Source organism: Eschrichtius robustus, chromosome 7 (genome assembly GCF_028021215.1).
Source record: "Eschrichtius robustus isolate mEscRob2 chromosome 7, mEscRob2.pri, whole genome shotgun sequence".
Lineage (NCBI taxonomy): Eukaryota > Metazoa > Chordata > Mammalia > Artiodactyla > Eschrichtiidae > Eschrichtius > Eschrichtius robustus.
This window is the reverse complement of record NC_090830.1, coordinates 130,844,048-130,916,136: the sequence shown is the minus strand read 5'-3', so window position 1 is coordinate 130,916,136 and position 72,089 is coordinate 130,844,048. Positions and strand designations below refer to the sequence as shown.

General features: G+C 44.7%; 1 protein-coding gene and 1 pseudogene across 1 annotated transcript; one reads left to right on the top strand and one right to left on the bottom strand.

Moving 5' to 3' along the window:
• Positions 1-20,022: 20,022 nt before the first annotated feature.
• LOC137767212 (60S ribosomal export protein NMD3-like) lies at positions 20,023-21,619 on the top strand. Its single transcript, XM_068547922.1, has 2 exons — positions 20,023-20,760; positions 21,098-21,619. Exons 1-2 carry the CDS (start codon positions 20,127-20,129, stop codon positions 21,595-21,597), a joined length of 1,134 nt encoding a protein of 377 aa, XP_068404023.1. The 5' UTR covers positions 20,023-20,126; the 3' UTR covers positions 21,598-21,619.
• An 18,121-nt stretch (positions 21,620-39,740) lies between these two features.
• On the bottom strand, positions 39,741-46,176 carry LOC137767211 (tigger transposable element-derived protein 1-like; annotated as a pseudogene).
• Positions 46,177-72,089: the final 25,913 nt, after the last annotated feature.

Here is a 72,089-nt window from a genome sequence, read left to right as displayed (position 1 = left end):
ATTTCTCCATCATGACCCAATTTTGCAATGATATGATTGGTGGGGCATGGGCAGCTTTGGCCAGGAGAGAGCAGGGGTATCACAGATATTAATATTCAGAGAAGAAAACAGTCAGGACTTCATTTCTTCTTCACTGTCGAAGGAAGAACGCGGAGAACCCAGGGCTTTGGGGCCCTCGACAAGCTCTTCATTCCTGCCCTCCGCCTGGAGCTGGTCTTCCAGAGGCAAGTGTGAAGGTGACAAAGGTGAATGATGGGGATAATCCCACCCTCCCACCATAGGGATACGCTTTTATGGCCATGTCTTTGATGAAACAGCTTGGCTTGTCCCCACGGTCCTTCTTGCATTATCTATGAAATGCATGTTCTACGTCATTGACTGTCGGGGGTTAGTATCAATAGGGAGCAGGGACCTAGTCATGGATCAAGGTCTTTTACAGTAATTCTCACAGACATACTTTCTCTTTAGAAGCTCTTTCTCCACAGGTTGTGCTTTCCTGGGATGCAATCTTGACAGATACCATGGAGCCCCTTGAATGAGCAGCAGTGGCAAGAGCGGGGGGGCTGCAAAGGCAGCAGAGACCATGAAGGTAGAAGTGACAGGATCTGATGACAGATGAGGTAGGTTTGGGACAAAGTGGTGAGAAGACCAGAAAAATAACTGAAGTCTCAAGTCTGGGGAAATGATGGTCCCATTCACAGAATAGGCACCTAAGGAGGAGATGAAGACTGCAGAGATGGACGTGATGATGATGGACATCCCAGGGGACACCTGGCCTAGAGAGAAAGGTCTAGGCGGGAGGCGCCGCTGTGCCGCTGACGCAGGAGATGAACCCTACGATCACGTGGGCTCACCTAGGGAGACACGCACATGTAAATATTTATTTGGAACCATTTCTAAATCTGCATAAAGGATGAGAATTTTAATTACCCACAGAAATGAATGGAAATGTGATCAAGACCCTTAGGAAAAAGGGACCTCTTTCCTGATGGGTTCTTGTCAAAATATACATGGCCGCTTCCTCATCGTTTAATTGGGTGGGCTAATCTCCTCCCAGATATAAAATATTGACGCGAGTTGCTTATTTTCCTAAAAGCTCTGAGTTCAAATATGTAGGTTTGTGTTTTCCTGTAATTAGCATGCTGTATCTACTCAGAATAACTGCAACATCCCTTCCTGGTAATGAAAAGTGATTAATTACCAATTATAGCAAGTATCCAATTTCGTGCAGTTTACCACTGGTCTGTACCACTGAATTGCTAGCGTTCTAATTGCAGACATTAAAAGTTCTAGGTAATTACTGCTGAAAGATCAGTAATATTAAAAATATTGGTTGCAGCTATTATTACATTTGCTCTAAACCCAACCAAGACTTAAATTTATGTCTGAGCTGCCAGCTGTTTCATCAGTCTATTTCTGTTACTAGTTTGGAACAACTGGTTTTTTTTTTTCCCCTTTTCTCAGAGCCTATTACAACAAGTCTATTAACAGCTCTGGGCTCCCCATTTTGTAAAGCTTTCATTAAGTGAAACAAGCTAAAAAAATCACTAGTAGGTGCCTTTAGCAAAGTAGGGAGGTAATTATCTCATTTACAGATAACTATGTGCATTTCATTTTTCAAAGCACAAAGAGAAAACCAGCTCTAAATGATACTTTTTCGTATTCATTACGTTCACTAGAGAAATGTCAAATTAGGAGTTTTCAGTGCAAATGCCGGCATGAACTCTGACAGCAGCTATCAACAACAGGGACATTTGGAGGAAATGTCTTTGTGCCCCAAGTGGAAATCAAGGAAGAGTCCTGGGAGCTTGAAAAGGTGTTTGTCCTCCAAACACCTGAGCTGTACCTCTACATGACTGGTTTATCTGTGAGCATGCCAGGCACAGCTCAGGAAACTAGAGGATCCATGCAAGCTAGATGGTCCTGGCCAGCTGAGGGTGGCCAGAATTACCAAGGCAGATGACTTAGCTTGCACTGTGCATCTACAGACCAACAGAGGGAGACCAGAGAGATGGCTGAATACCATTCAGTGAGCCCCCTGATGAGGTAACATGGAAGCCAACACAAAGAAGCGTGTGGCCGACTCCATGGAGAGGGAGAATCAGGAATTTACAGAGGAGGGGCTGCTTCAGCCAGGTCTTGAAGGGTGAATAGGAGTTCATCAGCTCCATAGAGAAGGCTAGGAAAGGGCCCCCTAGTGAGAGTTCATATCCAGAGGGCACTAGGACTTCATACTGTCCTTGGAATGAGAGAAGATATTTGGAGACCAGGAACTGTCCAGTTCAGTAGGTCATTAAACGTGGAATTGTTTCAGAAAGCCTCTCAACCTGGCCCCTTTTGTTGATAACAACAAAATATGACTAAACTATTAAAACACTCAACACAAAAGAATTGACTAAATAAACTACAGTACCTACCAACAATGAGATCAAACATAAAACATTAAAATGCTTAGAGAATTGTTTTAAAAGCAAGAGACAAAACTGTATTAGGCAGATTATCTCAAATATGTAAAATCACATGCACAGAAGGCAGAAAATACAATACACGCTAACAGAGGTGGGCCCCGGATTGAAGGGAAGGGTTTTCTCTTTTCCATACTTCTCTGTATTTTTCAAGTTTTTCAATAATTAACTTGTATTTGTGATTTTTTTCTTAAAGTGAAAAAGATCTGCATAATAACCAACCCCTAGCTAAGGCATAGACGGAACACGGAAAATTTATATAAAGGAGGTCCCACATTATCAAGGGGCCCACCCCTGACAAACTTAGGTAAGTAGGCCAGGATCTGAAGGCACTTCAAATCGGCAAATAGGTCATAAGAATTACTGAGTAGATATGTAGATTCTATAGTCACAAAGATTTTTTAAAACTTCCATCTCATTAGAGCTGAATTTTGCCCCCGTCTGCCAGACCTCATCACCACACGCTGGCCTTCAGAGGCACCCTTTTGAGATGACCTCATTATAAGAATAATGCGAGGTGGTAATCTTGAAATAACAGGGTACTTCAGGATGAGGACATCCCTCCCAAGGGCTCCAAACACTTCCGGCTGTCATCACGAGGACCACGTGATGGTGGAGCATTAAGCGTCCTAGAGCCCTCCAGGAAGGGGTGCATTTTGGGAGTGTTATGTATTCGTTTTGGGCACATCTACCGTGTATGTGGCTTTCCTCTTCACAGGCTGTATACAGCAGGCAGGCCTGCTGCAAGGGAAACCAGGGCTATAAAACCCAATTGATTGATATTATCCATCACCATTTTTAGGGTCCGTTGCACAAACTATTTTGACAGTTGAAGCTCATAAATTAACGAGCAAGCCCAACGTGACACAATGAAGAAGATGTCGTGGCCGCTTCAATTTAACCACTGGGTGATTACTCAGAAACTCGGGGTGCAGAAGGCTGCCTCCCGCTTTTGTTCCTGCTTAGCTAGAAGATAAATGTCTGAAACTAAGGACCCCGGGCACTCAATAATAAAAACCTTTTAGAGAGGAGAGCCTTGCACTAGTTAAAAGAAACCTGTTCCATTTTTCTGGGGGAAAAAATGGAAGTAAGATTTCCCGAAGGCAGACATCAGCCCTTTTATTGAGACTAAAAAGTTCGAATCCACAAAGGAAGAAAAGGAGGGAGGGAGGAGAGAGAGATAAGAAAGAGAGAAAAGGGGGAGAAACAAAGCTGACAGAACCACAACTTAAGGCAGCAGGAGGAATTGCTGAGAAATTAAAGCGAATGAAATGTATGCATTTGGGAGGCATGACGAAACTTCTAAGGTGTTCGCGAGATTAATAAGAAAATCTGTGGCTCCAAATCCCCCAGTGAGCTATTACAGGACTTCACAGCACTCTGTTTGCTCAAAACAAATAGTGGCTGCAGTGTTTTAATCTCTAAAGAGAAGGAAACTCAGATGTGAGTGGGAGGCTTAGATCTTAAAAGGATTACGTATATTCACAGACTTCACAGAACAGAACCCCCAAATGGACTTTCTGTTCACATCCAAAAGTAATTATTGCCAAAGCAAGCAATGGTTTAAGAGATCGCCCTTCCCAGAGGTATGGTGAAAGGTAGAACCGATTAGAAATAGAGCCACAAGTTAGATCCGAACATCCATTTCATAACTGAGTAAAATGTACTCCTCCTCCTTCTCCTTATGAAAGTAATTCCCTGAAGAAAAACAAAAATCAAGTGAACAGAATTACCTAGGTACAAGTGGCACCCTTTCAGCTGAGTGGATATCACCCTGTATCTCAGTTGGAGCAACTTTTAAATTACTTGGAGAATTCATGGAATGTTTTTCAGTTTGACAGCTGTCGAGCCAAAAAGCATGCTGCTATGTAGGAAGCAAACCCTCCAAAGATTTATTTTTTTAATGGATTGGAAATTAAAAGGGCTTCAAAATGCCCTTTAGAGACCCAGCCTGGGGATTGGACTATGTTACAAGGAGACTTTTTCTTACAAGTGCTGAGAATTGGGACTGAAAGGGCAGGTCAGAGGCACTTGGATTGTGTTTACATGAAGCAGAACAAGTGTTTGAGAAGTGAAAGATGCAATCAAGCTAGTGGGTTATTGTGTCTACACAGTACCAAAACACCAGGTTGGCCGGATGTCTTCTACCAACTCTGAAGTCTAGGAACGGGAACCAGAAAGGACCACGGACAGATAATCCAATGCAGAGGAGGAAACCAAGGCACAGAACGGGGGAGAGGAGGACTTGCCCAGGGTCTCACAACCAAGGAAGGGACAGACACAGTCAGATCCTGGGCACCAACAATCTCAGAGGGATTCCCCAGACCAATGGGCATGACCCCAGTTTGGCATTTTCATTGAGCAGGAGGAGCCACTGAGTTGCCAGATTTAGCAAATAAAAATTCAGGACGACTGGTTACATTTTAATTCGGATAAACAGTGAATACTTTCTTAGTATAAGGATGTCCCATACGGTGTTTGGGGCATAGTTAAACTAAAAAAATGTGTTTGTTGAGTATCTGAAATTCAAATTTAACTGGGCAACCCTGGTAACCCTCTGAGGGGCCATTTCTTGGGACAGGGACAGAGTCTGACGCCCCTCCCCCAACCCCATCTTACAGCCCTGGACCGCGGTAGGCACAGAGCTGGCCCCGAGTGGATGAACGACTGTCAGCTAACCTGGTAGATGGAGTCAACGGGCTTCAATGGCTGCCTAAAAATTCAAGATCGGAGACAAGGAAGAACCTGCCGAAAGAGCAAATTTCCTTAAGCTGTAGAAGGCATGCAGAGACGGAAGGAGCAACTGTATGTTAGGGGGTTACATGAGCCAGATGCTTTCGACAAAGGTTCCCATTTAATCTTCCTAATCGTCCCTCAAGATACTCCTCGTTACCCGCCACGGCTTACGGATGAGGAGACCAAGGCGCAGAGAGGGCCTTGCTGAGCGGCGGGAACGGGGCTCGTCCCAGGTCTGCCAACTCAGAGAGCACTGCTCTTTCCAGAGTTAATAAAAGCATCAAACCCGGCTGGAGCATTACTACCCAGGCCCGACACTACTCCAGGCACCGTATGAGTTTTATCGTAGTTCAGCTTCTCAACAACGCTATCAGATTGCTCGATTTTTCTCCTCTTTTCCCAGTAGAGAACCTGCAGCACAGAGCAGTTAAGACACTTGCCGTGGGTCACACAGCTGGGACTCACCCAGCTGCCTGAACCGGGCTCTCCCTGCTCTGCAGCCTCCGCTACACGGCCTTGTGCCCGCACTACCGACCTCACCATCCAGACGCCGGCTTAGTATCTGCAGCTCATACAAACACAAGCCCCAGCCAGTGCTCTGAGCAGAATGCAAAACCAAAATGGGCTCTCACGGCAGACGCCTCTGGCCTCCCCTCCGGCCCGGTCCTCTTGCCTGAACTTGCAGGACAGCAGGAATTCTCTTCACTTAGGAGCCAGCTGTGGAGCAAAGGCACTGAGGGAGGGCCCGGGGGGTGGGGGGTTACAGCCCACAGGCTCCCTCCCAGCAGCAGAAATCCTCTCTCGCCCATCCTCCACTCTGAACACCAATGTTCAGATTTGCTAGGGATTTGGTCAGAACTGCAATAAACCATAATGTCCGTTTGGTGAACATGGCCCTTTAATTATTTTGCTTCTAGAACAAATTGACAATCCTCCTTACTGGAGCTAAAAGAATATGCTTTGTTCCTCTAAGTTCTGCCAAACTTGACTTCGGCTTGTATTTAGAAGTGCCTTTCTAAGGATCACATTTAGGAGGAAGGCCTCTGCGGCCTTTCTAACTCCCGGTGATAATTCAGCACAAAATAGCAAACACTCCTTGGGGCCCCATGTGCCACGTACTCTGCCCAGACCTGGCAGGGAAGACGTAGCTGGGCCCAGGACAGGCTCTGGAGGGGTGCCGTCTGCAGAAGCACTTCTAGGTCTTCCAACAAAACATCACAATCCCAGATGCGATTCGCGCCCTTGGCTTCCGAAAGCAGGGGAGCTAAGAGTTAAACTCTGCAGTCGGATGGCTACGTGTGTGCATAGCCTGGTGACGCCACCACGGGGTGTCTTGGGCAAGTTTCTTGCCTCCCCTAAGCCACAGTCTCTCGTTTCATCCTCATAACACGGATGGAGCGCCCAATAAATATTAACAAAAAATCAATCAAGAAGTAAATCCTATCTGAACTGCAAACTCCATCGTGCTATGAATTAGACTCGCTATCCAAATATGAAAAAGTAGAGTTTACCACTGACACAGGGGAAACAATCTAACCCGTAACCAAAAAATGTATTCCGCAGTATTAAGGCTACTGTGTAAAGGAATGAGATCTATGAGCGTAGCGCTGAACAGACTGATGACAACATTTCTTTATATGACATGAGAAAGCATACTCATTTCTGCATTAGAAATTGCCCACAAAGAGGTTGGTGTATATTTTTGTTGTGTTTTTCCATATGTTCTTTTCATTAAATGGAGTGAGGCATCCCAGGTCTGTCCGAAGACCTGCAGCCCACAGCCTTGGCCCTACCCTGTGGCTGAGCCAGTGAGAACCAGGCCTGGCAGAGCCCTGCTCCGGAAACCTTAGCCCCTTCCCCAGGGTCACCCATGCCTGCCCGACACCCCTTTCCCTGAGGCCGGAGTGCAGGGCACCCCACAGTCGATGCCCCTGAGTGACACCACCACACAATCCCACAGGTATCAGAAATCCTGGCCACGATGCCCAGGGCACAGAACGTTTTCTCCTTCTCTTCAAGTGTTCACTTGACTCATTTATGGAAAAGGACCTTCCACCAGGCATCGGTGTTAGTTTTCCGTAGCTGCTATATTGATTACCATACAGTGGGTGGCTTCAAGCAAGAGAAATCTATCCTCTCATAGCTCTAGAGGCCAGAAGCCAAAATCAAGGTGTCAGCAGGGCTGCGCCCCCTCTGCAGGCTCTAGGGAGCCCATTCTTCACTTTTTCCGGCTCCTGGTGGCCACTGGCGTTCCTTGACTTATGGCAGCATCTCCTCGATCTTGCCTCCATCTCCACACTGCTTTCTGCTCACCTGTCTGTGTTGAATCTTCCTCTGCCCCTCTTATTAAGACATGTGTGGTTGTATTTAGGGTCCACCCAGATAATCCAGAATAATCTCCCCATCTAGAGGTCCTTAACTTAATTGCATCTGGAAAGACTTTTTCACCTCACACCTGTCAGAATGGCCATCATCAAAAAGCAAAGAGATAACAAATGCTGGAGAGCGTGTGGAGAAGCGGAACCCTTGTGCCCTGTTGGTGGGAATGTAAATTGGTGCAGCCACTATGAAGAACAGTATGCACCATCCTCAAAAAATTAAAATGAGAACTACCATAGGACCTAGCAATCCCACTTCAAAGAAAACAAAGTCACTATCCCAAAGAGACATCTGCACTCCCGTGTTCACTGCAGCATTATTTACAATAGCCAAGACATGGAAACAGCCTAAGTGTCCATTGACAGATGAATGAAGAAAATGTGGTGCATATATACAACGGAATACTATGCGACCATGAAAAAAGAAGAAAATCCTGCTATTTGTGACAATATGAACGGACCTTGAGGGCATTATGCTAAGTGAAATAAGTCAGACAGAGTAAGACAAATACTGTACGATCTCACTTATGTGTAAAATCTTTTTTTTTAACATTTTTATTGGAGTATAATTGCTTTACAGTATATGTAAAATCTTAAAACACCAAACTCAGAGAAATAGAGAACAGATTATAGTTGCCAGAGGTAAGGGATGGGGAAAATGGGTAAAGGTGGTCAAAATGTGCAAACTTCCAGTTATAAAATGAGTAAATTCTGAGGATATAATGTGCAACATGGTGACTATAGCTAACAATACTGTATTGTATATTTGAAAAGTGCTAAGAGAGTAGATATTGAAAGTTCTTTTCACAAGGGAAAAAAATTTCTTATAACTATGTGAGGTGATGTTTGTTAACTAAACTTACGGTAATCATTTCATAATATATACATATATCAAAGCATTATGTTATACACCTTAAACTTATACAAATTTTATATGTCAATTATATCTCAATAAAACTGGGGGGAAAGACCATTTTTCGTAAGGTAACACCCGCAGATGACCGGGGATTGGTTCCAGGACCCTCCGTGGATACCAAAATCCAAGGTTGTTCAACCCTTTACATAAAATGGCCTAGTATTTGCTTATAACTTAGGCACATCCTCCATTATACTTAAAATCATCTCTAGATTACTTACAATACCTAATACAATGTAAATACTATGTAAATAGTTATAAATACTGTGTAAATAGTTGTAAACATAAGGTGAATGCTATGTAAATAGTTGACAGAGCATGGAAAATTCAAAGTTTGCTTTTGGAACTCTGGATTTTTTTTTTCAAATATTTTGGATCCACCATTGGTTGAATCTGTGGATGCAGAACCCCAGGGACATGGCGGGTCGACTGTATCTTTAAGGGGCATTATTCAGCCTGCAACAGCATCCCTCCTCTCGTGGTCCTGAGGAGGACAGACCTGGGAAAGATGTCTCCTCTTTCTTTGGCCAGCCACCTCTGCACTCACTTCTCCCCTGTGATTTTGTGCAAAGCACAACTTTCCTAAGTGATCCCTAACCCCGTGGCTGCCTGGGGATATAAGTATGTTGGCACAGTTACAACACAACAGCTGTTGGAAACCCACAACATGCTCTGCTGTCCTGAGCCCCAGAATCAGGCAGCAAGCACCCCCATCCTCCAGATAATTAAGAAAAATCCAATGAACCCTTAGAGGAAAAACAACGTCCAATATGCACAGGATGCCTCCCTCTGCCTCAGGCAGTGAGTTTGAGTGTCTTACCAGCATCACCTTGTGGACCTTCACAAACCCCTCTGAGAAGGTAGAAGCAATTCTCGCCTGCATTTTACAGATAAGAAAACTGGCTTAACAAGCTGAGCTATACTGCTCCAGAGTCGGGACTTGAACCCTCAAGAGTGGACAGAAGGGGACCAAAGGGATGCTTTCCAGGGTGACATCTTTGGAGAAGGGATGCTTAGAAGCTCTAAAGAAGCCCCGCCTCCTCCACTCCCCCAGAGACTCTCTCTGGGAAGGTTTTCACCTCTAAAACATCTGCTGAACTTTGGTTTGACAAATCGTTCCAGAAAGAGAAGCCTATGTTCAGAAGCCGAAAATGGAATGGATGAGGAAACAGGGACTACCACGTGTCTCCCTGCCCCCGTCCTGCCCCTGCCTTCCCAGAGGCCCTACAGCTCCTGGCCTCACCCCTGCCACACTTTTGAGGGACCCAAAAGCTGTGTGTGTGCGCATGTACTGCTCCTCAGGAGGACGGATGGACCCCTCATTCTCCATTTGTATTTATGAGGCTGCACTTGGAACCAGCCCATCCTGAATCCCTCATCAGTCCAGAGGTGCATGTGAAACCCTTTAAGCTCATCTCACAGAAAGACCTCACTCATCAGCCCGGTTTGGGATTGGCTCCTAAATGGGAAAGAAGCAAACTGTGCGTGTTGGATTGGGGGTGGGCAAGGGGAGGTGTCCTGGAATAGCCACAAAACTAATCTCAATCTTTTTTAATTAACCAAATCCAAGTGGATTGTTAACGGTGGTCAAACGGATTTTTGTCTTCCACCTTGCAGATCTGAGCATTTAAAATTGACCCCCGGCCCTCCCCTAACAAGAAGGCCCTTGGATGTCCCCAAGCTCTGGACCTGGCGTCAGATCCCCACAATCCACACCCTCGCAGCCCCCCTGCTCCCTCGGCCGGCCACCCGCTCCCTTCCCAGCCAGCAGCGACCACCCAGCCGAAATTGCTAAAGGAGAGGGGTCGCTTGTTTGCCACCTCATCGGGGAATGATTAAAGGTAGAAGTTTTTCAGACATTAGCGACAGAAAGAGTATAGTTAAAGCTGCTTTAAAAAGGGAGAGGCGTATAAAGAGATGGTACTCAAAGCACTATTAAAAGCATCATGCTTGTTAAAACCAGTAAAAAGGCAGGGAATCGGCGAGGGAAAGGCAGCTTCCTCTCCAATTACTATGAGGGGCACACACCTTGAAGGTCTCTTTGAATTGTGGCCGCCAGCCCCTGCCCCCTCCCCTCCCCTGCCGCCCCCTCCGCCGGGCCATTCAGCGGTACATTAGGGACGAGGCGAGGGTGACAACGCTCCCCGAAGTTCACTTCGCGCTTGTTACAGGCGACCCATTTAGAGCTGAATGAGTATGTTCGGAGACAGCTCTAAATGACACCCTCTACCTCTTCACGAAGCCACTTGGTTTTGTCTTTTTTTTTTTTTTTCCTGTATCCCAGAGAAATAATTGATAAACCGAATGGCTATCCACCTTAAAGCGGGGCGCCTCCCTGCCACCTGGTTAAAATTCCTCCTCCTCTCCCCACCTCCCTACATCCATTTTGCTCTGTGCTGTTTAAACAATACTTCATCAGATGCAGCCTGGAGCAAATAAGAAAGCTCAGTAGAGTAAATAAAAAGTCAAAAAAAAAATCACCGGCTGGAGGGTAAGTACTTTTATTCCTGTACTTTCATTGCCTGGGGAATTATTATTCCACTGCCCGACCTGGGAGGGAGGGAGGGAGGCCGGGGAGGATTGTGTTATTCACAAAATGGATTGCTTCTCTCCCTTTTCACTCCTCTGGCTCTCGAGAGCCCACTGATTACAACCAAGTGCGGCCATCTATTCCGTCTTATTGACAAAGGTCCTTAATTACCGCGGCAGCAGTAATACCTGCTATTAAATTCTGCTAAACAGAGGCCGCAAATTAGCTGTGGATCTCAGGCACCTTTTGTGTGTGATTACGGGGAGGGAGGCCGGATAACTGACCCCAGCCAGAGCAGCGGGGAAACCTTTGTTTATCACCTGCGGTGGGGGCCAAAATGTGAAATTAAAAGCTCTCCATCAGCTGAAGGCCTTTGGAAGGCCCAAGGGAAGAAGAAAGAAAAAAAAAAAAAAAAAAAAACACAAAAAAAACGCAACAGGCCAAGCAAACTGTGCTTACCGGTATTTATAAGCATTTTGCTTAGCCACAATTTACGCTGACAGTTGATTAACCGAAAGCCCTGCTAATTCTGTAGGTAAGTAATGCAAAGTCCAAAATGGCAAAAATTTAGGCCACATTTTAAGGTATATTCTATATTTCATGGAGGCCTTTAACCTGAGTTTAAGAGCCTGTTTAATGCAATTGCGAACCATAAACACCTGTCACTTATAGTCTGAACTTTTCACATTGCTCCTTCTGGAGACCCTGGATTAATGAAAACCATTCCAAACATAGTAGCTCTCATCTGCGGCCGCCCGATTTATAAATTTAATCCTCATGCCTACTTGGTGTTTCATTGAAGGCAATTATTTGGGGGGAAATTTCGTTTAAATATATTCAACTTTCCTTTCCATTAAGGCAGAGGTAGGTATGCTGCCCTGAGCTTGCAGCGAACAATGAGTGGTCAGAATGCAATAACTTAACACAAAATGCTTAACATCAAGAGAATTAAATTTCATTAAGGTTTTAATCACTCTGAATGGAGGCTATTAAAATTCATGGGGTTCCCGTCACACTACAGACAATGGGCCCAGGGCCCAGAACAAGTCTGGAAAGCCCACTGCTAGCCTTGTCCCAGGAAACAAGTAACTGGGGACAGCGAGCTTTTCCTCCAAATACCCATGGGCAATAAGCAGTTCTTGGACAAAGTCTGGGGGCCCCTCAAAGATGGGATGCCCCAATCCCAGCCAAGTCCTGAACTGGCTCTGCTTCCCCACTAGCCCTCCATGCCTCTTGTTGGTGCCCAATACAAAATCTGCACCTGCCACTCATGAAAGCACAGATCTTTAGGTGGACGTCATTTGGCCCCATGCCACCCTTGCACAGGTGAGGTGGAACTTGAGGCCAAAGGTAATGGGCAACCTCCTGCTCAGGTCTGAACTCAAACCTGAGTTTGAACCTGACTCAAAGGCTTCGTCCGGGAAGACTTTCCTGACTCTAGACAAACTAAAGTGCTCTCACTCTCAGCACAGAGGCGACAGGGCTCCTCTGAAGTCATTATCTTATTACACAGTAATTATTTGTATGACATTCTACCCCTAACACACCGAGTCCCATGGAGGGAGAGACAGTATCTTTCTCATATTTGGGTTCTAGTCCCCAGTAACTGTGGGTGTTTGGTAATGATGGATGGATGGATGGATGGATGGATGGATGGATGGATGGATGAACAGGTGAACAGCAGATGGATGGATGGATGGATGGATGGATGGATGAACAGGTGAACAGCAGATGGATGGATGGATGGCAGATGAATTGATGGAAGGATAGACTGGTATTTGAATGGGTAGATAAAATAGCTGAATAGACGGATGGGTAGACAAATGAATGGGCAGCTAGACGGTTGGGTACAAATGACCTAAGTTCACAATGAAGCAAAGCCCAGGCCTCTTGACTCCATTCCTGGTGCCTGCAATTGTCTCTTTTACACACACAGCTCACCTCAATCTCTTTCCTTAGACTGAAATAATCTTGTATTGCCCTTCTTGTTCATACCAGGTCCTTGGCTCCCAGAGGCCTATCTGGTATAGTATGTTTTGTGGTGTGTTTGGAGTTTGAACTTCGGAATGAGGCCAAAAAGATAATTTAGTGATTTTTTTTTCTCTCTCTGATCAGGCCTACACTGCAAAAATGTGTAGCCCATGGCCCAGTGTCTTCACATCTGGGAGAGAGACAGCATCTTTGCATAACAGGTATACCCCATTTTAGATAATATTTACAAACTCAATTTGGTTACAAAAAAAATTTTAGTTTCAACACACTAGGAGAAGTCCACTCTTAAAGGATACTTCTGCATAGCAAATAATCCCTTCACTCCCAATTTCCATTTTACTTCCCTGCTTTGGCATAACTTTTATAAAAATCTGCATTGAGTTTCCTCCAGCAACACGGAGACCTGAGATTCTGAAGAACCCCCTCCCACCCATTAGACATAGAAATGTGTACATAAAATGTAAGCAGAAAATACCATATACAGATAGGCTGTAAAGAAAGGAAGAGAAACCTCCAGGTACCAGAATTAAAGAGGGCCTTCAAAACCACAGTGATAAACACAGAAGATGAAAACTTGGTGCCCAAGTAAGTAATAGATCCAGATACAGGCTCCACAGCTCAGGGCTGAGGGCAGAACACCCAGATGAGGACAGGGGTCTGGGCCTTGTCTGTGTCCCAAACTGAGACACAGCATAGCATAATAGAGGGACCTCCAAAGGTTGCCCCTCCAACAAAATGTGACTAGAAAATTCCCACCCTAGGAAGTATCAGAGAAATACTGCAATCTGATGAGGCTCTAGGTGGGGGGAAAGTCTCCCCCATCCTCCAAGAAATAAAAACCCCAACGTACAGAGGTGAGGAGTCCAAATTTGTACGTTCCATGTGGTACAGGAATCTCAAGATAAAAATTAATGTTGTAACCGTTCCTAGTAGCTAAAGCAGTGTTACAATGTACTCTCTTGATAACGCTGATGCCATGGAGAAACAGGCGGGCTCATACGTTGCAGGATTACAGGGCTGCACAGTGATAAAGCTCGACAGAGGGGAATTTGGCACTGCCTAACAAATTTACTCTGCATTTGCCCTTTAACCCAGCAATCCATTTCTAACAACCTATCCCAAAGATACACTGGCAAAAATGCAACGCAATGTAATCACAAGGCTATTGATTTCAGCATTGATCATAACAGCTAAATGATGCAAATAACCCAAATGCCCAACACTTAGGGTAGCAGCACAACGCAGTACCAAGCACACTAAAAGGTATGCGTCTTTTGTCTAAGAAAAGAGAAAGCGTGTGTGTGTGTGGTGGGTATGGCGGTGGCATAATTTCAAAAGGAAACAGTTGAAGCACAAGCCAAAAACTAATGAAAACGGTTACATTTCATTAGGAAGGAAGAAACAGAATAGGAAAGGATGGAAGCAATACTTCTGTGGATATATCTAGTATATGTAATTAAAATATAATATATATTATGTAACATATATTACATACAGTTTTTTTTTTTTTTTTTACTTTAGAACCTTTTAATTTTTTTCTTTGTTCAGAAAAGAAGACACAAGGGGCTTCCCTGGTGGCGCAGTGGTTGAGAATCTGCCTGCCAATGCAGGGGTTTGAGCCCTGGTCTGGGAGGATCCCACATGCCGCGGAGCAACTAGGCCCGTGAGCCACAATTTACTGAGCCTGCACGTCTGGAGCCTGTGCTCCACAACAAGAGAGGCCACGACAGTGAGAGGTCTGCGCACCGCGATGAACAGTGGCCCCCACTTGCCGCAACTAGAGAAAGCCCTCGCACAGAAACGAAGACCCAACACAGCCATAAATAAATAAATAAATACATAAATAAATAAATAAATAAATAAACCCCAAAAACAGTTTAAAAAAAAGAAGAAACAAATCCTAAAAACTGAAAGCACACTGAAACAAATGAGCCTAAGTGCATATCATGGTGGTGGTACACACATTAGAGGGACAACATTTACTTTGATTGATACTAAAGCACAATGTTTGATTGTACATCCCTAATGGGATATAATCTAAGAACAAAAACAGTAAAAAAAAAAAAAGAAAGAAAGAAAATAGAAATCTGAAACTATGTCCAATATCTTATCATATAAATGTTGATATTATTTTGAAACCACTAAAGATATATTCTAGAATAAAATAATTATGTTAATTTAACAGAACCAAGATTTTCATTATAAAAGATATACAAGTATAAAATCAAAGGAGTAAGAAGACTGTGATCCTAATTTTGAATTTAAAATATCAGTATGAATTTATAATTTTTCTCTTTAAAAAAACATACGTTTTAGCTCTCTTTACCAAAAAGCCTGAAACAATTACAATCCACTAGTAGTGAGCACACCAAGTACCCAGATTGTGGTGTCTAAGTACCATACCCCAAAAGAAACAAGTCTCATTGGAAAAATGGCTGATTTCAGAAATGAGTAGCATGATATTGTGATTTATAGTAAGAAATATATATTGTCTCATCCCCATTCCTGGCACAGAGCTCCTAAAATCCTTAGAATTTCCTAAGTGATAAGAATTATAAAGGTGGAAGGAGCATCGTTTGTTATTCTTAACAAACCCCTTTCAAACCCACCTGAGCTTATGTTAATGAGGTGATTTTTTGAAAGCCCCTAGATAACCACCAGATAGTGGCTTGTCGCCAGAGGAACTATCCATGTGACTAGATAGAGCAATGGAACTTTCAGCTTCACCCCAACCTCTGGACATTGAATTGGACCCAATGGCCAATCATGCCTACAAAATGAAGCCTCCATTAAAAATCTCTAAAAGTACAGGGTTTGGTGAGTTTCTTGGTTGGTGAACACATGGAGGTGCTAGGGGTCGGGGGGGGCGGTGCCGGTGGCATGCCTGTGTAAAGAGGACATGGAGGACTTCCCTGGTGGTCCACTGGGTAAGACTCTGCGCTCCCAATGCAGGGGGCCCAGGTTCGATCCCTGGTCAGGGAACTAGATCCCGCATGCATGCTGCAACTAAGAGTTCGCATGCCGCAACGAAGATCCCATGTGCCGCTACTAAGAGCCAGTGCAGCCTAAATAAATAAATAAATAAATAAATATTTTTAAAAAGAGGACATGGAATCTCCACAGCCCTTCCCCCATATCTTGCCCTATGCATCTCATTCATCTGGCTATGCCTGAATTGCATCCTTTACAATAAACAGATAAAAATAAATGTTTCCCTGAGTTCTATGAACCATTCTAGTAAATACTGAACATGAGGAGGGGTGATGGGAACCTCCAACTTATAGTCAATCAGAAGCACAGGTGACAACCTGGACTTGCAATTGCTGTCTGAAGTGGGAGAAGAGAGGGTCTTGTGGGATTGAGCCCCTGGGAGATCTGATGCTATCTCCAGGTAGATAGTGTCAAAATTGAATTAAATTGTAGGACACTCCAATGGTGTCCACAGAGAATTGGAGAATTGCTTGATGTGGGAAAAACTCACACATTTGCTGTCCAGAAGTGAAGTATTGAGAGCAGAGTGGTGAGCACAACAGAGAAAAGGAGATTTTTCCCTTCAGGTAGGAAATATACAAGATGAGTCTGGGACACTTTGTTGTGCCAGAAATAAAAGAAGTGACAAAAGACTACTGAAGCTGTGTCAAAGAACATAAGAACTAACTCAAGGAGCTATAAAAAAAAAAAAAAAAAAAAAAAAAGACTGGCTAAAAAAACCCAAAAACCTCATTGGTCACCTTTGTGGGATACTGGTACAACAAACCATTATTCTGAAAATTGGTATATAAAAAGAAAATATTAGAAAATCACCATTGTGTGACCTAAAATGAAATACAGGCACACCTCAGAGATATTGCAGGTTTAGTTCCAGACCACCACAATAAAGCAAATATTCCAATAAAGTAAGTCACATGAATTTTTTGGTTTCCCAGTACATGTAAAAGTTATGTTTACTGTTGTCTATTAAGTGTGCAACAGTATTATATCTAAAAAACAATGTACATACTTTAATTAAATTACAAAACAACAAAAAATTACAATAGTAACATCAAAGATCACAGATCACCATAACAAATATAATAATGAAAAAGTTGCAAATATCGTGAAAATTACCAAAATGCGACACAGAGACTCAAAGTGAGCAAATGCTGTTTGAAAAATGGCGCCAGTAGACTTGCTCAATGCAGGGTTGCCAAAAACTTCAGTTTGTAAATATGCAATACCTGCAAAGTGTAATAAAGCCAAGCACAAGAAAACGAGGTATGCCTGTGATGGATCTAGACAAATATCATCAGTAAATAATAAAAGCATTAAGTGAGTGCACCCATGTTCATAGCAGCAGTATTCACAATAGCCAAAATCAACCCAAGTGTCCATAAACAGGTGAACGGATAGACAAAACGTGGCCATCTATACAATGGAATAGTATTCAGCCATATAAAGGAATGAAATTCTGACACACGCTACAACACAGATGAACCTTGGGGACATTATGGTAAGGGAAATAAGCCAGCCACAAAAGGACAAATACTGTATGATTCCACTTGTATGAGGTACCTAGAAGAGGGAAATTCATAGAGACAGAAAGGAGAACGGTAGTTGCCAGGAGCCGGAGGGGAGGAGAAATGGGGAGTTATTGTTTAATGAGTAAAGAGTTTCAGTTTCAGATGATGAAAAAGTTCTGGAAATGGATAGTGGCAATTGTTATATAACATTGCAGATCTGCTTAATGCCGCAGAACGATGCACTTTAAAATAGTTAAAATGACAGGTTTTATGTTATATATATTTTACGATTTTTTAAAAAAGCATTATGAGGACTTCCCTGATTGCACAGTGGTTAAGAATCCACCTGCCAGTGCAGGGGACAGGGGTTCGAACCCTGGTCCAGGAAGATCCCACATGCCGCGGAGCAACTAAGCCCATGAGCCACAACTACTGATCCCATGTGCTGCAACTACTGAGCCCGCGTGCTGCAACTACTGAAGCCTGCTCACCTAGAGCCCGTGCTCTGCAACAACAGAAGCCACCACAATGAGAAGAACACGCGCCGCAATGAAGAGCAGCCTTCACTCGCCGCCACTAGAGAAAGCCCGTGCACAGCAGTGAAGACCCAATGCAGCCAAAAGTTAAAATTAAAATTAAAAAAATAAAAATAAAAAAACTTTAAAAAGTTAAAAAAAAAAAATAAAAAGCATTATGTGCAAGGTTTTATGGAGAACTTCATAATGAGAGACTTAGCTGCTACCATCTGAACCCTGATCAGTCTTAGTATCAATAAAACCATGGGACACCAGATATTTCTGTGCCTCTTGATGTGATGCAATCAGTACACAGAAACATCTCTGAAGGGTTACTACACAAAAAGTCCTGAATTTCAAATGCTCACTGAATTTAAACACAAGTTTATAATACCTCAGGGAATAAAAGAACAAATTATAGGACACCAAGTGAAAGCAACAAGCAAAATCCAGGCCATAGGGCATTTTATGTTTTCTTCAAAATATAACTGTGATATGCAAACCACATTTGGCCACTTATTCAAACAAACCGTCTGTAAAAAGACTTTGGGGACAACTGAGGAAATTTAAGTATGGAAGGGATATGTGGTCATATTAAGAAATTATTGGTAATTTTGTTTGCTGATAATGGCATAGTGGTTATATTAAGGGGAAAAATTTCTTGTCAGCTAAAGTATTTCTAAGTGGTGAGACATGACATCTGGGATTTTCTATAAAATATTCCACAATAATAATAACAATAGTAATAATAGTAATAATGAGAGGGTTCGATGAAATAACATTGCCAAAATGTTATTGTTACTGCTGGCTATGTGTAATGTTTTAATGACCTCATAGTTTAAAAGAAGGATAAAATACTGAGAAACTTTGTTATTTGTTAATAGAAGTATGCATGTTAAAATGTTAAGGGTAGCCACTAAACAAACAGAAATAACCCATATCACTTCCAAATCTTGATTAATCCAATGAGGGGTAGTTAGGGAAAGTATTCAGAAGTAAACCCAGGTAAACCAAAATCTCAAGGAACTGGGAAGGGATTGTTCTATATACAAACTGCGATAAAATAATATTTCCACAAGTCAAGAAATAATTCACAAAGAACTGAGCAGGCCCTTTCTCTGATGGTGCCTCTCTAACCGTGGGTCATGAGGGGCCCCTGAAATCATGGATTAGAATTTTGTGCTTACACTAAAATCAGCATGTCCCAATCAGTCACTAATGGACCCCTGCCTGCCAGAACCGCCCAGAGCTCCCAGCTGGACTTGGCCAAATCACGGTCAGGCATGTTCTGGCACACCAAAGTACTTTTCCCTTATGGGTTGTACATATGGTGACCCATATGGCAACTCTACAGCTTCAGTCTTACTATCTTCACTTCACAGAGGAGAAAACTGAGGCATAATGTGGGACAGCATTTGTCCACGGTGACATAGCTAGGAGGTGGTGAAGTTAGAATTCATCTGATTGAACAGTCAAAAGAGTACGAATGGATGTTGAGAAGCCCAGGTCTGTCCAACAAACCCAACCCTGAAGGTGAAAGCTTAATAGTGAGAAAGAAAACGGAGTGACGAGACTGTAAGAGCTTCTATATTTGGGCCGCACGAGCCTGCGTGGAATAGGAATGGTGCTTTGCTGGTGCAAATTACAAAATAAGGACTGGGCAATAGGAACTGGCCCTGCCGCGGTTTTTCAGCACATCTGGGTCTGGCCCAGAGGCGCTAAGATATACAGAAAAACGGAGTATATCACAGAACCCGTGAAGCACACACCTGGACACATCTTGTGCGGCGACTGTGGTGCCCCGATTCGTCCAAATCCTGCCCGTATTTGTGTGGCTTCTCTGCGAAGTAAAGTAGATATCAGCCAAGGCATTCCGAAACAAGTCTCTCTATCTTTCTGCAAACAATGCCAAAGATATTTCCAGCCACCAGGAACTTGGGTACAATGTGCCTTAGAATCCAGGGAACTTCTTGCTTTGTGTTTGAAAAAAATCAAAGCCCCTCTGAGTAAGGTACGTCCTGTAGATGCAAGCTTTGTTTGGACTGAGCCCCATTCTAAGAGACTTAAAGTTAAACTAACTATTCAGAAAGAGGTGATGAATGGTGCTATCCTTCAGCAAGTGTTTGTGGTGGATTATGTTGTTCAGCCCCAGATGTGTGGAGATTGCCATAGAGTGGAAGCTAAGGATTTCTGGAAGGCTGTGGTTCAAGTCAGGCAAAAGACTTTGCACAAAAAAACTTTCTACTACCTGGAACAGCTGATTTTGAAATATGGCATGCACCAGAATACACTTCATATCAAAGAGATTCATGATGGTCTGGATTTCTATTATTCCTCAAAACAACATGCTCAGAAGATGGTAGAATTTCTTCAGTGTACTGTTCCCACTAGATACAAAGCCTCACAGAGACTGATCTCTCAGGATATCCATAGTAACACATACAATTACAATAGCACTTTTTCTGTGGAAATTGTTCCAATATGCAAGGATAATGTTGTTTGTCTGTCTCCAAAACTGGCACAAAGCCTGGGAAACATGAACCAGATTTGTGTGTGTATTCGTGTAACCAGCGTCATCCATCTCGCAGATCCAAATACCCTACAAGTTGCAGATATTGATGGGAACACTTTCTGGAGTCACCCTTTCAATAGTTTATGCCATCCCAAACAGCTAGAGGAGTTTATTGTTATGGAATGCAGCATAGTCCGAGATCTAAAACGCAGTACAGGTGCTGGAATGGTATCAAAAAAGCTTACCCGGGCTTCCCTGGTGGCGCAGCGGTTGAGAATCTGCCTGCTAATTCAGGGGACACGGGTTCGAGCCCTGGTCTGGGAGGATCTCACATGCCGCAGAGCAACTAGGCCCGTGAGCCACAACTACTGAGCCTGCGTGTCTGGAGCCTGTGCTCCGCAACAAGAGAGGCCGCGACAGTGAGAGGCCCGCGCACCGCGATGAAGAGTGGCCCCCACTTGCCGCAGCTAGAGAAAGCCCTAGCACAGAAACGAAGACCCAACATAGCAATCAATCAATCAATCAATAAAATAAATAAATCTTTAAAAAAAAAAAAAAGCATACCCTCGGGGAAGTCTGGGTACAGAAAACATCTGAAATGAATATGGATAAACAGTATTTTTGTCACACTCATTTGGGACATCTTCTAAATCCTGGAGACCTGGTGTTGGGGTTTGATCTGGCCAACTGTAACTTAAATGATGAACATGTCAACAAAATGAAATCAGATAGAGTCCTCGATGTGGTGTTAATCAAGAAGAGCTATGACCGTACCAAAAGTCAGTGTCTTAGAAACTGGAAACGGAAAGAGCTTGCAAGAGATAGAGAAAACATGGATACAGACGATGAAAGGCAATACCAAGATTTCCTTGAAGATCTTGAAGAAAATGAGGCAATTAGAAAAAATGTGAATATTTATAGAGATTCAACCATTCCTGTGGAAAGTGACACAGATGATGAAGGAGCACCTCGAATTAGTCTGGCTGAGATGCTTGAAGACCTTCACATTTCCCAAGATGCTACTGGTGAAGAAGGTGAATCGATGATGACCTAATGAGATCATGTTGTAGATGGTTTCCACATCCATAGGCCCAGAATGTTGGACAAAATAATTTTTACTGTCTATTCTGTCTATGCCTTCATATTGAGAGCAGAGAAATTTAGTTTTAAACCTGAATAAATATGACTATTTTGATTGCTCACTCGAAGCACTGAAAAAGATTGATGGTTTGGAAGTTTTAGATAAAAAAAATTATGCAGAATGTAATTATTACTGATATTTAGGCCATTTTACATATGGAATTTTATCGGCTTGCTTTCTTATGAGGCACTAGTATTTTCACATACTATAGCTCTGGGTTTAAAAGCTCACAAGTTGTGATTCCTTGGAGGTTACTTAAATCTTCAAGCAGAAAACAAGCTTTTAGATTCTTTTTATATTGATTGCTTTAGTAGAAGAGCATATGAAGAATCATTTTTAACATGAACTTGCCATGCACTTAGTCCAATTTAGATCATTTTTATGTCCTTGGGATAGAAAACTTGGGGTTCAGTTTATCATTGGACATTCACTAGGAAAGTTACCTTTTTTATTCGTAATATTGACATCTTCAAAAGCTGTTAAGCTGGGAATTATCTTAATTTTCATTGCAGAAGAAAGTATATTTAAAATATTTGTAGATTTGTAGCAAACAGTATTTAAAGGTTAAATAACAATTTGTACCTTTGTCGTTTTGGCTTGTGCCAGCAGCTTAGTGAAGTAGCTGTTTATGTCATAAAAATGTCTTCCTATCACTTCAGGGATTTTGCTTTTAAATTTTTGGTTTACAAATTTAGAAGGAATTCTCTCTTTATAAGTTTCTATCACTGAACACATCACCATCAAAAAGAATATTAGAATCCAGCATATAGATGATGAAATAATAAATGTGATCTTCATGCTTTATAAAACCATGAATCAGATTTGAATGAGGAATGCCTTCCACATCCTTGAAGGAAAAGCATTGGCTTGGGTTTTAAAGTGTTCTGAAAATGAAGTATTAAGAACCTATTTCTGTAAGCAAGATCAGACTTACTAAGCATGCCAGAACTAAGAGCTAATTCATAAATTCTATATATACCACTAAATAAGGAAATTGAGTAAGAACTGAATGGAACATTTTCCTTTTTTTAAGATCAGACTCCCTAATTCTGAAGTTTCTAATAAAGGCCTGTGCTTTCTAAAGTGAGAAAAAAATTAACAAAGAGGCATGGTGTAGGTGGTGCAATTTGAGTTTATAATATCAAAACTGTAAAGTATTTTGTTGTTTCACAAATTCTCACTGACCACGTAGAGATGGGGAAACTTCAGTACCCAGACATGTGCTGGATACCTACATAGATGCTTCAATTCATTCTCAGAAGAAGATGGGATAAAAGTTATGAACTATATATATATATATATATACTTTATATATATATAAAACACTATTCTGGATAATCATCTGATTAAGAAGTTGTAGGCAAAATTCTTACATTGGAAGGGAGAGTAATTTTTAGGCACTGATGCCAGGAAATATCTGGGAGTTGGGACTTTTTAATGGGACCAACCATCCCAATTTGCCTGAGAGTCAGTGGGTTCCAGGCCATTGAGGACGAGTTGGTTGCTCTACTGGTGGCCTTGACTTCAAATGCATAATACAACTGACTCTTGTCAGACAATATTTGATGTGGATACAACCCAAACTTAGGAATGAAACTAAAACCCATTTCCACCAAACACACTTGCCCACCTCTGCAGAGAGAATTCTGGGATGAATGACATTTTAAAAGTATAATGAATAAGTCACTCTTGAAACTGAGGTCTTCCCCAAAAACTGTGGGTTGGAGCCTCCCAGCATCCCCAAGGACTATTTTTAATGGAAGAAAACTTCTGGAATTTAAAGTCAGGCTTAACGTACCACTTTCACTTTGCTTCCCTGATCATGCTTATAATTAAGAGAAAAAATTTACAGAAGGACTGGCAACTTACATCCCTATACTCACTGGTCCATCCCATGAATTAAGACCAAGCCTTAGCAAATGTGCTGAGTGAGGAAGAACAATTACCAAGTTCATGGCTCCAGGTTCTGTTTACTCTGATATTGTCCAGGATAATCATTTATTTCCTGCTGCCTTCTAAGTTTTATGAAGCTGTTCAGAAAAGTTTCAGCCATGCTTTATGGCTGTGTGAACTGCCCGTGTCTCCATTTCACAACTTGATTCATTCTGATTAAATTGTTCAACTGTTAATGAGTTTTAGATTGCAGGATGGAGAGGCAAACAATTCAGAACATTAAGGCAGTAAAATATCTTAATATTTCACAAGTTCTCTCTGAAAACATAAAACAAAAGGCTCATTTCTGGAAGGAGAGACTGTAATAATTACTCTCTGTAAAAATAAATGTGCTTGGCTCCCTATACATTATCCAGGCATCTGTGTAGGCACACTCACATGTAGGGAGCCAGATGGTACATGGAAATCTCATAAATATCCATAGAAATTCTGATATTTTCAAGCCAATTGCAACAGACGAGATAACCATTTTGACATATTATTCCAAAGAATTTCTGGGGCTAGACAAAAAATTGATTCCTACTCAGCTTACTTCACAGTCTGATGAGTTTTGCGATCTGGAGGCAATGGTGCAGGGTGAGGTGCTGAACGGTCTCAGGTACCGAGGGCTTCGGAGACAGATGGGAATTATGAATCTGGTGACCAAATACTGCTCTTCAAGCAGTTCAATACCCCTCCCTCTCCCTCCTCGCACCTCCTGTGGGTTCCTGGCCCACCATCTGCTTCTCCTGTTGATGCAGTATTGGTTTTGACAGTAACTGAGTAAAGATGCATGCACTGGCCTCCCCCTTTGAACATTTTTCCTTGGAACTGCCCCCTTCTGGTGACTGCCCCCCACACCCCACCGGGAGAAGAAACGTATAGCAGGTAGAGGCTACCAAAATGCTGAGGGTAGTGAGGCCTTGCCTTGGTCGCTTAAGCTCCAGAAAATTCAATTGTTTCATTTGTGAAATGGAAATTAAAACACATTATCAGCCTAAAGGCAAAAGCTCACATGGATTTCTTCATTCCTTCCAGCCTGGAAGCCACACCTGTAATATACACAAGACCTCATTTCAAACCAACTTTTGAGTGGAGAAGCTCTTCAAGCTCAGGAAGAGAAGAGGAATTTGCATTTGGCCATGAAGACTCAAAAGGTCTCTGCACACATTTCTTAAGGGAAAGACATTTAGGAACCTGGAAAAACTTATGCCATATAATTGCAGAATGTGAGGAGGAAGGCATCTCTGAGGCTGGCAAGGCCAAGGATACCATTTTGCAGATGAGAAAACTGAGGCCGGAGAAATCAAATGAGTCACCTGAATCTGGGACTAGCCAAGACAGATGCACCGTTAAGGAACAGCTGTTGAGAGATGGAGCTCATAGCCAGATGCTCAGCCAGAGTGCTCTAGCTTCATCCAGTCCCCGCTGATCAGGTGGGCATTACTAACAGCATTTGACAAGTGAGAAATATTAATGGATTACTTCCCTTAGGCCACAATCCTAGGAAATGGCAGAACTGAGACTAGAACTCAGGCTTTCTGGCTTCAGAGACAATGCTTACTCTACTCTGCGTCATGTTATGGAGAGAAAATTGTGAATGAATTTGTGCAAAGGAGGGTGTGAAGTGAAGAATATGCAGAGGAAGACACCTTGGTGCATTCAGGTTTTGTTTCCATCACCACAGTCATTTGGGGCTGGTGGGACTCTACCTCTGTATTTCCCCTTCTTAAGACTCCCCTATTCCATCCCCAAAGAAAAAAACTCTAACTGACATGAGTTTTTAAATTAAATTAATATAAATCAGTGTTGTCTTAAGAATTTGAAAGGTCTTTATACTGAAAGTTAAATAAATTATAGTTAAAGCAAAGCTTAAAAAAAAAGAATTCGAAAGGTCTGGAAGCACCCTGAGTTTGCCCAAACCCGCTTTGGAAGTGGTGATAACAGCAGTGAAAGGCAGAGCAACTATTGGGTGAATTGCCGTGGAGTCAGCAGCCAGGCCCCCAAATCCGAATTGGGACTCGAGTTATTGGGGTCTGCCTGCCGGCCTCCTGCATGCAGCAAAATGGCAACTGTCTGCTTTGCTATGTTCTCTACTGCCTCTCCATCGGCTGCAGCCTTCGATGGGCGCCAACTGCGTTTCATCCATCACAAGTCCTCTTTGAGATATTTTCATTGTCTCTAGAAAGGACCTCAAATGCTTTTTAAAATCATGCTAACTGCCCAACACTCCGTAATGCATAATATTGCATTACCTTGCATTACATCAAATGTATAACATCACAACCTCTGACAGCATCTGTCCTGCCCTGAATTCTCAAGCATTCTTGGCCTTTGGGTTCAAAGTCATCTGACCCATGGTGGCCTACAGCTGACGGCATGCCATGCCCAACCACAGAATTCTCCCCCTGGTGGCATCCAAGATGGCAGACAGGGCAGCTTCAGAGATGTCTCAGGGACTGGGCTTTCAAAGGGACATCTCAGTTAAGAAAATACGGGTAACAACAAACCAACCCAAGGGCTGTATATAATTGTAGATACCCATTTCACCATAAATAAACAGTAAAATGGAAGAACTAAAATGGTTATGAGATATGTTCCCTTCATGCAGTGTCTGTGTGCTCCTGGAAATCTTTTTTTTTTTTTTCTTATTCCGGTAAAGTACAAGATATCGCAATAGCAACATAAACACCGTATTATCTACTAGTTACTATAGCAACTGCTATTCATGTAATTTGCTCATGCCTAAATTAAAGCTGCCTAGGGTAGCTTTAACTTGCATCTCTCACATATGACTTTTTTGTCGGTGTTTTTCTTTAATGAGAATTGTGTCTCTCAAATTGTAGGCAGCATGCTGTACCACTCTACCTTACTTGGGGCTGACTTTTGCCATTACCTGACTTTGTTTCACTTATTACTTTTAGGTATTCATCAAAGAGAGAACATGCTCTCTTAATGGTATATATATTCCGTGAGAGTGGAGGAGGGGGTATGAAGGAGAAACAAGTTTTCCATCCGAAAAGAACATAAGCATCTGCCCCGCAGTGAACTTCACTGCTCTTGAACTCGTCAATTCTTTTCTACCTCTTCATTCGACACAATGCGAAAGGCATAACCTGAAAAAGGGCGTGATGAAAAGAGGTACTGAGATCCACTAAAGGAAAAGGCACAATAGTTAATCATCTCTTCTCTGGCATCCTTCCTACAAAATAAACAAGTTGAGAAGTTCTTCAATTTTTGTGACTGTAAGCAATGTGGTGGATTAATGTTCCTAAATGCTAACACTGAATAAATGAATTCATTGTTAAGAAAGTTCTGGATGAGCCAGTAGCCAAGTACCATTAATTCCATTATTTACCCTTGTTTGTGTCTGCTCTGGGATACAGTTGGGAGAGGAACATTGCCATGAAGAAACCTATTAGGTACACGTACCTTTGTAAAATAATGCATTTCAAACTAAAGATTGACTGTGCTTTTCTTAAAGAACCCAAAATTCTCAGTGGCCCTACCGAGATATGCAATAAGTTTCTCAGAAATCACGTTGGCACATAGCTGCTAAAAACTCTTCAGTGAATGTTTAAAGAAGATACATCCACCTGGAATTAAACCAGGATGGATTCCTTAGAAGAGCCATCAGGATCACTGTCTACCATGCTCACCCTCAGGACAGACAGTGAAAGTCTCTAAATGTCCCTTTGCAGGGCTTCAAAGAGCTCTGGATTCAGGTGCGGGAAACCTGTCTTTAATATTTTCGTTACTGCTCCCGATGCATTTCCAGTGTGGTTGATTCACATGCAGCATTTCACTAAATGGTATCCTCTTTGCAAACACTGTTTCATATTCTTTCTTTCTTTTTTCCTGTCAATCTTTATCTAAATCTGAGCGCATTTTGTGCTGGTTGTTCGCAGCAGTGTGGAAGCTTGGAAACATGGTCACAAAAGTACCACGTGCCTCTGGTCTGCAGCCAGCCTTTCTATTTGCTGGTTTAATCCTCCAGACTTCAGCCATTTCCCATTTGGTCCTTCACATCATCTCAGGCTAATCCGTCAAGCATTTTAGACAGCCAAGCCAATCTGCAATTGCTGAGGACTTTCCCACAAGCACCATGTCTGTTAATAAGATTTTCATTTGGAAAGATGCCAGGGCGTCCATGTTTTCTATCGTAAATAAATACTATGATTTAATAGCTTCAGGTTTTGTTTAATGTTAACGTCAACTATTTAAGAAACAAAAAAAAAAAGGTCCTCAAATGCCTGGCCCGACAGTGAAATGCCCCACTGACAGCTATTTGCAAGGGTAATGTTGTGGAAAACAACATCCATCTTGGAAACAGTTTCATTAGCCCCATCTAGCTGACCTCTCCATATAACGTTGTCAAATGTGACGGGCATCAGATTATTGGGAATATGGAGATCAATAAATATGCAACACCGGCGCTTAGAATGCTTCTGGCATCGGAGCCATACAAATGCCATCTAACATGGCTCAGAGTCGCTGTCATCTGTCACACCAGCTAGTAAATAGACAAGCTTAAGGGGAAGGCTGTCCGTAATGGTAAAATATATGGGTGAAGATGAATTAGACAGGCAGTGTGTAGTCAGACTTCTGATGCATGAAGGTTCCAAATGAAAAACACTAGGCAAACACTCCGGAGCAGCCTGCCTTCTTAGGGGAATCAATGCAAATTCTTGCCGCACGGTCAAAAGCTGCTCCACGGTCCTGCTTCTGTGTTTTTGATGTCAGCTGCCAAGGGAGTTTTGTCTGCATCTGGGATGCTTGCTAGAAACTTGGAGTCTCCTGAGTGTATTTCTGTACACCACGAGGGAGCCAGATCAACCATTCCCCCCGAATTCCTGTGCGTGTGAACCGCACGATGTCGTTCTGTGCGATAGCAGCCCAAGGCCAAAGAAAGTGCCTGCATTGTCCAATTACTTTAGCCTCAAATGCCTACAACTTTGGGTCCACAAAAGAACAACCTGGTTGAACTGCTAAAGGAAACTTCCACCCCAGCTGGTGGTCATCAAATTGCCCAGATAATCAGACCTCTGGGAACCACTTCTGTTGACAACGTCTGCATCAAGCCATCCCCTTCTAAGATCCCTACCTGCAGCCTGGCCAGTCGGACGCAAGCTGACTGCCACTGCCCAACATTTGTACCTATCACTGCCTGAAGATCCCTTGCTCTGTCCTCAGTAGTGTTTTCCAGATTCCCCAGAACAGGCATCCCTGTTCATAAACCCTCTTCCCCCTCCAAAAAGTGCTTGAGTCCAGCCACGTCCATCATTAAATTAAAGCAACTTAAAGAAAAGCAAATTCTTGAAACAGCAAGCACAGAGGATGTAAGCCACACGTATGCATATATCCAGACACCCAGTGCCGGAACAAACACGTTCCTCAAACCCGAGTAATGTCGATGGCCAATGATGACCAGCATGCTTCCACCCCTCTATGTTTTAAGAAATGTCACTCTTCTCTGTGGAAAAGAGAACAAACAAGAAGCATAAAGGTATTTTTGAAGTACACTGTTATGAGGTACTTGGCTAGTAATTTGCAGCCTAGGTACACACCATACCTTTTAGCACGGCTATTTATCTCTCAGGGAGAATGCTGCCATACTTACGATAAAGGCTCTGTTGGACCTCTTCATCAATAGCAAACCTTTAAGCACAGCACATCTCATAAATAGGAGTTCCACTAACACAGACTTCAAAAGGATAGAACTTGATAATTCAAAAAGAGCTATATTAAGTGTTCCAGCGGTCCATCCATAAAAGCCATCGTATATTCCAAACGCCAGAGTCCTTCAAGCAACATGACAGTTCTATTAGAATAATAGCAGGGGAAAGCATAATTAGAAGTAATCATTGGCTGGAAAGGAGCTAGTTGTTTTTGTAGAGCAAAATGCCGCTCTGAGCCCCGTGGAAAATGCAGCCAGAGCAGCGGCAGCGAGAGCAGATAACCATCGAAAATAACCACGGCGCAAACCCTGCACTATTTATTTCTATTTATTAAGAACTCTTTGTATACCTCAATGTTTTCCTGGTGAAATCATCTTAATTTGAGCCCACAGTTTCTTTGGATAAGATTATTATGTAATCGCTACTTACTGGCCACTATTTTCTATACATTTGTTGGTCAAACAGTTAGGGTGTCTGTCTTTTCCAGCCTGACAGAGATCATTCCGTCAAGCAGGGGCTCCTGGTTGGCTCCATGGAGCCATATTGAATATACACCATATCCCAAAAGATGAAGAACGTTTGGCTAAGCATTAACTTTTTAATCCATAGATTAATGACTCCAGCTATCAAAGGACTGGGCCATTTCCCCCTTAGGGGTGGCAAAGGAGGAGGCATCTGGGGGCTATTTCCCTTCGGAAGGGACTGCATCCCACACCAGGAACCCCATTCACCTGGTGCCTTTTTTTTATCCTCCTCCTCAACTTTAAGATTTAGAATTTCCAAAATGCAGGGAGAATAACACACCCCAGCTGAGCCTTGTCAACAAGCCCAGGAGGGAGTCAGGGCAGGAGTCATTAGCTCTACTTTGCAGACATGCAAATTGGGGCTCAGGAAGGGTAGGGGCTCCCCGGAGGTCCCACAGTTGACTTTCTCCGCATGCCGTCGTCCTGCCCCGACAGAATGCTTGCTTTGCCCCTGGTTCTCCATCTCACTCACCCTGTGGGACGCGCCCATGAAGATAAAAGCCACACACCTGGTGCTGTTGTGCAGGCGCCAGCCGGGTCTCAGAACGGAAACAGGCCACCCGTCAGCCTTCAGACAGCAGGGAGACGGGGCAGAGGTTCACTCCCAACGTGGAAGGCAGCCGTGCTCTCTGCATAAAGAGAGATACGATCAAGTCAGATTCACCCGGGTCTTGGCATCATTCACTTACCTAACATTTATTGATCTATAGGCAGGGTACCAGGAGTGAAGGGAGGTGGCAGAGAAAGGGAGTAGAGAATGGGAGAAATAGAATGAAATCTAATATTTAGCCCAGATATGAGAAAAATGCACCTCTGACGACTCAACCTCAAAATAGTAGGTAGAGGGCTTCCCTGGTGGCGCAGTGGTTGGGAATCTGCCTGCCAATGCGGGGGACACGGGTTCGAGCCCTGGTCTGGAAAGATCCCACATGCCGCGGAGCAGCTGGGCCCGTGAGCCACAATTACTGAGCCTGCGCGTCTGGAGCCTGTGCTCCGCAACAAGAGAGGCCGTGATAGTGAGAGGCCTGCGCACCGCGATGAATAGTGGTCCCCGCTTGCCGCAACTAGAGAAAGCCCTCGCACAGAAACGAAGACCCAACACAGCCAAAAATAAATAAATAAATAAACTCAAAAAAAAAAAAAAAATAGTAGGTAGAGTCGACTTGGAGCACCCAGGACAGACAGTGGGCAGCCAGTGAACCAGTGTTTCCAGGAAACACGCGGAACTCCAGCACCTGCACCGACTTTCTAGCCTCCTGAATCTGAGCCACTGACTTAACCTCACTGAGCCTCAGTGTCCTCATCTGGAAAATGGGAGTAACACTACTGCCTGCCTCCAAGCATTGTTGCAAAAGTAGGAGATGATCCAGGTGACGCCCCCAGCACAGTGCATGGCACACAGGAAGTGCTGATTAGGCGGCCCCCCTTCTGATACTCCATAGGAAGCCAGAGGAGGGAGTGACCCACGGACTCTGACTCTTAGGAAAGACCTCCCGGAGGTGGCAGGCGGCCAGCTGGCCCTCAAAGGGGAGAGGGCAGTTCTCCACAAAGCAGCACCCCAGGCCTTGTCCTGGTGGTCCAGAAACTCAACTGGCCTCCTGCCAGGGCCTCATTTCTAATAAAAACCTGATAGAGACCCTCAGGTTTGTTGATATGTTTGCTTCTCATTTAGACTCCTAGCAACACTGTGGGAGTCGGGACTTTAAAATCGTTTGGATTTCAACAGCATATCCCTGTCGGTTACAAAGTTGTAATTCACAACCCGGCTCCTCGCCCACACTCAAAATATTCAAGCTTAAAATTAATTTGGTTTTGAGATACGACACCAGGATATCATCAAAACAAAACAAAACAAACAAACAAACAAAAATCCCAGTCCAGTGAATATACTTAGAATTTAGGCTATAAAGGGATTTCAGCTTGACAAGAGCCGGACCTTCCCATCTTGTGCAGTAAAGTTCCAAAAATGCTTAGCAAGACCGTATCATACATCCAACGTACACGCCGCAGAGATAAGGCACCAAGAAAGAGGATGGTGATGATGGTGGTGGTGGTGGTGATGTGATGGTGACATGATGACCACGCAAGAGGAGGAAAGGGCAGGCTCAGGGTTGGTTTTGAGAAAGGGATCCGGGTAGGTGAAGAACGCTGATCCATCAGTTCACATCAGGGTGAGTCATGAACGTGGGCCTGAGACCTGAGACAATGCGCTTTCCCCGCTTCTTCAGATTGAGGGGTTCAGAATAGGCAAGCTGTGGATCTCCAAACCCAGAGATCTGTCAAAAGGATTTACTCTGGAGAAGATCATCGACCCCAACATAACAATTTTAGGCATTATCTTGAGCTTGGAAAAGGTTCAAACAGTCGTTAATCCAAATAAGCAAGAATCTGTAACAACATTATAAATCCACACACCTCCTGTTTTACCGAACGCCACACGTGTCCCTGCCACTCGCTCCCTGGAAACTGGCACGGCACGTGTCCTGGCCCTCCCTTCCTTGGCCTCACAGTCAGGTTTGCAGGATGATTTGCGAAATCACCTCTTGAAGAAAAGCCTCATTACCCAGTGACATGTTGTAATCCCAACCAATGCTTCCAGAAAAGTTTCAATGTCCATTACATTAGCTAACCTTAAAATTGAATACAAATCCATTTTAATCAATATGTTGTAATAAATAGATATTAAGGCACATGGCACTAATGTACAGGTAGACTAATTAAAGCGCCAGCATTTGCAGCACTCACATACCTCAATTTTCTCTACAAAATCCTTATTGAACCACTACCTTAAAAAAAAATAATTGCATTTGCAATTAGAAACACTGAAGTTACATTATCGATTTTCTGCTAAAAACCTTTTTAGTAAACAAGCACAAACTACATTCATTAAATGTAAGTGCTTGGAGCTATGGTGTGAAATTCAATTCAGCCATTATCATGAATTACACTGATTATTGCTGTAATTATTTTCTCTTGGATACAACCGCATTTCTGTCCCTTGCTAGTTCTGTTGGACATATAACCATGTTCATTTTATAGCTAATAATACTCATCTGTAGTCCCAGCAATTACTATCACTTATACAAATCATCAAGTTAAGCTCCGGGTACCTAGTAAGATTCAAAAAAATTAAGTAAAACATCCTTTTTTTACCCTTTAAATAACTAATAGCATTAGAGAACAAGGAAAATTACAGATGTTAACTGATTTACATTGCAAGCTTTAATCTCCTGTACTTGACTTGTCAGAAATTTCTGCTGTCCTAAGCACACATTTTGAGAAGAAATCCACCAACAGACTTTTTTTTTTTTTTTTTAGAAATGAACAGTCGATGGATTGGATTACGGGTCTGAAGCATTCTCAGGAAGGAAAAAAGCCATGATCATTTGGTGTGTTCAACAAAATAGATTCTGTATTTTAATCAGAGCCAAAAAAATGGCCTTGCATTGTATGTGTTTGTTTGTTTAGGTGTCTTATTAACTAAGCAGATTTTTAAGAGAGAACACTCCACTTTAATTTTTCCTCCAGAGGCAGCTGTAGCTTTCCACAGTTTTTAAAGTGAATCCTCCAGGCAAAATAGATGTTTTCAAAGGAGACCTCCTTTTCTCCCCTGGGGTGAGGGCACTGCACAGACAGGGCCAGGGTAAATGCATCTGGGCATATTCCCTCAAAGTGAATATGATTTCTGGGGCTTCTGGTGGGGAACCACCTGCATGGGAAAACTGGTGGGGAAGAAAGAGGGAAGTCAGAGAGTGTGATCTTTTAAAATGTGTACGTGCATATGTATATAGCGATGGAAACGGCATATTTCATGGCAAGAGGATTTGCAGACTATGATCTCCGGGCTGGGGACAGAACCCTCACCCACCAACCCGAAAGGCCCCTGTCCCACGTGCCAAGACCACGCTCCAGGGCCCTGACTTGAAGACCTCGTTCACAAACAGCAGAATCACTTCCTCCCGTTAAGTTTAAGAGCGCTTTGGGAAGTGGGCTTCCTGGGCCTCCTTGCTGAGCACACCTTGGCCACCCTAGCATCCTGGATTTATCTTTGTACTGCCCTCCCCCCTGGGCACTGGAGGGCCCAGCTCTGGGTGAGACCCTGGGGTGAGATGTAAATGAAGCAGTGACACCCAGGTGGGAGACCTCAACCCCAGCAGAAAAACAGAAGACGCTTTCATTAGGGGCCTCACCATTTCCTCAATAAGCAATGTTTTTGATTCGTATTTTATATACCTCGTTTTATTTTTTTAGGGGTGGAGGAGGGAGGTACATAGCTTATAGAAATTCACAAACAAAATTTTATCAATTAAGAGAGAAAAAGTTAAGTGGGGTGTGGTGTGGAGTGGAACTAGGTTCCTACACCCCTCCAAATTGCTAAAAGCTGGCTGCAATTTTGGCTCAGAGCTTCCTGGTGGCCAAAGCAAGATGGAAAACACAATCTTATGGATATAAGATTCACTGTTAGCAAAAGAAGAAATGTAAATTTAAAAATAAGTAAAAATCTTTTAGTTTGAAAAGAAAAATATAAGCAAAATCTGATGTTAAGATTCAGAAACCAAGAACTAAAGGCACCTTTTTTAAAAAATCAGATATTACTTCTTTCCTAGATTTTTTTGGTTTTTTATGTAATATAAAACTCTGAAGAGCATCCGTTGAAATTCTGATGCTAATCTTAACTATATGGAGAATTAAAAAGCAAGAAAACAGGACAAAATCATATTGTCAACACATCTTAAAAGCTGAACAGCTGGAAGACAGTATGTTTAACCACAGTTTAAAACTCTAAATTAGCTGATTTACGCCATCATTTTGAGATCATCAGAATTTTCCCAAAGGTGCTAAATGAATTTTCTGACCATCGTTGGCCATTTAAAGTATTAATTGATATCATGCATTCAGTGTAAAGAAGTCACTTTGCTATTCTAAAAGAAGTATTTAAGGATCTTTTTTTAAGGAATAACTTTTGCTTCTTCTACTATCTGCGAAATTACCAGCAATAATTGAATATGGTTTGAAATGTTCAGAACTTAGAATTCTCAGCACCCTCCTTGTATCTATTTTAAATAAATAGGCTTTTTTTTTTTTTTTAACCAATGTGATTGGGAGTAATGATATACAAATATCAAAGGAACCAGTAAAAAGAAGAGACAAGTGCCACTCTAAAAACAAGCAGAAGCATGTACTCTTGACTTGCACCCCCAGGGAAGAAAAGATTTTTAAAATGTTAACAATTTGGCTATATCCGGTTGTCTGTCTGGCTTGGGTGCTTCCTGGGGAATCACATTGAAGAATTCAATAGGCAGGCTTGAAAATTCAGAAAAGGGAAAATTAAATTCCTAGAGATAGTCAAGAATATCGTATTCATAAAGAGCCTTTTCCGCAGGAGCTTGGAAACGTGTAATATAACCTTCAAAGTAAAAACGGTTTGTTGCATTAGTTCTGCTTAGCTGACCATGAATACTAATTGCAGGAAGAATTAACTGTGCCCAGTACCTGGGGGCAGGAACACACAAAAGTGACCGGGGAAGGCAAACAATGGAAAAGGTAAAAATGAACATCCACACCCCCATTCAACTCAACATGATCTGCAGCAAAACCCTAAATTACAATGAAGCCAGTATCTGCCTCTCGCCCCTCAGAGATTAGAAGAAAAAAGAGAGGCGGCTGCAGAGAGATTGGGTTTTGGGGGTAAAAATAATCCATGCTTTTGCTCTCATTTCTCTTATTCAACCTTTCTTCTTTGCCCAGTTGTGGCAATTCCTCCACAGGGTCAGGAACTTTATTCTCTGGGTCAAGTGTCCCATTTTGCAGGATATCACCATGTGAGAAACAACTGGTTGGTGGAAAGAAGGCTTTGGGGTAAGGATGGGCTTGAATATGAATTTCAGCTCTGTAATTTACTAGCTGTGTGAACTTAAGCAAGTCACTAAACCTCTCTGGGCCTCAGTTTCCTCATCTATAAAATGGGAACAATAGTGCCCAAATCACAGAATTCTGAAGATAAAATGAGAAAATATTTGTCAAGTGTCTGGTACATGAGAAATCCTGAACGCTACCCTCTGAATATTTCCCACAGACACAGAAGCTGCTAGAAATTCTTGCAACACACTCAGTATCCCTGCCCCTTCCTGGAAAGAAGAGCCTCTACCCCACCCCTAACCAGAGCTGATTGGCCAAATAAAAGCACCTGACATAGGCTCAACCAACCAGATCCTCTCTCCCTGGAATGTGAAATTGGGCCTGAGGTTGTTAGGGACGGGAGCTGCGTGGTGGTCACTGGTGCTTTATGTCATGCACTAACGTGAGAAAAAGTCAGTGTGTCCTCATATAGATCAGATCCCAAGAGCTGATTATTAAATCATAGGGAGTTTTTCGAGCCAAAATTGTTAATACAACCATTATTAAAAATTAAATTATATAAACTTACGTGTAAATAAATTATGTTAATACAAAGGTAATGAATACTCAACACTCATACTTCCTAATTATTTCCTCTTATTTTATATTATTATGATGAATTTACATTTTATTTTATCTATGCTCTTGAGATTACTTACATCCATGTATCTTCACGGTGGAAACACTATATACAGTGGTGCGCTCCTGGGCATCTCTGCCCAGCTCCACCTTCGTGTCGGCAGGTTTGAATCAGCCACAGTGGGAGTATTTACACCATGGCGATTGGAAAACACTCCAAATCAAGGCTTTTTTCCCCTCCAGAAAGCTGGTTGTTAGACATTTACCAGAACAGCAATGGAGAAAACTTCTAAGTAGATGGGGGAAAAGTGAGGCAGTGGCTACAGGGAGCAGAGACAGAAGATGTGGAGAGAGTACAGCAAGCTTTCCGATTCCCAAGGCCACTCCTTTGCAGAGGTCGAGCTGCACTGATCTCAGGTTCCAACAAAACACACACACACACACACACACACACACCCCCGTAGCCTTACGGTAAATTCCTTTGTTAGGCTGAAACTAGCCCATGTTGGTTTCTGCATTCCAGTCTTAACCAATGAATGGGACATAAAATCAATGAGAACATTGCACTGTCTCTTTTGGGGTCATTTTAATCTATTCTTAGCTAAGCATAATAATGAAGCCCTAATCACTGGTCAGCCATTGTTGAGATTTTTTTTCAAATCTCTGTATAACATGCCATGTATCCTGGAGATATTCCTGCTGTTTCTTGCTCATCACCAAGAGCAATGGTGCATGAGTCTCAACTGGATCCCACAGGCCCTTTGTGACTCCCCAGCAGTGCTTGGTGCTGCTCAGACTGACTTTTATGTAACTACTCCAAGCTGTGCGTTAACTACTGTGACACCGCACCAATGATCCAATTAGGCCTTAAATGTTTACTTAAGAAAAGGCTCTGTTCATCAAAAAGATTGGGTGGCTGGTGGGAAACTAGAACATTTGGTGTACTAAGTGATACGCGAGCTGGCTTTTCACATAGCAGGCAGGCCAATTAGATTTTCCAGGAAGATAAAAATGCTTTTAATCTTGAAATTTCCTTCAAAGAAGCAGAAACTCCAACTGCTTGCTTGTTTTCCCCTTTTCTGCCTCCCTCCCACTTCCTCCACACCTCTCTTTGATAAATTTTCTTTCTTTTTAATAATGGCTTCCTGTCCAGTGAAGTCTGCATCCTCTTCAAATCTGTTGGTGTTCAAGGTATTGAAATGGCAGATGCTCCCTAAATGGAAAAGAAACGGTACTGACAGAAACGCATTCAGAGTGGTTCTCCGCAGTACGTTTGGCAGGTGAGATATCCTGGCGTCTGCACAGAAAAGTAAACTTGAACACAGACAGCCCATGAAGTACACGTGGTGATTTAAAAATTTATTGCCAGCTCTCACACATCTCCCACCATTAACTAACGCCTTCTGAGAATCAAGGTGATGGCTAAAATGTTCATCTCAGCAGCTGTCTAACAGATTCAAGTTCAGCTTCCTATCTCATCGAAATCCTAAACGTGGACTTCCCTGGTGGCACAGTGGTTGAGAATCTGCCTGCCAATGCAGGGGACACGGGTTCGAGCCCTGGTCTGGGAAGATCACACATGTCGTGGAGCAACTAGGCCCGTGAGCCACAACTACTGAGCCTGCGCGTCTGGAGCCTGTACTCCGCGACAAGAGAGGCCGCGACAGTGAGAGGCCCGCGCACCGTGATGAAGAGTGGCCCCCACTCGCCGCAACTAGAGAAAGCCCACGCACAGAAACGAAGACCCAACACAGCCAAAACTAAATAAATAAATTAAATAAAGTGTAAAAATTAAAAAAAAAAAATCCTAAACATATTCAAATTGCTATTTGCACATATGCCTGAATCAGGGCTTGGAAAACAAGTTATTTAACCTGCCATCTAATCTATCCAATAATCTGAAAACAGGTCGGTCCACATGGAAATTGTACATAAATATTTGAATTCATAGATGACAGTCCATTCCTCAAGAGTCATGAGGAGGACCACAGTTAAAAACATCTATTCAAAAACTCACTTCTTCCCTTCAAGACTTACCATTACTCACATATGTTTTCTACCCTGCTGTAATTTAGGTTTTTCTTTATGACAAGGGTCAGCAAACCAGCCATAGCGTGAATCTGGCCTGTCACCTATTTTTGTCTGTCCTGAGAGCGCAGAATGGTTTTCAGTTTTACATAGTTAAAAGTTTTTTAAAAATCAAAAGAGAGTTTTTCACATATGAAAATTTTATGAAATTCGAATGGGACGCCAGGGGACCCATTAACATTTGGTGAACAAACGCATGGATTGTCAGGAAATGTGTGTTGATGGCAACTGAACTGGAATAGATTTGTCTCCACCAGTAAGCCACCGGGTAATACGTTATGACCTTCCTGTGCCCAAGCAGAAAAGCAAGAGAGCACGGCCCCACCCTCAAGGTGCAGAGATCAACACACCCGAAAAAAATTAGTGAAGAGTAAAAGTAAATGACGTAAAGAATTCCTTGCCTCTCCCTACGCATGACCCCTCTGTTCCCTGTATGTTCCCCCATCACGGCTCCTGTTGCTGTGGGGAGGCATTTATCTGTCTCCTGGGCTGGAAATAGTCATTCCTTTAGAGACCACTAGCTAGGACACAGTGCCAAGCACTTCACACACAACACTTCTTTTAATCCTCACAGAGACCCTGTGAGGTAAGAGCTTTCATTATCCCTGTTTTGAGGGTAAGGAAACTGAAGCACAGAGAGGTTCAGTAACTTGCCTAAGGTCACAAAGTAAGTAGCAGAGGCAGGATTCAGACTTTCTGAAAGAGTCTGGCTTCAGAGCCTGAGACCTGGAATGTTACATTATAATGTAGCCATTTATATGGCGAGTGCTTTTGAAGCTGGTTCATGTCTTGGTCATCTTTGTATCATCAGAGCCTGGAACATACCAGCATTCCTCATAGACATTGCAGGATCGGTTCCCGATCACCGCAATAAAGCAAATATCACAATAAAGTGAGTCACACAACTTTTTCGGTTTCCCAGTGCATAAAAGTTATGTTTACACTATTAAGTGTGCAACAGCATTATGTCTAAAAAAGCAATGTACATATCTTCATTAAAAAAAATACTTTAGGGCTTCCCTGGTGGCGCAGTGGCTGAGAATCTGCCTGCCAATGCAGGGGACACAGGTTCGAGCCCTGGTCTGGGAAGATCCCACATGCCGCGGAGCAACTGGGTCCGTGAGCCACAATTACTGAGCCTGCGCGTCTGGAGCCTGTGCTCTGCAACAAGAGAGGCCGCGATAGTGAGAGGCCTGCGCACCGCGAATGAAGAGTGGCCCCCGCTTGCCGCAACTAGAGAAAGCCCTCGCACAGAAACGAAGACCCAACACAGCCATAAATAAATAAATTAAAAAAAAAAGAAAGAAACAACAGTGAGCAAACAAACAAACAAAAAATACTTTATTGCTAAATAATGCTAACCATCTTCTGAGCCCTCAGCAAGTCGTAATCTTTTTGCTGGTGGAGGGTCTTGCCTCGATGCTGACGGCTGCTGACTTACCAGCGTGGTGGCCGCTGAAGGCTGGGGGGGCTGTGACAGTTTCTTAAACTAAGACAACAGTGAGGTTTGCTGGATCTCTTGACGCGTCCTTTCACGAACAATTTCTCCGTAGCCTACAAAGCCATTTGATAGCATTTTACCCACGGTAGAATTTCTTTCAAAATTGGAGTCAGTCCTCTCAAAACCTTCCACAGCTTTATGATCTAAATTTACATAATATTCTAAATCCTTTGTTGTCATGTCAACAATCTTCACAGCATCTTCGCCAGGAGTAGATTCCACCTCAAGAAACCACTTCCTTTGCTCACCCATGAGAAGCAACTCCTCATCTGTTCAAGTTTAATCATGAGGTTGCAGCAATTCACTCACATCTTCAGGCTCCCCTTCTAATTCTGGTTCTCTTGCCGTTTCCACCACATCTGCAGTTACTTCCTCCACTGAAGTCCTGAACCCCTCAGAGTCATCCATGAGGGTTGGAATTAACTTCTTCCAAACTCCTGTTAATGTTGACATTTTGACCTCTTCCCATGAATCACGAGTGTTCTTAATGGCATCTAAAATGGTGAATCCCTTCCAGAAGGCTTTCAATTTACTTTACTCAGGTCCATCAGAAGAATCACTATCTATCTATGGCAGCTATAGCCTTATGAAATGTATTTCTTAAATAATAAGCCTTGAAAGTCAAAATTACTCCTTGATCCTTGGGCTGCAGAATGGATGTTGTGTTAGCAGGCACGAAAACACCATGAATCTCTTTGTACATCTCCATCAGAGCTCTTGAGTGACCAGGTGCATTGTCAATGAGCAGTAACATTTTGAAAGGAATCTTTTTTTCTGAGCAGTAGGTCTCAACAGTGGACTTAAACTATTCAGTTGTAAACGGATGTGCAATCATCCAGGCTTTGTTGTTCCATTTGTGAGCACAGGCAGAGTAGATTTAGCATAAACCTGAAGGGCCCTAGGATTTTCAGAATGGTAAATGAGCATTGGCTTCAACTTCAAGTCACCAGCTGCATTAGCCCCTAACAAGAGAGTCAGCCTGTCCTTTGAAGCTTTGAAGCTAGACATTGACTTCTCCTCACCAGCTATGAAAGTCCTAGATGGCATCCTCTTCCAATAGAAGGTTATTTCTTCTGCATTGAAAATATGCTGTTCAGTGCAGCCACCTTCATTAATTCTCTCAGCTGGATCTTCTGGATAACTTGCTGCAGCTTCTACATCAGCACTTGCTGCTTCACCTTGCACTCTGATGTTATGGAAACTATTTCTTTCCTTAAACCTCATGAATCAACCTCTGCTAGCTTCAAATTTTTCCTCTGCAGCTTCCTCACCTCTCTGAGCCTTCACAGAATTGAAGTATATACACTATTATGCATAAAATAGATAACTAATGAGAACCTACCGTACAGCACAGGGAACTCTACTCAGTACTCTGTGGTGACCTAAATGGGAAAGAAATCCAAAAACTAGGGGATATACGTACATGTATAGCTGATTCACTTTGCTGTACAGCAGAAACTAACACAACAGAGAAGAGCAACTATACACCAATTTAAAAAAAAGAAAGAAAGAAATGGAGGAAGAAAGAAAGAAAGAAGAGAGTTAGGGCCTTGCTCTGGATTAGGCTTTGACTTAAGGGAATGTTTGTGGCTGGTTTAATCTCCTATCCAGGCCACTCAAGCTTTCTCCATATCAGCAATAAGGCTGTTTTGCTTTCCTCTCATTCGTGTGTTCACTGGAGTCGCACTTTTAATTTCCTTCAAGAACTTTTCCTTTGCATCCACAACTTGGCTAACTGTTTGGCACAAGAAGCCTCACTTTGGGCTTATCTTGGCATTTGATTTGCTTCCTCACCAAGCTTAGTCATTTGTAGCTTTTGATTTAAAGTGAGAGAAGTGCTTCCTTTCACTTGAACACTTAGGGGCCACTGTAGGGTATTAATGGGCCTACTTTCAATATTGTTGTGTCTCAGGGAACAGGGAGGCCTGAGGAGAGGGAGAGATGGGGAAACGGCAGGTCAGTGGAGCAGTCAGAAAACACACATCTATTGATTAAGTCTTATGGGCAAAGTTGGTGGTATCCCAAAACAACTACAATAGTAGCATCAAAGATCACTGCTTGGGACTTCCCTCGTGGTGCAATGGTTAAGAATCCACCTGCCAATGCAGGGGACACGGGTTCGAGCCCCGGTCCGGGAAGATCCCACATGCCACGGAGCAACTAAGCCCGTGCACCACAATTACTGAGCCTGTGCTCTAGAAATGAGAAGCCCGCGCACCACAACGAAGAGTAGCCCCCGCTTGCCGCAACTAGAGAAAGCCCACGCGCAGCAACGAAGACCAAAACACAGCCAAAAATAAATAAATAAAATGAAAATAAATACATTTTTTAAAAAATAGATGGGTGCGAGTTTAACTTAAGTCGTAGTATAATTTAAGTGTAATCTTAGTATAATTTAAGTCATGGAGGAGAACCAAGGTGCCCAGGGCAGGTGTGGAAGTGAGAAGCAAAGAACCGAAGACAACACCCTGCAGACCACCAGCCTCCAAGGGATGGAAGAGGAACACGCTTTTGGTTACAAGTGACGGAATGGTCAACTCAAACAATAATATAAATTCATGAAATTGGAAAGTCCGGAGGGAATCTCTGGCCTGGGCCAAGGCCTGATCCAAGGACACAGCCAGGTCTGCAGGGACCCATTTTCTTTCCATCTCTCTGCTCAGCTTCTGCCAGTGTTGTCTTCATCCTAAGGCTGGTTCCCAGAGCTATACCTTTCCTCAACAAAGAGAGAGCGTCTCTGCCCCAGCACAAGTCCTGAGCTTCCTTCCATGTGGACTGGCTCAGATGGATGCCTGCTTATGAATCAGTCTCCCTGGCCAGGGGCATGGAATGTGCCGATGGCCTTAACCCAGGTCATGGGCTCTACCCTTAGAACCTGGGCTGGCATCAGCTTTCCCAAACCTCAAGAATCAATGAAGTTAGAACTGGGAGAGAGAGAAAGGGGCCACCAACAAATGTCCATTGTCAGTGAACTCTCAGGAAGGAGGCTGAGGTGGACCACCCTAGGGCTAGGAAGAAAACCAGCAGACAATGATGGTTCAGAAACCAGGGAGGAATGAGTTTCATAAAAGAAGTTGTTACAAGGGCTAAGTGCCACGGAGTGGTCAAATAAAAATGGGGATTAGAAAGTACCCTGGGTCTTATGACGAGGAAGGTAAGAACCTGCTTATCAATCAGTAAATACTTATCAAGACCCCAAGCCATGTCAGGCCAGGTATTGGATCCTGGGATAGAGTGGCAACCGGGCTGGGCTAGAGGCTCGAGTCTAGTGGGACAGGCGACAGCTAAGTAGGCACGTATGTAAGTACGATAATAAAGGAGACGTGGGAACGAGCAGCAGGGACACTAACACAGACTTGAGGACTCAGGGGAAGTTCCCCAGAGAAAGCAGCAGGTAACCTGACGTTGGAAGGAGGAGCAGGAGTTGGGCAGGCGGCTAGAGGGGTGGAAGGGGAGTCGCGTTCCAGGCAGAGGAAGAGCACGTGCAAAGCTCAGAGATACGCAGAGCTGCATGAAGCTAGGTGTGGCTGGAGCACAGAGGCCGACTCCACCGTGCTCTCATCCAGTGCCCTGTATAAAACAGGTCAGAGTCCTTGGCACACCTCCAGAGGCCTTGCCCCGCCCCCCAGGCCAGGAATCGCTGCTCTTCAAGCAGGGTTATAAATCAACCCGTGGTGTCTCCATCTTGTCTTAAGGATCCCAAGGGAGGCCTGATCTAACATCTTCCTGAAGGAAGGATATGAAACACATTTGACTGGAAGCTTTGGGAGGACAGCGGTTGTCATCTGTTTCATTCACTGCCATTTCCCAGGTCTGAGACATGGTAGGCTCGCAATGAATAACTGTGGAATGAATAAAGGAAGCAAGCAAGGAGGAAGGATACCACTGACCTCCCTGCCTGAGTCACCTTTCTGGTCACCCCATCAAAAGTAACAACAAATAACACAGGTTAGTAAACACACCTGGTACTTACATTATTCCTAAAAGGTCACAAGGTACCCTTAAAACCACCTGTCTGAGAATCAATGTCAAAGCTTTGGGGAGTCCTTCCCTTTGTTGTAAGTGTGCCTCCATTCATAATTCAGCCTCAGAGGAGGCAGGTGATGGGGATGGGAGAGGACAAAGATCTCATCTCTAAGTGCCATCTGACGCCTACTATTGCCACGTGCTTTTTTCTACCAAATAGGTATATTGTACCTTGAAATGGAGCTGGTCAGGATCTCTCCACCTTCCATTTCAATGAGGCTGTAGTTTAACTGGAAGTAGAATAACATTTACATATATAATCATCACACCTCAACAAGAGGTAACTAAAAGCTTCTTATGAATGCATATCCTGCCACCTTGGTGTGGGTTTCATGAAACATCCTTAACGCTGGCTAATTTTCTGTATGGGTGACATCGATAGGCTATATCAATGAAAAACTTTGTTAAATTAGAGTATGTGTCTGGGGCTTAAAAGAGATCCTGCTATAAAGTGTCAGTTTCTCATATTTAGAATGAAGCTGCTCATGATCCTATGCATAATAATAATTTGTGTACAAATATTTAGTGCTTTTCAGGCTCCTTCAAACAGTACTCTCTTGTTTGAACCCTGGAACACTCTGCCAGGTACATAGGGGGAGACATCAACCCTCATTTATCAGAGAGGAAAACAGAGGCCCGGTGAGGTGAGGTGACCTATCCAAGGTTAATGGAGTGACCAATGCCAGTTCTTAATCCCATACCCTTTCTACCATTTCATGTGATAAGGCAATACATCCTATGGTTTTCTAGAATTATTGTTTGCCAAAAGTTTGTATCACTTAGATGCAGAGTGACATTCTTAGCAAAGAAACCATAAGAGATGTGTATAAGATATTCGTTGCAAGACTTCATGAGAGAGAGAATGCTAGAAGGACCATGGCTCAGAGAAGGGCCTCTTAAGATTGGCTGCCTGGGTTCAGATTCAGGGTCTGTCACTAACACCTGAATGAACCATGGACCAGTTCCTTCATGTCCCCATCCCTGATGGACATGTGGGGTCATCTCCATTCTCCCAGGCTTCCATTTAGGGGTCCTAATGGGTACAAGAACCCCGACTCTAATGCCAGCTCCCAGGGGAGCAAAAGTGATCGAAGCTAAGCCAATCAATTCATTCTGTCCTTCAGGCCATGTCATTGATTCAGCCATGCCCATGTCACCCCAGCTAGTCCAATCAGAGGGAACCCCAGGACTCCTGCAGGGAATGCTGGGACAAAAACCTCCCACTGGTTGTGAACCAGGAAGCACAGAGTCCTGGGAGCTGCAGCAGCCACCTTGGATCCACAAAGGGGATCAGCCTTAGGAAGAAGGTGACAATCTGGAAGGCAGAGCAGACACGTGGAAAGAAACTGGGTCCCCGATAACGCTGTTGAGACTCTGACTCAAACCTGCCCTTAACTCCGGATCTTTCAGTTTCTTGAAATAATATATTTTAAGCCAATTTGATTGGGTTTCCCAGTGCAACCAAAACCATCCTAACCGATTCGCCCAAGTCTCCGCAACTGCAGAAGAGCAATAAGTAATAACAGTCACCTTCCTAAGTCTGCTGTGAGGCTCAGAGGAGGTACCACACAGGAACTCTTGGCACCGTCCTGCTCCTGACAAGCCCGTTACCCCACCTGCGGACAGGTAGGAACATCTCACTTTTTCTCACTGTGACGTCACTGTGACGTCTGGGTCTTTGTGCCAAAAAAGCCAAGTCTTTCAAAGATAAATATCACATTTAGCCTGAGGGCCCCAGACAAACCACACTTACCCACCGTTTTATGCACGGGCTCAGTTAGGATGTGCTACTTTGAAACTGTGCTATGTTAGAAATGCTGTAGCAGGAGGGCAGAGCTATTTTGTCATCATATTGCTCGTCACTTCTAGGCGTTTGGTGATTTTACTACCTTTTTCCCAGTATCCCCTGGGTGGGTGTCCTTAACCTATTATGTAATGATATTTCAGGGTCTGGGAGATAAATTGCTCTCTGCGTAAAATATGGCAGTGGATCTATACCCCTAAGCTCCGATAATTAGTTTTTAATGTAACTACAATTCTTTCGAGGAGATGTTTCTGCGCTCTAAAATCTTCTTAAAAGCATCCCTTAGGCTGAAATTAAGTTGGAAGGAGTGTCATGGAGGCCTGTGGCGAGGGGCGAGTTGGGCTCAGGTTACCAGGCAGCCCTCCGTGATTCATGGGCCTCGGGCAGGGGGAGGCAGGCCCTCCTCTCACCTCCGCGGCCAGGCCCGCTCTGGCTCGCAGCTGCCAAAGCATCACCCAGCATGACGCCCAAGTACTGGTTACAAATGAGGAGGGTGGGGACTCAGAGAGGGGGAAGAGAATGGGGGGCGGGGCACCTCCCAGGGCCTCCCTTTTCACCCTATCAAGGAGTTTTCTCTATCCCAACAATTGTGGATTTCTCTTCTGTTAGGTCAAAAGCACCTATTTCGGTTAAGGCATTTAAGATCACAAGGGACCGCAGCCAACCTGTTCCATCAGATTCCTTCTGGAAGTGCTTCCCAGCTGTGGATTCCCAGCATCCTCCCCGTCCTTCCCCACCCTGCACGCATGAGCGCCCTCCCCCTTCGTTCTGGTATTCTCAGAATTAGGGCTGTGTGTGCTCTGCAAAGACACACTAGCTACCCTGTCCCGAGGTAGCGCCACGGCAGACGGAGGGGTCCCCTAGCTGGACCATCTAGAGTGATAGTGCCACCAGCCTCTAGGCATTTAACCCTTCGTATGCTTAACTGGTTACATAAAGAACAGCAAATGGGAACCAGCATAAACATGAAGACCCAGAGAGCACAGGATACCATAAAATGCGAAAGTCTCTGCAAATTCCAAAGTAATTCCAAGTCCCCAGATGTCCAGCAGATCTATAAAAACATTTCCTTTCCCTTGGCCTGGAGGTAACCTTAGAAAACATTTTAAGTGGTTTAAAAATAATACAAGTGGGTGATTTACTTTGATCACTGGATACACACGGAGGCCCTTTCCCTCCATGTGGCAGGGGATAGGCAGTCCTGGCAGCTCCCGTCAAGGTGGGCTCTGGCTGTCAGGTCAGGGAGCCTACCTGGCGGGTGAGCCAAGGCTCAAGCGCTGAAGGCTTGGTCCCTCCTCGTGGCGGGAGGTCTCGTGGTCTTGGACAGATTCCTGGAGGAACTGGAATTCCTCGTCTCCCCATTTCCTTGTCATTTTCTTCAGTGCCTTGGGCTGAAGGCCATCGCTGGGGGTGAGCGCTAAGGCTCAGGAGGTGCTCCGGGGCTCCCCCTCCACCTCAGCTGGGCCGGGCTTGCAGCTCTCCCCCTTCTCCCCTGGGCTGCTCAGCGCAGCCCGGCTCCCCTCCCCCAGGAGAAGCCACACAGGAGCTCCATCTCTGGTCCACAGTCAAGTCCCTCTCACCTCCCCCAAAGGAAGTAAAGCAGCCGCGAAGACCACTGGAGGAAAACATTTCAAAAATGGTAACATCCAGTGTCATCAAAGAAGGAAGGTGGGGATGAGCCCTCTCACATGCACGGATGGGGGGGCGGCAGGCGGAATGTTTTGGAACTGGAGGCTGACAGAACAGGCGCAGACCCTGGCTCCACCACTGACTAGCTGTGTGACCTCATGCGAATGACTTGACCCTCCCAACCTCAGTTTTCTTATCAATGGAATGGGAAGTGGTGACAGAGTCACTCCGTCTTCCTGTTGGGAGACTCGGAAGCGGGCCTGACAGAGTAGCTGAATCTCTTCTTACTTCTGGAGAGCAGTTAGTGACGTCCATCCCTCTGACCCAGTTATTCCGCTTCTAGGACTGTTTCCCAAGGAAATGACCAGAAATGTCACATAAAGACTCGTGCACAAGTACACTCGCCTAAGCATTATTTAAAGCAGGAATAACTAACTGGAAATGAACTGAACAGCCAGGAATCACGACTGGCTAAATAATTCTGGCACATCCACGTGTCAGGACACCGTGCAGCATGGTGTCCCCAGAACAGCACCACGTGTAACCAACAAAGGAAAGCGTCAACTTGCACTCAAAGTATTATGGGATATCTCTGCACATACAACCGAGGCAATATTTCAAAAAGTAAAACGTCCGTTCATCGTAATTATTAATAATAAAAGTCAGTATTAATAACAATAAAATTTATTAGTAACAATAAACTTGGATAAAAAACAAATTTATTTCCTCACAGTTCAAGAGGCTAGAAGTCCAAGACCAAGGTGTCGGTGGGTTTTGCTTCTTCTGAGGCCTCCTTGGCTTGCTGGTGGCACCTTCTCACTGTGTCCTCACATGGCCGTCCCTCTATACACGTGTGCCCCTGTGCGCCTTGATTTGCTGACTACTTACTCTGTGTTTGAGATAAGGAAGCTCTACACTCGACCTCATTTTACCCTCACAAGAGGTGGGCACCATTATTCCTTCTCACATTTTCCACAAGGAAACTGAGACTCAGTGAAACTGAGCAACTTGCCCAGCATCATACAGCCAGCCAGCGGCAGAGCCAGGATTCGAGCCCAGGTCTGAATGATTCCCAGGTCACTCTGCAATTCAGTTCCCTAATTGGATTGCTTGGCCAGCTCACCAGCTGAGACACTTCCCAAATCAGAACTTCAGAGAAGAATAGGCCCTCCAGGCGACAGGATCCTATCGTCTCCAGGGAAAGGAGAGTCTAGAAGAGCTAGTTTCTCATCTAATTCCACCCAGTAGCCCTTACATAGTTTTGCCAATGTGATGATGGAATTGCTTTAGTCAATTCTGAAAGTAAAGTAGAAAATCTCTTACTGTGAATTATGCCACAGATGACATCGACACGTGAGAAGGCCAGTATAGATTCTGTACAGAGCAGACAGGAGTGATAGACAGCATCAGAAACGTCCTGAAGACCAGTGTCCCCATCTGTCTCGCAGCACCCACACTGACATGCACAACGTTTCCATGGGCGTTCTCTATTTGCAACAAGGGAGAAGACAGAGTCCAGAGTGTAGCCAAATCCCAGAGGACCAGCCGTCCCACCACCTTTTCTCAGAGCTGATGGCTGTCCACCAGCCACATGACACTCAGTTCAGAATCATGACCCTGGAGTCCTAGGCCAGTGGTTCAGAAGCCTGGGTACACCTTAGAATCACCTGAGGAACCTTTAAAAATACAAACACCAGGCCACACCCCAAACCAATTAATTCAAAACCTCTGCGGATGGAGCCAAGGCACTGAGAATTACTTCATTATGATTCCAACTGATAGCCCAAATTGAGAATCACTAAAACTTATTAAAGTAGAATTCAAAAAGTTCTCAGAAAAGATGAGTTTGACAATCAGTTCAGGAAATATGAGAGGCCCCGAAGAAGTCAGCCCTATTTATGCAATCAAATTGTTCCCAAAGGGGAATTCCCTGGCGGGCCAGTGGTTAGGACTCCGCACTTTCACTGCCGATGACCCAGCGTCAATCCCTGGTTGGGGAACAAAGATCCTGCAAGCTGTGCCTCGTGATCAAAAAAAAAAAAAAAATTGTTCCCAAAGAGAAAGGGAGAAAAAAATGTAACCAAAACCAAAATGAAACAATGTGTTGTAGTCCCACAGGAGGCTGTGAAGCTAAAACTTAGAAAAAACCCTGCAACAAAAAGAGGTACAGAGCAAAGGAGAAAAACACGCACATAAAGTATGTCCTAAACTTATAAGAAAGACTCACTGTTGGTCACTGAACATAAAATGGGCGATGCTTATAAAGCTGTGAGGACAGAGGCTTGGACCTTTTGTTGACTCCTAGAGTTGGACAGCAACACGGAATTCATCCAGCCTCTCTGTCAATGAGGCCCATTCTCATATTCCCCCATCCATGGAAAGAATTCCCCTCAAAAGAAAAAGATACCTTGTGTGTTTCTGGCTCTATTTGGAACCTAAGGGAGGAAATGAACAATAGTCACATCACTTGGGTAAGATGGATAATAGGACTCCTTTCCATCTTAAAAGAAAAAAGTGACCTTCCAAAAAGAAACAGTAAATTATTCATGGTTAACAAGTAACTGAGGCCCAACATAGGTGAGAAGATTGTATGAAAGCTCAGGATCAATCAAATTGGCTCAAGCCTCTAAGCCCAAATAAATACATCCGGAGATAAAAGAATTTGTGGATTTAATCTAAGGACAACTGTCAGCATTCACTGGAAAACAGGTTAAAACTGGAAACCTAGAGAGGGACAAACACCACTGCCATTTTCAAATAAAGTTGTATCCTAGAAACTTGGGGTTGATGAACTTTAATTTACACCTTCACAAAATCCTTACATGAATTAATAAACAGATGGCTGGTCCAAATTGAGGAAAGGAAGGAAGGAATGAAGGAATGAAAGAAGGAAGGAAGGAAGGAAGGAAGGAAGGAAGGAAGGAAGGAAGGAAGGAAGGAAAGGAGGGAGGGAGGGAGGGAGGGAGGAAGGAAGGAAGGAAGCATTCATTACCAGCAATCAACATGAACTTACTCAAGAATTCACTCCAAATAAACACAGGGTAGCTAGACAGGTAGATCAGGAAGAAACACAGAAATGGTACTATGATATATCACTAATCTTCCTTCGTAGCCTTATGATGAGGACACACATCTTGTGCCTTGATGATAGTAGATGGTGAGGTGAACACCCAAAGCCAGAATCCTGGTCTCTCTATCATTCCCAGCCTTGGAAGTTCCTGGTGGTGAATGTGGGAAGGTTCAACCACCTGGGCCCACCCTCGTCACAGTGACATCATTTTTTTTTTTTTTTTTTTGCCATGCTTCGTGGCTTGCAGGATCTTAGCTCCCCGACCAGGGATCGAACCCATGCCCACTGCAGTGGAAGCACTGAGTCCTAACCACTGGACTGCCAGGGAACTCCCACAATAGCATCATCTTTTTTAAATTTGACATGTCTGTCTGTCTGTCTACCTATCTATCTGAGGCAACTTTAGAAGGTACGCAGAATAGGTTATTAAAAATAGAATCAGGTCTAAAAATCTTGTATGTTCCGGTATAATGTTATAAGTCGTAATTCTAGTTATTACTTTAAAATGTATATCTCAGAAATTAAAAAAAAAAAATAGAATCAGGGATTTCCCTGGAGGTCCAGTGGTTAAGAGTTCGAGCTTCCACTGCAAGGGGCTCGGGTTCGATCCCTGGTTGGGGAAATAAGATCCTGCACACTGGGCGGCACGGCCAAATAAAAAAAAAATAGAATCAGAAAATCAAAACCATGAAAAGGAAGAAGAGATGTACATTCTAACCAGAAATGTTTCCAAGAGTGAGCATTACATTTGACTCTGAGCTTCTCAGCAGCCGAAGCAAGAAGGGAAGCGTGACTGGTTTCATTGCTGCTCATAGAAAGACAATGCAGTTTTATCTTGGTACCAGATTAAGAGAGGAATCTATCAGCTGGGACCTCACACAGGATACGTACAGCAAGCATATCACAGCAACGTCTTCAGTGAGGGTACCAGCAGGAAACATTCGGCACACTCAGTTTGGGATAATTTGCAGAGAATTTAATAAAGGGACTCCTTCCAAAGGTATGAGCAGGGTGCAGGAAGCCACAGGAGCAGTGCAATACCCTGGGGGGCGGCTGCTAGTGTTGGGGCTATTACACCCCAGGCTGGCAGAGACTACAGAGGGATGCAGTCAACTCAAGGCAACCTTGCAAAAATGGAGCTCTCCTCCCACCCTCCAGTCTCCTGCCAATGCTCCCCACTGAGCTCAACGAGGAGTCAGAAGGAGCCCCTCGGAGGCAGTCCACACAGGGCGGCCTCCTGGGGCACAAGGCAGTGGGGAGAAAGTCAAGGAGTGGATCTGGAGGGGTAAAGAGCAGAGAACTGGCACAAGTGGTTTTACAGAAAGTATAAACAATATTTGATAATATTGCTTTTCATATACAAAAAGAGAGAGAAATGAATATTCAACATAATTCAGAAAGGACATTCTACAAAGCATATGCTAATATGATTTGGCATGTCACTTTATGATGATGTGACACAATACAGAAAGTAGAATTTAGAACTCCCAGAAGATTAGATGGACTGTGTGTCCTTTATGTTTTATTCTAAAATTGATACTTCCCTTTTTGTGGGGGGCGTCATTAAAGCGGACCTAGTATGCTGATGTGTTCTTTTGGTGGCTGAAGAAAGATCTGTAAGCTTTAAATCCCAAAGGGACAAGTGGCAGGGTGGGGAGAACAGTCTTCCTGACCAGTGTTTTGCCCAGATCAAAGACCAAGGATCTCAGAACCATTCATCTGAGGAGTTGTGAAGGGAAACAGGAGTTGTATTTAGAGAAGACAATTCACGGGAATATAATAACTGCCTTCAATATATGAAAGACTGTCTTTCAGAAAAGAGAATGTCCAGATCTCTGTGTCATTCCAGAGGACAGAGCCAGGACCAATGGTAGAAAGAGATCAATTGCAGCTCCATAAAGGAAGAACTTTCTAAGACTTCAGGCTACCAAACTAAGGAATGAGCTTCTGCAAAATGGGAGATGGCCTCATATTCCTGCAGCAGAGGCTGCAGGTAGATGACAAAGGGATGAAGACAGAGGCCTGTGCTTGTGCTTTACTTTCGTCCAAGCTCTTTGCTGTGTGCTTGACAGGCATAGATGCCTTCACTCTACTAAGGATGTACTGGTATCATCTCCAATTTCAAAAAAGAAGACCAGGGGCTTCCCTGGTGGCTCAGTGGTTAAGAATCTGCCTGCCAATGCAAGGGACACAGGTTCGAGCCCTGGTCCAGGAAGATCCCACATGCCGCGGAGCAACTAAGCCCGTGTGCCACAACTGCTAAGCCTGCGCTCTAGAGCCCGTGAGCCACAACTACTGCGCCCACATGCCACAACTACTGAAGCCTGCACGCCTAGAGCCTGTGCTCCACAACAAAGAGAAGCCACAGCAATGAGAAGCCCATGCACCACAGCAAAGAGTAGCCCCCCACTCACCGCAACTAGAGAATGCCCGCACGCAGCAATGAAGACCCAACGCAGCCAAAAATAAATAATAATTAATTAATTAATTAATTTTTAAAAAGAGAGAGAGAGAAACAAGGATATGCTTGGTAACTAACAAAGCCCAGATTCAGCACTGCCTATCCAACTCCAGAGCACATGTGTTTAAGTAGGCTGCCCATCCCCTTCTGCCCTAGAAGGGATTCCTACTTTCAGTGGAGGGTTAAACTCAGTATGCAGCCTCTAAATTTCTCCTTACTCCCCAACTGAATATAATTATGCTAAAATCCAGGGACCCTCTTGAAGGAATTATAAAAGGTGAGATCCTTGTAGCCTGGGGTGACAGGAAAGACCTTCAGTCTTGTGGGAGGGGCTGATGTGAATGCAGGTAAGAGGGGGAGGACATTCCAGGTGAGGGCACTGGGGAGAGGAAAGAGGCAGAACCAGAACAAGAACTGGAGAGGAATCTGCAGTGGCTAGAAGACCAATCTTGAGTTGGAGCCATACATTTAGAGCAGTTGGCTGGGCCAGACTATAGAAAGCATTGAATGCCAGGTCAAGATTTTAGATCTTATTGGTAGATAAATGGAAATCATTGAAAGTGTTAGGGCAGGAGAGTGACACAATAAAATCACCACTTTAGAAAGATTAGCCTGGCAGTGAGGTACAGGATAGATTACAACAAAGACACACTGGAAGTGGGAGGCCATTTAGGAAGTAATGGAACAGTCTACCAACAAAGTGGAAAGGCCTAGGCAAGACAAAGGAGGAGTCAACATAAGTAACTCAGTGTCATTTCAAGGGTGCGTTTCAAGGTGAGGATTTGCCTTCTGGGCTAAGAAGATTAGTGCTGGTCTCCATGGTCAACGAGGTTAGCTAAATGTGATGTGTTTAGTACGTGTACACCTTCTTGCTACAGCTAGTTAATTAAATATGTAAAGTTGATCTGATCGTTTTCTGTGATAGAACTCTTGGGTCTTCCTGGAAATCTCCCGTGAACCACACCTCCGGGGCCATGCCTTTGTGGACTCGCCTCTCCTCGTATCTGGGCTGAGCTTGCCACTGCTTTAACCTGTAGAATGCAGCGGAAGTGACATCGTGCCAGTTCTGAGCCTAAGCCTGAAAGTTTGGAAGCTTCTGCTTTTAATCTCTTAGGAGTCATGTAAGAAGTCCAGCTACCCTGCTGGAGACACCACATGGCGAGACCACACGGAGGGCATTACAGGGAGAGAAAGGCCCTGAGACCCCCTGGGGGAGGAATGAACCCAGCCGCCGGTGAGCCCCAGACACGTGGTCCCAGTGGAGCTGCTGCAGGCCCAAGCCCCAGAGCCTTTCTAGCTGAGCCACCAGACACAGGAGGAGAGAAGCCACATGGCTGTTCCAGCCCCAGCAGACATCAAGCGGAAGAGAGGCAGACTGATCCCATGGCGCCCCGTCCAAATTCTCAACCCAAAAAATCATGAGAAATAATTAAGTGGCTGTAGTTTTAAGCTACTAAATTTTCGGGTAGTTTCCTATACAGCAATAGATACCTGAAAGAGAGATCTCCCAGATGCACTAAAAACCCCTTTCTGTGAAAGCTACTTCTCCCAACCCAAGGAAGGGGCCCCAGCAGCCTTGCTGGGAATACTTAACTCCATCCCAACCACGCACGACTGGCCTCAGGATAGAGTCTAGAATCAAAGCTGGGATGTGTTAGCCTTGGTCCCCGAGACTGGCAACAGTGGCTACCTGGCAACTCTCAGGGTTACAGGAGGGCTATCCCCAGCCACAAGGTGAGACGGAAGGAAAAGAGGACGAGATGGCGGCCTCGGGACACGACACTGTCCAGTTCCTGCTTCTCCTTCCCCGGGAGGTCCCGCAGTAATTTGTGTGACTGTGAAGTACTTACACTTCCCTTGTGCGCTTGGTAGCAAGGCAGATGGTATCAACATACCTTTCTCCCTGCCTGTCCTATGCGCTGGTCGTCCTGGAAGAGGGAGCTGTTGTGTGCCTGTTTCTAAGGCTGGAAATGTGCATTTGACTGGCTATTAAAAGACCTGCACAGGGCTTCCCTGGTGGCACGGTGGTTAAGAATCCGCCTGCCAATGCAGGGGACACAGGTTCGAGCCCTGGTCCGGGAAGATCACACATGCCGCAGGGCAACTAAACCCATGCGCCACAACTACTGAGCCTGTGCTCTAAATCCCGTGAGCCACAACTACTAAGCCCACATGCCACAACTACTGAAGCCCACACGCCTAGAGCCCGTTTCCCGCGACAAGAGAAGCCACCACAATGAGAAGCCCGCGCACCACAACGAAGAGTAGCCCCCGCTCGCCACAACTAGAGAAAGCCCGCACGCAGCAACGAAGACCCAATGCAGCCAAAAATAAATAAATAATTTTTTTAATTTTTAAAAAAAGACCTGCACGATGTTAAGGCAGCCCTGAGTCTCTCAACAGAACACCTCCCCCTACAGCTACTGTGTGTATAGTGCCCCACAAGCACCAAAGCACTTTCACTTATAATTGATTTTGATAATATGATGATGAGAGCTAATATTTATACAGCAGACACTCTTAACAAATGCTTTATATCCCTTGGGGCATTTCAGCCTTCCTGCAGCTCTATTAGGTAGGGATGTGATTCTCCCAGCTTACAGATGAGGAAACTAAGGCTCAGAGGGGAAGTCGCTTGCCTCAAGTCACTTTCCGTACACCTAGGAAACGGCAGAGGCAGCATTCGCCCACAGGCTGCCCACCCTCAAGGCCTCTTCTGGAGCTATTCTCTCTTGACAGATGGACGCTCCAGCTGAAGGACCACAGGGAGGCTTCTGCCCTCTCTGACGGTGACCCAGGCACTTCTCTGAGCTTTTCTGCAGCTTCACTCCACAGCACTTGCCCCATCACTGGCCTATGTTGGCGGACTGGCAGGAAGAGGAGAATGGGGTGCAGGGCAGCAGTGGATGGTCAGGAAGGAGGGAGGAGAAGGGGGATGCAAGCCACATCCCCAGCCTGCTCCTCACCCCAGGGTGCACCCCCAACACAGAACAGCTTGGGCCCAATGGGAGAAGAACGTCCAGCCTAAGGCAAGGAAAAGCAGGGTGAGTTCCAAGTCACCCAGATTACCACTAGTCTGGCTGGATCCACTCCAGCTACTCAGAAACACACTCTTTCACCCAGTGCCTGCATCTCTAAAAATCCAGCTTATGTGTCCCACTCATTATTAAAGAAATACGTGAGAATCACCAACAGATGCTAAAACTATTGGGTGAAAGTTTGGTGGGGAACAGGATAGTTTTAAGACTCAGATTATTTATTAATTACAAAGGAAAAAACAGTAACTTAACTGTGGCAGACACCCTCTTACTAAGTAATCCAAGTCAACATCACTGTATGGTACCAACAGGTGAATCTAGGTGACTCACACTTATGAGTTCTTTCTATAAGTTTGCAATTATTTCAAAAAAGAGTTTTCAAAAATTATGCACAGGGCTTCGCTGGTGGTACAGTGGTTAAGAATCCACCTGCCAATGCAGGGGACACGGGTTCGAGCCCTGGGCCGGGAAGATCCCACATGCCACAGAGCAACAAAGCCCACGCGCCACAACTACTAAGCCTGCGCTCTAGAGGCCACGAGCCACAACTCCTGAAGCCCACGTGCCACAATTACTGAAGCCCGTGTGCCTAGAGCCTGTGCTCCACAAGAGAAGCCACTGCAACGAGAAGCCCATGCACCGCAACGAAGAGTAGCCCCCGCTCGCCACAGCTAGAGAAAGCCTGGGCACAGCAACGAAGACCCAAGGCAGCCAAAAATAAATTAATTAATTAAAAATATATCTATTAAAAAAAATTTTTTTAAATTATGCACAAGTACACTTGTAAGCTGGGAGGAAAGATAATTTAAGGACAGGCTTTGAGCTGTGGTGTCTTGCAGCCAGTCCCAAAAAAAACCCGTCTTTGGATTTCCTCAAGGTCTCTAAATGCATGGTCCCACTCTTTGCACTCCCCCCATTGGGAAGAAGCCCCCCATCCTCAGAACTGCAGCTCAGTGGCCCGAAGCTACAATGGCTGATGGAGGAGCAGAGAAGTGCAGGGGGAGCCTGTGAAGCCCCTGAGACAGTGAGAAGCAGCCCTCCTCCTCCACGGCAATTTGATCAAAACAGTCCCAGGGACGCTCTAGCCCACCTCTTCTCACTGCGGCTCGATGACCCTCTTTGGTTCAAGCCAGCTCATTGATTTTGCTCATTACTTTTCCTGTTGAACTCTTTGGTCCAGAGTGGAGATCATCTGCAAATAAAGCCCAGGGTTTCAAGGGGTTTCTGAGGCAATCAACCAGGCAGGAATATAGTCTCCCATGTCAAATCCGCCTCTGACCATCCTTTATTATCATTTTTTTTAATATCACTCATTTTTTTCTCTGTTAAAGTTGTTCCTATTCATCTCACTTTGGCATTGCCCAGACAAATCTTCTTAAATTAACGGAGTCCTACAGCGCCCTGCCTGGTGAAGGAAAGGGAAAAAAAAACAAAAAAAGACAGACAGACTGTCTGCGGGAAAACTATTTAGTTTGAGCTGGTTGCCCCTCTGAAAAATGATGTCCACATCAGATAAGGAGACGGACGGTTTAAATTGTTCTATCAGAACCGAGCTGCCTGTGTTTGAAGCTTCATTCCACACAATTGGAAACTGTTCTCTTCTCCTTTTTTTATAAGGCAATTGCCCAACTTGAAGGCTGTTTGTGATTGAAGTAGAGGCCACAATAATTTATACAGGAAAAGCCTCTAGATCAACTTGTGTGTTTTCTAGGTAACCATGCTGGGTAAATATTCCCTCAGTTTTATCTCTAATGCAATATCTGTATTTTATGCATTCTGTCAAGCTAACACTCCCTGGGGAATATTTTACACACTGATGTACAGGCAACTTGCTACTCATTACATTTAATGTGGCTTGTCTTTTCAAAGATGAGAATATTAAGTGTTATATCCTCCTTCTATAGAACCAGTTTGCCCTATGAATGTGCGTTTGTTGCCCTAATGGGTCTCTTCCTGTTCTAATTAATATGACAACATAGCATTGTCATCAACCAATATTTATGGAGCAGCCCTCTGAGGCTTGTGTCTGTGCTGGGGGCTTTAATTGAAAGTCCTATCTTATTCTAGGGGTCTATGTAACAGAGATACTCACACAGCTGTGCAAGGGCAGCTGTCCAAGGAGCTGGCGGCAGCATTGTTTGCTAGGGCAAAACAATGGCATTAGCTAAATAGATTATTATACTGCCATTAATGAACTAGATCAATGTATAGTAACTGACATGTTATCATACCATGATATATTGGGGGAAATTGAAAAAAATGAACTGAAAAACATTACTGATGGAATGATTCCATTTTCAGGGGGAAAAAAATCTCAGCATATGCAGTGTGTGTGTGTGTGTGTGTACATGTAGACATGCATGAAGCTTATATTAACAACAGTAACCCTTGAGGAGTGGGACTAGAGCAGAAGGCAAGAAGACACTCATACTTTATTTCAGATGCTTATATATTATTTGAATTTTCTACAAATAATATGCTACTTTTGTAAAAAAAAAAAAAAAAGAAGAAAAATTAAAGAATTTTAAAAAACAATGTTCATTCAGTAATCATGTATTGCTAGGCACTGTGCTCTCTTTATAACCATGTGAACAAGCAGCAGAGAGCAAAAGAATTAAATAAATACGCAGAAAACTTAATCTTCACAAACAAAAACTCTTTAAGCTAGGCTTTTTGCTTTAGGATAACTTCTATCAACATTAGCTAACAAAAATCTAAGAACTGAGATACACTGGCATTTCTCTAAAACAGGACACACCGTAGGGCCCCCTGAACATTCAGGATGAGGCGACTGCCATCACTTGCTGATTGATTAAAACAGTGAAGCAATGACACCTCCATGTGCCTAGGGGGCACTGTTATTGCCAATTCTTCAATGGAGACACGCAGCAAAGACACCTCCAGGGCTTCATGAGAGGCTCAGAGCAGCAGAGGGTCCTAACAATGGGCAAGTGCAAGAGAAATCTGGAGAAGTAATAATAATAATGCAATTCTCTTAAAGGATTTAGGACTTGAAGCTCTCAGTTACATGCCAGATATAGAATTCAGGACCCACTATATTCTGAAAATACTGTCCTATTGAGATCATAAAAGTCACCAAATTTCTGGAAATTGACAGCAGCTTGTGGAGTGGAGGACAAAAAAAGGCGAAAAGCTCAACCCCAACCTTGAGCCGTGAACAGGTGTCTAACTGGATGTATGCCAGAGAGCCCCAAAATCATGTGAAATCACCAAGCCCTCCACCTAGAAATAACAGTGGAAACACAAGACCCTCTCGGGGTTTTATATTTGGTTTTTTTTTTTTTTTGAAAGGGGAAATTAAAGACACACATGCCTGATGTCCATAAAATAATGAGTAGTAAAAAGTGAATACGGTGGAATCTAATTATATGCAAATTTAACTTGGGAGCCTACTTTAGAACCTACCCCTCAGGGAAGATTTAATTCTCCAAGGCATCCTGAGACCAGTGACAAAGGTCACGAGAGGGATGGCATTTTCTGTTCGGGTTCCGCTGATCAGCCAACTTGGAAAGGCAAGAAGCAAGCAGCCATGATCTTCTCTATTGCATTTTAAAGAATGACTGTAGACGGAATTGATCAAGTAAGTTTTAAATTCAAAACAAGCAATTTTTGAGCATGTGCTATGTGCTGGATACTATGCATGGTGTTTTCACATTTATCACCTCCTGAGTCCTCAAAACTCACTGATGCTTTAAAGTGTATAGAGGTGATGACTAGACAGTGATGTTGAGTTAAAATTAGGTTAAATCCTGCAGATTATCAAGAGCCCTTAAATACCCAGTTCCCATTCACCACCAGGAATTTCAGGTTATCTGAAATGCAGAACATTGTGACGACCCAAACAACTATATATACATTTCCTTTTCATTCTTTCCTTTGGTCCACTCAGAGTTCTCAGTCTTTAATGAGTATAAGTACAGGGTTATTCTCAAGGACACTCGTCTTTTTTCGTGGAGGAGGAGGGAGGAGAAGTGAACTGTCTAGCATACAGACTCCTCCCAGTCTTGGAAAGCAGTATAACCCCTCCTACCACAAAAGGTAAGGGAATCAGAGCCTCCCTCTCCCCACTCCCAGGCAGCCTGCTCAGCCAATCAGACACCTTCACCGGGGACTTTGAACATAGAGCAAATGAGGAAATACAAGAGAAAGTTAGAATTCAAATGCAGTGGTAGCAGTGGTGGTATCTAGCAGAAGCAGCAGTGTCCTGGACAGACTATTATACTTAAAACATAGTTATCTATACCCCAACTCATTAGGCTAGCATAAGATTGACATGAAAACCTGATAGAGACAGTACAATGAAGGAAAAATACATCTTAATCTCTCTCAAGAGTTCATATAGATGTAAAAATCCTAAGCAATATTAACATGCTAAATCCAGCAATATAGGAAAAGAATATTATATTATAGCCAAGTTGAGTTTATACCGGGAATTCAAGGTTGGTTTAACATTAGAGAATCAGTGAATGTACTTTACCACCTTCACAGATTAAAAAAGAAAAATTAAGTGATTTTTTTCATAGACACGTAAGAAGCATTTGATAAAATTCATTGTCCCTACATGATGGGAAAATAGAGTTGTAGTAAGCCAGAAATACCAGAAATAGAGGGAAGCTTCCTTAAACTGATAAAGGATATACACTCTCACCAAACATTATACTAATTGGGGAAATGATGAGAATTTTAAGATCACAAATAAGACAATAATGTCTACTATCACCATTTCTATTCAACATTTTAATAGAGGTCCTAGGCAGAGCAATAAAGCCAAAAAACAAATAAATAGTGTAAGGATCAGAAAGGAAAACACCAAACTGTCATTATTTGTGGAAGCTATTATTGTTTACATTTTAAAAATCTAAAAGAATTCTTAGATGAATTATTGTAATTAATAAGGGAAATTGGCAGGGTTACACAATTTTTAAAAATCAGTACAAAAAGTAATTGTATTTCTATATACAACACAGATAAATGTTTTAATGATACAGTTTTCAATAGCATCAAAAATGGCAAGTACTGGGACTTCCCTGGCGATCCAGCAGTTAAGACTCCATGCTTCCACTGCAGGCGGTGCGGGTTCCGTCCCCAGTCGGGAACTAAGACCCCGCATGCCACGCAGTGCAGCCAAAAAAAAAGAAAAAATAGCAAGTACTTATAAATATAGCTAGCAAAAGATACTGAAGTCATAGAGAAAACCACATACCTATGAAAAAAGTAAAGAAACCTAAGTAAACAGAGAGATATATCATGCTTATGGATTGGAAGACTCAACATGGCAAAAATATTAATTCTCCCCTAAAAGTATCTATAGATTCAAGGCAACCCCAAAGCAAACTCTCAACAGATATTTTGTGTAAATTGAAAGATGATTCTAAAATTTATGTAGAAAAGCAAAGAGCCAAGATTAGCCACAAAAACTCCTGAGAAGAACAAGAGGGAGAGCTTGTCCTGCCAGATATTAAGAGCAGAAAATAAAACTTATGATAAAACTGGTACTGCAGTATGGCGCTGGCTTTAGGAGACACAAATAGACCAACGGAACAGAATGTAAAACCAAGATACAAATTCATGCATATATGGACATGAGGTTTATTGTAAAGGTAGCGCTGTAAAGCAATGAAAAAGGATAATAAATAGAGCTGGGACAACTTGGTATCCATATGGAAAAAATTTAATTGGACCTTTACCTCATACTACACTCAAAAATCAACTCTAGGCAGATTATGGACCTAAATGTAAAAGGCAAAATTACATAGAAGACTATCTTTGTGGGAAAAATTATAAAACAAGACAGAAAATATTAACCATAAGGGAAAATCCTGATATAATTGACTACACTAAAATTTTAAGATTTCTGTTTATCAAAATATACCATTAAGAGAGGAAAAAAAGGAAGCCACAGAGCAGAGCAGAAAAAAATGTGCAATCCTTAAAACCAACAAAGGCTCGGATCCAGGACATATAGAGAAGTCTCAGAAATCAGTTTGATAAACTCGAACAATCCAATATTTTTTAAACGGCAAAGGACTTAAAAGAGACATTTCACATAGAGGAAATCCAAGTGCCAATAAACATATAAGAAGGTAATCAACCTCTCTTGTAATCAAGAAATTCAAATTAAAGCCACAGTGAGCTATCCCTACACACCTACTACACAGGCCCAGGCTGCTAAAAGTGTCCTTCTGATTTATCATAAGGGAGGGGGCTTGGGTTCCAGGCAAGGGGGCCCCCTCACCCGTCACTGCCAGTTGTGGTAGTGATTGTCTCCCCATGACTTAGAAGAGTATCATTTTAGAAATGAGAAATTCGCTCTTACTATAAACAATCCTCCAAGCCGTTTTTGGTAGGCATTCTATTAAAGCTGATGTCCTACTCTATGTCACAAAGTCTCAGGATGGGAAATGCCATTCATAAAAGTCTCTCTTTGTTTTTTCCTAATTCTTCTTTGAAGCAACCCACCCCACCACTCTGGCCCCCTCAAACCTCTCTTTCCCTCCTATTCTTGGGCTTTGTTCAGGCTACTGCAAAACTGCATCTTTCAAACTTTGATCGTAAATGTCATTTGCTACAACTACTAAGTCACTTTGTGGTTTGGTCCAATGTACACAGCATCTGTTTTGTTTTGTTTTTTAAGGTTTTAAAAAAATTTTTATTGAAATACAGTTGATTTACAATGTCGTGTTGCTTTCAGGTGTACAGCAAAGTGATTCAGTTACATATATATGTTCTTTTTCAGATTTTTTTCCATTATTGGTTATTACAAGATATTGAGTGTAGTTTCCTGTGCTATACAGTAAGTAGCCCTTGTTGGTTATCTATTTTATATGTAGTAGTGTTTATATTTTAACCCCAAACTCCTAGTTTATCCCTCCCCCCCGCCTTTCTCCTTTGGTAACCATGTTTGTTTTCTATGTCTGTGAGTCTATTTCTCCTTTATAAATAAGTTCATTTGTATCATTTTTTTAGATTCCACATATAAACAATATCACATGATATCTGTCTTTCTCTGTCTGACTTACTTCACACAGTATGATAATCTCTAGGTCCACAGCGTCTTAAAGCACATTTTCCATCAGAGCCTCCACCCGTCAGAGCCATAAGACAGGGTCGCTGATGACCCTGTCTTATCCCTTGAACTTGGTCCAGGGACCAAGGTAGACATGTGGCCTCGGGAACAGGATGCAGCCTGGCCGCCCCTCCTCACACCAATAGCTTTCTTTTTCTTCCTTTTCTGTGCACTTGTGTTTCAGATAAAGTGCCCATCTCCCACGGCCAAGAAGAGGTCAAATTAAGAATGGTGCTCTTTTTAGCAACTACAAAAAGTTCTCATTTTCTCATCCAGTAAAGTTCCCTAATGGCTGATATATGAGCCCAGTCTCTAAACGGTCCTGAATTGTGCCATTTCCCTCTCAGTGACTCGGGCTCCCCGTGGGGCAGACTGCCACAGGCAACGCGGGTGCTGGGAGGAACCAGCGGGAATCATCATTTTCTCCCTTCCAGGCTTCTTGCCTTTGGTGCTTTAATTCATTCCAAAGTCCTAAACCTCAGAAGCGAACTGAGGAATCACAAGGGTCCTTAAACCGCCCCCATCTGAATCGGATGCAGCAGCCCGTGTTTATTTAAAGCAAACCAGTTCCTCCTTCCCAGGCTGGGCTCAAGAAGACACAGGGTAAAACTGGATGGGAGGGGGAAGGGCTCAAGCTGTATAAATGACCTAAAAAATTACTGTCCATGAGGCTCTTAAATCAGAGTCTCTGTGTTTATGGCATTTAAAGACCCTGGAAATCTATCCCACCCAAGCAACAGCCTTTGTACTGAGATGGATTCTGTCTCTGGACAAAGAAGTCCCCAAAATGAGGTTTCTGGGCTTCCCAACCTGGTCCCGTGCATGCCATGCCGGCCTGTGTCGTCTCCTGCCTAGCCTAGAGCCACGAGACACATGACCCAAGAGCCTCCGTTCTCTATGCAGTAGCTCAAGGCATCTGGAACACATAAGAAACCTCAACAGAACTTTAGTTTAGGGTATTAAGGCAGTTGTATCTTAAATCCAAGTCTAAGGACTTGGCTCTTAAATCTAAGGACTCTCTTGGCTACAGCCAACGCTGTCACCGCTGGCCTGGCATCGGTACCTGAAGCCCACTGTGCACAGGCAGTAGAGGAAGCAGATGCCCTGGGGCCCTCTTGTCTAGAGCTGCAGACACTCCCCTTCTGGGGGAAGGGCCCTGGGCTGACTTCAGTCAAGGAAAGGTTCACCCTGTCCCTGTGTTCCAGAGGGTTTTCTACCACTGCTAAAGAAGGGAGCTACATCCCTAAAGTGGTCCCTCTCTCTCCACAGCCAGCTTCGAAAGCCTTCAGAATCCTGGAGGAACCTGAAGTTGACGAGCTCTGATGCAAGTGAACCACACTGGACTCAGGTCACTTGTGTGTCGCTTTGAACTGGAAACAACAGACGTCACGTTTTGAAGAACTTCTGTGCAGCAAGCACTTGCTACATGTTTCACATAAGTGATTTTATCCTTTCCTTGTGTTAAAAATGAGAAACCCAAGGCTCAGAAAGGTTAAGTGACTTGCCTGAGGTCACACAGCTGTCTGATACCTGACTCCAAGACCGCTCCGGTCCCTGGATGCTGAGTTTCCTTGCACTGGGCATGCACTTTGCCGTGTCCTTCTGCAGTGGGAATCAGAATTCTCTGAGGTCATCCACTCTCCCCATCAGGAACCCCTTGTGGCCACAGCAGAAGTCTGAACCTCACAGGGAGAGAGGAGAGAGAGGAGCCATCATTTTTTTCCCCCCTGTGAGCCAGGCTGGGGCCCCTGCAGACCCGCACCGCTGCTCCAGCCACTTCTGCCCTTGTGTCTCCTTCACGGCAAGTGGCGCTGGTGTCTCATTTTCTGCAAATTTCCTTTTTCAGATGAAAGCTGTTGAGCATGAAGAAAACGTGACTGACAGCAAAAACATGAAGGGACATGGCTTGCGGGCGAGGCTGCCAGCTCCTCCGCGGTGGGTGGGGCAGGGTCCCCAGGCAGGGGCAGTCGGCGGCGTGGACGGGACTCTGCCCCGCGCCGCACACCCAGCTCAGCAGACTCTGACCTGACTCTGATCTACTCAGCAACCTTCGTGGCTCCCTGTCTCCCACACCAAGGAACATCCATGCCTCTCAGCTGCAGTCCCCTAAACTTCCTCCTGGCACCTCATGGTCTAGGAGCACAGACCTGCGTCAGCCCCAGCATGCCATGCTCTCTCTCACCGCCACGCCTGGGCTTGTGCCACTCCTTCCACCAGACTCTGACTATTCCCGCAACTCCTAATACTCAGGTGAACCCTCCTCCAGGAAGCCTTCTCTGATTCCTCCCCCCAGCTGCTTGCCTCCCTACCAAAGTCCGTATTCCCTGTCCAGTAGCAATCTAGCTGTGTGTGTCCCATCCAGCAGCATCCAGAGTATGGGGGTGGCATCTGGTCACAACTTTGTCCCCAGTGGGGCCTTCAGCTGATGTAGGGGGGTCCAAACCTGCTCTGGGATTGCCTGGCTTCCTAGCCTGGAGAGGGCACTGGCCCAAAAATGGCCGCAGGCGTCAGCCCCAATGAGGCCCCAAGTTTCCTCCCCTGGAGCTGCAGACAAAGGCCATGCTCACAAAAGGCACAGCGCGGTCACCTCTCCTGGAACAAAGAGACGGCACGTGGGCATCACCCTCGGCGGCGACGGACACTCCGAGCCTAGCTACCCACACCACGCTGGTTGCCATGGCATGTTTTAATTAAGTGTAAGGATCTTGTGTCTTGATAACAGCAAACACGACTCCCTTTTGTTTGTCTCCACTCCCTCTGGGAACAGAGATAGGGTGTGGAGCTCAGAGCTGGTTCTCAGGGGAGGGATGGGGAGGGAGGCCCCTGCGGAGGGGCCCTGGGGAGGTGGGCTGCCCCTCTGACATGTCCCTGCTCCATTGCCCTGGGACCAGTTTCCCCTGTCAGGAGGCGCCTCCTCAAGCTGTCGCCCATGATGGGCTGAGGACATGGGGACAGTACTGGGCAGGCTGATCTGTGCTCACTCCCTGGCAGGCAGCCTCCGCTTCCATCAGGGACCAAGACAAGGCCGCAGAGGGACACAGAAGCAGAACAGGAAAATCAGAAAATCCAAAGCTGCTTCTGCCAACGGCCAATGTGTGGCTGGCGGTACAGGTACAGGCCTGCCCACGTGTCTCAGCTCACGTGCTGCCACTCCTTAGCCTTGTCCCCAGTGAGCCCCTTAGCTGCTTCTAGCCTGAGGCCAGCGTGCATTTATACGAAGAACCTGCATAATGAACCCTCCCATTAGTCCAAGGCCCCACCTCGTTTGCATTTTCATCTGAATTGAGCAAAAGGAGCTGAGCAGAGACTGCGGGACGCATTCTACAGGTGTGGAATCTCTCATCATAGAGGTTAGGGACCTTGGAAATGGAGCCAGGATTTGAACCCAGGTTTGTCTGACGCCAAAGATCTTGGTATTCCCTCTCCCCAGCTGCCTAGTCAACATTCCTTGGATGTGTACTGGGTTCAGAGCACTCACTTAGCCATGCACTGAGCCCTTTGGAAGTTCTGGGGGGGAGATAGATGAGGACTCCAATCCCGGGCTCATGGCCCAGGCCAGCGCTATCCAATGAAATAAAATGCCAGCCACATCCATAATTTTAAATTTTCTAGTAGCCACCTTAACAAATGAAAAGAAACAAGTGAAATTAATTTTAATAAAAAATGTCTTTAGCACGCTATCCAAAATATCATTTCAACATCTAATGAGATCATTTACATTCTCTTTTTCATATTAAGTCCTAGAAATCTGAAGTGTGTTTTACCCTTACAGGACCTCTCATTTCAGACACCTCATCCTGTTGTGCCCCAAGCCTGAGCTCCTAACCATGACAGCACGTCCCACCCTCTGCTTCTCTGAGCTCTTTCCCACACAAGATCTCCTTTTCTTTTTTTGGCTGCTTTGGGTCTTCATTACTGCACACCGGCATTTCTCTAGCTGCAGCAAGCGTGGGCTACTCTTCGTTGCAGTGTGCAGGCTTCTCATTGCAGTGGGTTCCCTTCTGGTGGAGCAGGGCTCTAGGTGTGCAGGCTTCAGTAGTTGTGGCACACGGGCTCAGTAGTTGTGGCTCATGGGCTCTACAGCACAGCCTCAGTAGTTGTGGCGCACGGGCTTAGTTGCTCCACGGTATGTAGGGTCTTCCCGGACCAGGGCTCGAACCCATGTCCCCTGCATTGGCAGGCGGATTCTTAACCACTGCACTGCCAGGGAATTCCAAGATCTCCTTTCATCCCCACATCAAGGCAGTGGGCACACACAGTTGCTCTCTTACAGGTGGGGTTGCCAGCCTCCAGATGGTCCCCAGTGATCCTTGCGTCTGAGTATTTGCGTCTTTGCATGGTCCCCTCCGTATGAAAGAGGGCTGCCCTGTGAAACCAACAGTACATTGCAAAATGGCAGAGCGTGACTCTGAGGCTGGTCCTGAAAGTCACTGCTTCATCTTTGGATGCTCATTCTCAGGGAAGCTGGCCACCCTATTGTGAGGACACTCAAGCAGCCCTACGGAGAGGTCCACGTGGCAAGGAGCTGAGGCCTCCTGCCGACAGCCAGCGCTAACTTGCCAGGCAGGCAAGTGAGCTCTCTTGGAGGTGAATTCACCAGCCCCAGTTGAGCTTTGAGATGCCTGGAGCCCCACCCACCAAGAGCTTGACTGCAGCCTCCTGAGAGGCCCTGAGCCAGGGCCCAAATAAGCCACTCGTGGATTTCTGTCCCATGAGCTATTTGAAATCATAATTTTTTGTTTGAAGCCACTAAGGTTTGGGTAGAGACAGATAATACACCAGGACAGACCTGGACACCTACCCAGGCTGACTCATCTCACAAGCCACAAGGCTGAGCAAACACAGCTCAGTCCTGGAGAACCCCAGCTCTGATCTGGGCCCCAGGGACCCCAGTCAGGTGGCTCCCGCACCACGTGAGCCCTCCCCCACTCCTCTGTCTCTAGCTGCCGCTCCTCCTTCGGACACTTGGCACCAAATTGCTTTGTGACGCATTCACTCTCTCCATCACCCTCAAGGAATTATGACTGGCTCATCTCAAATCACAGGTCAGGCGAGACGGAGTGGCAGAGGCTGTAGCGGAGCGGGCAGGAAGGGTGCATCTCACTCCCAGGCCTCCAAGTTATAAAAGAGTAACCCTTCACCCTGGCGAGCTCCGGCTCTCTCTCGCCAATCTCTCTCCTGCTGGTGTCTTTTCCCAGATTGCTGCCCGAAAAGCCAAGGCTCCCTCTTAAACTCACTCACCCGGCCCACCTCCAGTTCTGAGGCAGCGAGTGTAAGAAATGGCCCCATTAAGAGCACACCACGGGGGACTTCCCTGGTGGCGCAGAGGTTAAGAATCCGCCTGCCAATGCAGGGGACACGGGTTTGATCCCTGGTCTGGGAGGATCCCACATGCCACGGAGCAACTAAGCCCGAGCGCCACAACTACTGAGCCTGTGCTCTAGAGCCCACGTGCCACAACTACTGAAGCCCGCGCGCCTAGAGCCCGTGCTCCACAAGAGAAACCACCGCAGTGAGAGACCCGTGCACCGCAATGAAGAGTAGCTCCCGATCCCCATAACTGGAGAAAGCCCATACACAGCAACAAGGACCCAACGCAGCCAAAAAAAAAAAAAAAAAAAGAGCACACCACGGAAGTTCCAGGGAGAGGGGGCACGTGTGCATGACGTGGGAAGGAACCCACCCCCCGCCTTCCCGCACGCCCACCCTCAAGTCTCCTCTGTTTTGAGGGACCCTTAGTCTTTAATTGTACAGGCTCAGGGGACGGATACATCAGGAGCTTGAGATTAACATACACGCACTACAATATATAAGATAGATAACCAACAAGGACCTACAGTACAGCACAGGGAACTCTACTCAGTATTCTGTGATAACCTATATGAGAAAAGAATCTGAAAAAGAATGGATATATGTGTATGTATAACTGAATCACTCTGCTATACACCTGAAATTAACACAACATTGTAAATCAACTATGCATCAATAAAATTTTTTAAAATTAAAAAAATTTTTTAAATAAAATATCTTAAAAAAAAAAAAAACCTTACAGGTTCGGTATTAACTCCCCACTCTCCTTCCTTCACGGTCTCCCCGAAGGATGGAGCTGGGTATGCAGGGGTGATTTTAAGTGACCTTCCCCTTGGACTTCTCAGTACTGAGCAGTTACTTTCTCATTCCTACCCTCAGCACCTCCTACTTCCACTGCCCAGCCCCTCAGGGACCAACCTACCAGCCCCCAAGCTTGGAGGGATGAGGGGGGAGTCAGTACCCTGGAAACAGGCACCCTCAGAAATCCTCTCACCTCACGGAGTGTGGACTCAGATGTCACAGCCTGGCTGGCAGGATGGCACCATCACTCATGTGTCCATTTATCCAGCAGGCATGTCTTTTTTTTTTTTTTTAACATCTTTATTGGAGTATAATTGCTTTACAATGTTGTGTTAGTTTCTGCTTTATAACAAAGTGAATCAGCTATACATATACATATGTTCCCATATCTCCTCCCTCTTGCATCTCCCTCCCACCCTCCCTAGCCCACCCCTCTAGGTGGTCACAAAGCACGGAGCTGATCTCCCTGTGCTGTGCAGCTGCTTCCCACTAGCTATCTGTTTTACACTTAGTAGTGTATACAAGTCCACAGCAGGCATGTCTTGAGGGCCCAGGAAGTCAGCTCAGGTGCTGAGCCAACTGCGTGGGCACAGAAACGAGAGGCTCGGGTACGTCCTCCAGCTGGTCGTATGCCCAGGTGCGCTGTGATGACGCTGTGCATGTGCCATGCACACGTGCGGGTGATTGGGTGGGGGCATTTCTTTTTTTTTTAATAAATTTATTTATTTTATTTGTTTATTTTTGGCTGCATTGGGCCTTCGTTGCTGCACGTGGGCTTTCTCTAGTTGCGGCGAGCGGGGGCTACTCTTCGTTGTGGTGCACAGGCTTCTCATTGCGGTGGCTTCTCTTGTTGCGGAGCACGGGCTCTAGGCGCGCGGGCTTCAGTGGTTGTGGCTCACAGGCTCAGTAGTTGTGGCTCGCGGGCTTAGTTGCTCTGCAGCATGTGGGAGCTTCCCGGACCAGGGCTTGAACCCGTGTCCCCTGCATTGGCAGGCGGATTCTTAACCACTGCACCACCAGGGAAGCCCTGGTGGGGGCATTTCTTGACTTTGTTAGTCTAGTTAATGAATCAGCTATTTAAGATTTTACTCAACTGGGGGCTTCCCTGGTGGCGCAGTGGTTGAGAATCCGCCTGCTAATGCAGGGGACACGGGTTTGAGCCCTGGTCTGGGAAGATCCCACATGCCGTGGGGCGACTGGGCCCGTAAGCCATAGCTACTGAGCCTGCGCATCTGGAGCCCGTGCTCCACAACAAGAGAGGCCACGATAGTGACCGGCCCGCACACCGCGATGAAGAGTGGCCCCCGCTTGCCGCAACTAGAGAAAGCCCTCGCACAGAAACAAAGACCCAACATAGCAATCAATCAATCAATTAATCAATAAAATAAATCTTTAAAAAAAAAAAAAAAGATTTTACTCAACTGGTATGTTCTTTGTTTTCTGTCACTTTGAATGGTTTTGCTCTGAGCGGATTGTCCACACTGAAGCCAGAGTGAACTTTTCAGAGCCCAAATTTGATCTGTATTGTTCTCCTGGTGAAAACCCTCAGAAAGCTTCCCACTGCTCTCAGGATGAGGACAAAACCCCATAACGTGGCCCTGACCCCCCTCCCCCACCATATATTGTCCCACCCTCGCTCCCTGCTCTCAACTCCAACGCCACAGTCCCTTGGAGCTGCCCCAGGGCCTTTGCTCAGGCCTCCCTCCCTCTCTTTCTTCCTTTCTAGGAGAAGGCGGAAGCTGCCCAACATCCTTTTCCAGGCCCTCCTTACATCATGTGCCTGCCGTTTGCAGAGGCCTGCGTCCTTTACAACAGCACAGCTCATTTGTGTGGTTAGTTACTTGCTCTGCCTCCTCCATAGCCCAGAAGCTCCATGAGAGCTGGAACTGTATCTGGTTTTGCTCACCATGGTGTCCAAAACACCCAGACCAGTCCCTGGTACATAATATCTGCTCAATAAACATTTGTTAAATAAATGAATGAATTATGAACTCCAGACCCCAGCTTCTGAAATTAAATATCCTCAGCCCCTACTGCCTAGCATTTCTCCAGGTATCGGGTCCTCTCTCCAACCTCAGTCTCCCCATCTTTTAAAGGGGCTATTAATTCTTTCCTGGCCTCCAGAACAGGGTGGTTTTGAGACTCACAAAAGCTAGCAGGGGCCCTGCAGTGTGGTGCTTAAAAACAGGGGCTTTGGTCTCTGAAGGACCAGAGTGCGGATCCCTGTTCAGCCCCCGCTAGCTGGGAAGTGGTTATCCTGCTGGTATTGCTTATAATTGCACGCGACGCCATCAACATTTGCACCTGAACATGTAAGATATTCTAAGTTCTCCTTATTCGTTCATATATCTCCTAACATAACTTTGTGATACAGTGATTTTTGCACCCCAAATAGCACCAACATGTAAAACAGGTTTTCTCCTTTACAGACAGGGTTTTCACATTTATTCTCCCCGTGAAGACTACTATCCCCACTTCTAGATGATGAAACTGAGGCTCAGAGAGGTCCACTGACTTCCCAAAGCCACGCAACTGGGAAATACAGTGACAACCCAAGCCATGCTGCAAAGTGGAGCCAGGAATCCCCACCATAGGGTGGTGGGTGAGGACTCGGCCCAGGACGTGGCACCGTGCCACACACACAGCAAGCACTCAACAAGCGCAGGCACCACTCGCTGCCCAAGGAAGAGCCCAGGAAGGCACGTGCCCAGGAAGGCAGGACAGTGGTTCTGTGCCCACCACGCCTCCACTGGCGCTGAGCCTGGAGTGTTCAGGAAGTACTGGTCGTTGATAGGCACTCTCTCTCTCTCTCTCTCCATTTGCCTCCACTTAAGGACCATCCCCGTCCCTGTCAGTCCTGTGCCGCAGGTAAGCATGCCTGCGTGCAGGTCCTGCCCTGCAGATGGACCCTTGTGGCACCGAGAGACTCCTGCCAGCCTCAGCCCTTCACCAGGGAAGGAGGCCAGCTACACCAATGAA

Excerpts from the sequence above, each read along its gene's own strand:
- LOC137767212 (XM_068547922.1), top strand. The coding sequence starts at position 20,127 with ATGAATGGTGCTATCCTTCAGCAAGTGTTTGTGGTGGATTATGTTGTT. Across the intron at positions 20,761-21,097 it reads AGATCTAAAACGCAGTACAG|AAAAGCATACCCTCGGGGAA; the intron begins GTGCTGGAATGG and ends TTAAAAAAAAAA.